Source organism: Boleophthalmus pectinirostris, unplaced genomic scaffold (genome assembly GCF_026225935.1).
Source record: "Boleophthalmus pectinirostris isolate CB_2022bp ecotype Guang Dong unplaced genomic scaffold, ASM2622593v1 HiC_scaffold_23, whole genome shotgun sequence".
Lineage (NCBI taxonomy): Eukaryota > Metazoa > Chordata > Actinopteri > Gobiiformes > Gobiidae > Boleophthalmus > Boleophthalmus pectinirostris.
Genome location: NW_026571207.1, coordinates 26,289,243 through 26,361,331, shown reverse-complemented (window position 1 = coordinate 26,361,331; position 72,089 = coordinate 26,289,243). Strand labels below are relative to the sequence as shown.

The following is a 72,089-nucleotide window of genomic DNA, read 5'->3' as shown; positions in this document are numbered from 1 at the left end:
CCACAAGCAAAGATTACACTTATTTTGGTAAATGAACCCAGAACCACCGTGCTATGGTGCAGGAATGCCAACCTCTCAGCCATTAAACTGCCCACGGTGAGGCTATTCTTAGATATGAGCACCTTGAGTTAAATGGAGATGACTGAAACAATTAGTCAGTGGAAGTCAGTAAACATCCAAAAGATACATGGTCCACTCTCAGTCGCTTATTTCAGCTTGTTTCTGTACTTACACCCTTGACCTGGCCTCTTCCCTGGGGTTATGGCATTGTAGCTAAACCTGCAGCGATATCCCTGGAGGTCCTGTGGTGGGACTGATGGATTCACACTTGCACTGTTCGATAAAAACAGATGGGAGCTGAGAAGCAGGAGACACAACAGTGCACTTGGTCGGCAAAAGGGCGAGAAAAAGACTTCAGGGACCTAGAGACACGAGATAGAAGGAAAATGGCCAGTTTGGAACACAAGTGGTGACGATGTGTGGCACTATCTTTCCTATCGTTCCCATTTGAAACCGCAGACTTGAAACTGCAAGAGTAACTACTTTTTTATCACTTTCTTTTCTTTATTTATATAACACTTTTCACAGACATATGTCACAAAGATGCTTTTATTGTAGACTTCAGCGTCCCAATCTGTATGTTTGTGGACGAGCACTCTAACCACTGAGCCACAATAAACACAATAAAAGCAGCCAAATTAACTTTTTACAGCTTTTAACCATGTTATAGTTGTTTCCCCTCATTGATTATTTAACATACACAGACTGAAAAGGTGTAGGCTGAAGCTTAAGCTTATTATGCCTACCCTTTATTCCTTTGTCAGAGTGTCATCTTAACACCAGTTCATCTTCATAAATACAGCAAGAGGAAACAAACAAATTAGTAACAGTACAACAAAGTACTACAGCACAAACTAAGTGTCATAATTCATGTATCTGTCCAGAGTTAAACATTTAAACTTCTTTATAAAGTGAAAGAGAGTGGGACACAATTTTAGGTTTTCTGTACAGTTGTTCCACAGCTCCACCCCTTTAACAGATTTACAAAATTTCATAATGTTTGTTCTAATTTTCTTTTTGTTAAACATGACTGTGCCTCTGAGCTCATATTGGCTCTTTCGGATTTTGAACTTGTTCTGTAAAGATTTTGACAGGAGATTGTTGTTTACTTTGAACATGATTTTCAGAGTATAAAGGTCGACTAAATCATAAAATTTCAGAGTTTGAAGGTTTATAAATAACACATTGGTTGATTCGTTATAAGCTGATAATTTTATTGCTCTTATTACCTTTTTTGCAAGGTAAAGACTGGACTTGTATTAGTCTTATATGTATTGCCTCAAATCTCAATACCATAGGTTATGTAGGGCATTACCAGCGAGTTGTATATAATAAAAAGACTGTTTTTATCTAGGATATATCTATATTTGTATATAACTGTGATCACTTTGGATAATTTATTTCTAATTTTATTTGTGTGATTTCCAGTTTAAATTATGGTCTATAGTTACTCCTAAAAATGAATTTTCAAAGATTCTTTCTAGTGGTGTATTATTGAGCATAATTTGTACATGATTTTGTACTTTTCATTTTGCAAATATCATACATTTATTTTTTTCTATGTTTAGCAGCAATTTATTAATATCAAACCAGACTTTACTTTTATGCAGCTCCTTCTCCACCATTTGAAAAAGTTGTCTTTGGTCTTCACCTGAGCAGTAGAGGGTGATATCATCTGCGAAGAGGACATAATTGAACAATTATTTACACACTTGAAGTTGCATTTTTGTTTTTTAGTACGCCATTTTAGATCAATATTCTAATCTAATGCAATATTTAAAATGTCCATATTCTAAAATAATGACCCATGGTGCTTTTACTATAAACTAAAATGAAATTATATAGAGCTATCTAACTATATAGCAGGCACAAGCGTAATATGTCTTCTTAAATGTCTTACTGTCGAACATCACAGTCAAAGCAGAACATCCCCATGTGAAGAAGCAGATGGCGGAACCCCCGACTTTCATATTCACAGGCTTCACTGATTGATCAATTGAAAAATGGCTAGATTGATTGATTAGCAAAACAATTATCAGTTGCAGCCCTGCATGCCTGGTATCAACAAGAACCTTAAGTACTCAAGTAATTATATTGTGTATTTGTTTCCCATATGGTTATTATTATTAGTAGTAACTCTTCAGGATTACAGTGCCTGTGTGTATGTGTGTGTGTACATAAAACAAACAATAATTTCAGTAATGTGGCTTGAACCTAATTATTTTAAAGTGTTATAATCAATGTTGAACCTTATTAGTAGTGCAGGGTGGAGCATGGGCATGGAGAGCCAGCATGTATATTTTATGACGCCAAGGAAAAAAAACTCTTGTTGTCATCTCATAAATACAAAATGAATCTTTATTAGAGAGCACAAAGCAGTGTTGGGAAATAAAATGAAATCTCTCATCGCATCAGTAAGATAAATGCAATCATGCAAAACAAAGAGAAAATACACAATGGGCTTTTGTTCAAGAGGCTTTTATTGTACCATTGTAAGTTTGCACAGCGCATTTTATTCTAATAATCCCTGAGGCAAAGTACATGACGTTATTACTCATGTACACAATCCTATCAGCCATAATTTGACATATTACTCTCTAGGTAATAGTGGCTTTACTTTGACATGTGAGATTGATTGACTGACTTTATATTGTTGACGTTAATTGGCACCAAAGCACCCCCCGATGTGCAGGAAATCGCTCCAAAGCTGCTGGGAGTAGTGAAAGCCCCCCATTTCAAACAGGTGAGAGGAGAAAATATTGAATTTCCAATATGTTGGGTTGGCCTCTTGGTGAGTCTCAAAATACTGTGTCCATAGAGACCATCTTTCAGTCTGTCAGATCTAATAACAGCAGAGAGGTGGAAGGCCAGGCCGTGCTGCATACTAACCACTTATTTTCACTTCACATTCACACAGATTACTCTAATGGATTGTAAATTGGTGGTATTTTTATATAAACACAAAAATACAGTTTCCCCTTTGGACAAATGTGTTTAATATTAATTCAAAACTCTATGATTGAAGTCTGAGATTGAGTTTGTGTATTATAAAAACTAAGCAAATGTGCTTGGCCATCAACACTTAAAATAGGCCAGATTGTTCAGCTTTGAGCGGAGTTGTTCATAGTAATTAACAGTACTGTTTTACTTTAATTGAAGGTGCTGTAACTTTTCTGGTTGATGATAAGGCACATGCTTGTCCATGGAAATCTTATTGACACTCTGCAGCTGATATCATCTACATTGGGGGTGTGATGCTAACTGTAGGCATGCTCTGTCTGAATCTCTGTTGTCAAATTAAACTTTAATCTGAGCTTTACTTTAACACAATCTGACCCTAAAGAAGTGATTTAGATGGAAGTACAACAGGTGATGATTTGTGTGCATAAACACGTCTTGAACACAGTCAACACACATGCTCTAGCTCGCATTAGCCAACAGTTTTCAGTTACTCTCTCCTTTTTGTTGAAAATCAAAATCATCTAAACAGGACCATGGATGCTAGTATTGATCACAGGCTCCTGAAAATGTGTTGTTTTAATCAATTTTGTACTTTTTCTTGTTTTGTTTTATTTTATTTTATTTTATTTTTCAGCCTTAAAAAACACTCACAGCGTGATGCCACTGCAATTGCTTTCCTTAGAATGTTCCACACTATGTCAGAAAATGTATTTGTCACCACAGAGACAAGTAGGTGACACAATCAGGTCATGTTATAGGTCAGGTCTGTGGTGAGGGGACCCCGTTCACAGAAAGAATACACTGTATGTTTTTCAAAGTAAACTTCTGTGTCATTGTTTTTATTCAGCCATTCTTGATGAAACCTTGTGCTATTACTGGCACTCTTACCCCAGTTTGATAATCACTGTTTTAGTTGGATAACAACACGACACTGTCAAAGTCGTAAGGAATAATTTTCAGAACGTTTTAACTCCAGTGGTTTTTGAGATCAGTGGAGCAAGTCTTCCTCAAATGAATCCTTAACGACAACTGTAAGGCAGGAACGGGTACAGAAAATTTAAATTAGTTTTATGAATAAAATATCATCCTATTTTACAGTACAATGATTTATGAAGGATTTTTTATTTATTTTTTTTTTTTCAATTTCCAGAGTGAAACTATATGGTACTTATGATTCACAAGTAGTTCAACCTAGTACTGAAACTACAAAATGACTTGCCTTATAGCTACAGGGCACAGGTGTCTAATGGGGGAGGTATTAAATAGTGCATCAGTGCTTCTGTGAGTGTCATCTTCAAAAGGACCACATCAGCTAATCTCATCCACAGGCAGGACCAAAGCTTCATGATAAAAAACATTTAAGAGGCTCTCCCCAGATCTCCTCCAATTTATATTTCTCATACAGGAATAAATAATTTTGTAAGGCTCTATGGCTTTTGCGTGTGAGCAGGAATTGTACAAAGAGGATCTCTCCTTTTTAACAGAGGACCAGTCAAAATTCAGACAGACGCCCTTCTCCCAAGACTATACTAAGATCTAGGCAAATGACAAGAGTACAAAAAAGCAATTTAAATAATGAAGCAGAAGATGAAAAGCAATTTGAAGTAATTCAGAATAAATAAAATATGTGACATCAGTACTAATACACGGTACAACAGTTGTGTAAATATGTTGTGTAAATATTTAAAATAAAGAAAGAGAAGTGAAATGGGAATAATTTAGTGTGATGGTATGAGCATAAACATGAATTATACAGTATTACATTATTATAGGGTACTTAAGTGTGCCCTGTAACGAAGCCCAATGGAACAAGGGTCTGTCTCCATGGGGATGTTGCTTTGCCTGAAATGTTTAGCAGTATTATTGCTTACCACACCTGCATTTTCTTCAAACATGAATATTTCATGTGTGCAGTTCATGCAGCAGCATTGTACTCAAGCCGTCATTGTCAAAATAGGAGTGCCCTGACATCTGTGCTTATACAATACAGAGTCCCCATAGAGAAAGCCCTAAATTATCCATTTATTTCAGGGATGTTCAACCAGCTTTCAATATGAAACAACATGCACTTTATTCCCATTATTAAGACACTTGGTAATTTAACTCTATAAATTCACATAATAGACCAAATTGCTTGCATGTCCCATTTTACTCATTGTAGAAACACCATTTGTACAGTTTATTTGTCTCTAGAGCATGTTCAGAATAATCCATTTTAATAGCTGTGGTCTCTACAGCAGATATTTCCCCAAGTGGTTTCTTTGCTGTATGAGTTTCAAACCCTCTCTGGGCCTCTACTTCTAAAAAGACACTTTAATGTGGTTGTGGTTAACAGTCGGAGGTGCTCCCAGTCCCCAACAGAAGGCACAAGTCATGGCTTTCGATCATAAACACTGCAGCTTTTAATTAGACCTTTGTGTGTTACCAAGTCCTCAGCGGCCAAACATGTCACATGTGCAAAGATGTGAACTGTAGAAGAAAGAAAACTTTGGAGAACTAGTAACGAAAGAATGTACGTGTGGGTTACTCGTGGGCAATGACATATATAAGAAAAATCATGACTCAATGGTCACGTTTACATGATGTTTTTTAATTCTTAATTAATTATTCAGAATTAAGTAGTTCAGAGCAAAATTATTCTCCTTCGAGTTCAAAATTAAGATTTACATGGAAAAGACGTTAAATCAGCTTGATTTAATTCCGCTCAACATCTTGGGTCCGGAAGGGTTCTGACTGAACAGGGACATGAATATATTTACGTCGACCGAAAGAAAACACACACTTCAGCTGCTACCGGCTTTTTTGGCATCACGGTTTGTCATTACGCATGGGGATGTGTACCGCTGTTCCCCCGCCCATACAAATTGGGGAACAGCAGTCAAACCCAGACTCCTGAACCAGCGGGAAGCAGCTCCGGTTCAGGTCGGGCCCAGATGAGCTGGAGCAGGGAGTGGTGTTAGGTGCTTCAGCCTGAGAAGTGCTGGATGGAACAATATATAACCAAACAAATGGGATTCATGCTTATTTCTGGATGTTTTGCACCACCTCGGTACCAGACGCAGTCCTCAAGCACGGAGTACAGGAGCAGCCCGCCCAGCCCTGTAGTACACAGCACATTCTCACTTTTGCTGCATGGATCCTGTGCGCAGACGAACCTCTTGGACCCAGTCCATTGCGCACTGATCTTGCTCACCCCCGTCTCGAACCAGCACGTGAAGGATGGAGCCTCCGGACTTATTTCACAACACCAATGCACTCGGAGGATGGCACAAGACCAAGGAGGGGCTGCGTTTTAAGGTGCTTGTGCTCAAGGCTGTGCAGTGAGTTGTGTACAAAGTTCTTGGCTACATGCTGCTGTTTTATAAGTTCAAGATGACAACTTAGGATGAGGACGGCTCGCATGTTTATGGGGAACATTGGTATGTTTCGCAATTACATAGGCACTGGGAAACAGAGGTATGGTGAATGCGGGGCTGACCCCAACACAAACATAAAACAAACTTTTTTCACCATCTCGCAGTGTGTCATCGCGTCAGAAGGACAACCCAACACACATGCACTAAACGACCAAAATTATTTTTTTAAGAGTAATAAATTTGGATTATGGAATAAATTAATTCGGCTTTAAAATTGGAATAAACCACCCACTTAAGTTTAAGCTTAAGTTAAACACTTAAGTTTAATTCCGAATAATCATTAGGAATAAAGTGTTAAATAATTTTTAAACGGAATTAAAGCTCTCATGTAAATGGGGCAATTATGTCCTCAAATTAAAAGTTATCTCTCTTCAGAACATGACCGTACTTTATTCCCTTTGTGTATTATTTTAAAACTATTCTTCAGCACAAGAGGAAATTTAAACAGATAAATAACAGAAAGGTGGATTTGGGAATCTAGAAAAGACCTTTTCGTGATGCTTGACTGTGTCCCCACACCTGGCAGCTCTTGTGAATCTGAAACAGGTAATGCGTGTGGGTGTAGGTTGTTTTGATGTTTTATCACAACAGTTTAAATTGCACAGTTTAAAACAGAGCTGGAAGGCAGGTCATGATCAGCATTTTAACTGTCACATTGCAGATGTTAATCCTAATGTTAATGATGTTGTAAATAAATCAAATGGATGTTGATATGGAATATGTCCATTGCAAATGTATTGCATAAACACATTCTCTTCTACTAAACAAGCAACATTTCAGGCAAAGTAGTTGGTGGACCCCCCCAACCAAAAAAGTTCAAAATATTTAGCCTGTATTAAAAGGCATTTAGTTTGTAGCGCGTCATCATAGAGAAGAAGGGGACAAAATGACAACATAACATCACCCATAGTGCTCAGCTCCAGTCAAATGAAGCTTAAGAGGCATGCAGTTATTGGACAGAATTTGGGGCCGAGGTCCATATTAGAAATACAAATTTATTTACAGAAAATAAACATACTTGTAGAGCGGGTTAATACAAACATTTTAAGACCAAAATGACAAGGCCCTCTGCAGCAGTTACAGAGAGAGGTTATTTTTAACTCACTGCATCCAACAGATCAGTGTGTGGATGCAAAACAACTTTCTCCAGCTAAACTCTGACAAGACTGAAGTCATAGTGTTTGGTCCACAGAAACAAAGGGACAGTGTCAGCAGTCACCTCCAGTCTCTCTCTCTAAAACCTTCAAATCAGGCAAGAAGTCTAGGGGTAATAATGGATTCAGACTTAAACTTTAACAGCCACATCAAATCAATAACATCTGCAGCCTTTTACCATCTAAAAAAAACATAGCAAAAATCAAAGGTTTACTGTCTAAAGCAGACTTGGAGAAACTTATCCATGCGTTTGTCTAATGGTCTGCTGCAGAACATCCAGAACGCTGCAGCTCGGGTCCTTACTCGAACTAGGAAGTACGAGCACATGCGTCCTGTGCTCAGGTCTCTGCACTGGCTTCCTGTGCCTCAGAGAATAGACTTTAAAGCAGCTCTGCTTGTACAAGTCTCTCCATGGCCGAGCACCAAAGTCCATCTGTGACATGTTAGTGTCATATGAACCATCTCGCACTCTGAGGAGCTCAGGGACCGACCTCCTGCTGCTGGTGCCCAGAGTCAGAACTAAACAAGGGGAGTCAGCGTTTCAGGTTCATGCAGCTAAAACCTGGAACAGTCTTCCTGAACATGTGAGACAGACTCTTCTGTGACGCTGTTTAAATCCAGGCTCAAAACATTTCTGTGCATATAACTGAAAAGTTTTAAATCCGCACTCTTCTCTCCAATTTATGTCTCTCTTTTTTAATTTTAATCTTCATGATTATTTATGTTTTGATTAGTTTTTTATTATGATTTTAATGTATTTCTTATTCTGTAAAGCACTTTGAATTACTTTGTGTACGAATTGTGCTATACAAATAAACTTGCCTTGCCTTGCCTTTAATGTAAAGTTGATGGAGCCGGAAGCGCCCCCATGCTCACTTCCTATTTGGAACATGGTGTCTAGAGGGGTAGCTATGTGCATTTATATATACAGTTGATGAGTGACATGAATTTGGAAGGCCAATATAAAGTTAAAAATAATAACAATACGCCCAAACTCATTATCTGAGACATCTAAGTGTGTCAAACAGAAAATTGTGTGAGAACGAAACTGGCCTGAAGCCTATTTATTGCTGTGTGATCAATAGGTGCAACGTTGGTGGAAGGCAACAATGATTTGCTGCTGTGGCCGACTGCAGCAAGAGTCACAAATAACAGAGGAAGTGCCTTAAGCCACACTGCAGGTTCCCCACTGCATGGGCTCAATACAAGTCTATGGGAAATCTACTGCTGGGATCCTTGTATTGGTTTTCTAACAGCGTCACCAGCCCGAACTGCTGTAGTGAAAGAGAGACTCGGTTTTGTGAAGTAAAAGTAGAGATACAGGAGGAAGACATGCGCAACGTAGACAAGCAGAAGTATCACATGAAAAAATCTACTTAAAGTTGCAATGTGTAACTTTCGTGGTGTAAGGTCTGGTCAACCAACTGCTTGTTTCCATGGAGATGTTTTTGTTTTGCCTGGAATTTCCTACACCACGGCATTAAACAGGACGCGACAAGGCCAAGTTACAGGTAAGATCTATGTGATGGCGACTATACACTGACAATGAGAATGCATGTTTTTAAGGTATTTTTGAGCAGTAAAAATACCTCTAATTCACTTGATGTAAGATAGAAAAGTTTAATGCTATACTGTGGAGCATTTCAGGCAAGGCAGTAACCTCTCCATAGGTGGTGAACTCTCTACCGACCTGTTTTATTTGTATAATTTTTTTATTAATTTATGAAAAGTGTTTTGGATAGATTTTGAGAACTAATCAGTTTACATTTTTATTTTTATTTGTGCAAACTATGAACATGTTAAAAAAAAAGAAACTCCTCATCCATTTCAGCAAGTCTCAAACTAGATAAAAATACTTAAATTTTCAGTCCAGTTCATAAATGTAGTGGAAAGTAAAAAGTATCCACTGTAAAATCTACTTAAATAAAGCACAGGTAGCTAAAATTTTGACTCCATTTTCCACCACTGCCAATGTGTTTTTGACAGCTGTGGTGAAGGCGGTGTGCAGAGGGTGGAGGAGACCCTGCATAACTCAAAGTGGCTCCTCCCGGACACGGCAGCCTTCACAGCCGTTTAAGGTAGATTTATGTCTGCCGCTCTCATGGCGCCCTGTGACATTTCCATTTGCAACATGACGGCCAATCACAAAGCTCGGTGTTGGATGAGGCGTTTGCGTACCAAATAAGGAGAAGTCAGAAGGATGAAAAACGACTTATAGTGAAATATAGCGGCATAGGTTGATTGGTTCCTACAAAGCTTTGGTCCAGGAGTTTCTTATACTGTTTTCCAACCACATTCACTACTCCTACTACTTTATGTTCATTGAATGTTCCATAGAAAAAAAAAGAAAATTTAATTCGATCCACTTTTAATCTTCTTTTCTGTCTGTAATAAAACTTCTTGTATTTCTGCTCTTATACATTCTTAAAAAAACATCAGAATTCACATTTATATTTTAAACTGTAAATCGTATTCTGTCTATGTCCGTTCAGTATTTTTGGCTCCTTTGTGGGTCCGAATCTTTTGGATCCATTCACTTCAAAGAGCTGGCAGGAGACTGTTTGTTTATGTGACAGAAGCCAATGTAAGAACTCATTTGATGTACAAACTAATCACAGAGATAAATGACCAGGGTAAAGATTTGTTTAAAATGGGGCAAACTGAGAGTGGGAATGTGTTTACCCTTTAAAATTATGCATCAACTAAATAAAACATTGCACTACTACACTACAAATAGTTTTTATGATGACAAATATGTTTTTTTATGCACAAATGTTGCCTAATCTGCATCTGTGCTTCTTGTGTTGGTTCAGTGCTGAGCTGATTTATTTGCTACTTTTTATTGGAACTGTTCACTTTTGCGGCAGTCCTAGAACAAATAAGAACAAGAAAAAAATAATTTTGTTGAAAGGGGAAATCAGGCATGAGTCCACCAGGAATTTGAGTACCTGGGTATCAGAATGTACAGCTTGACTAAACAAAACATGGACGAATAGTTTGTATAGGAAGCATCATTATCCCCTTCACTGTCAAGTGGAAGAGTGCTCAGATAGGTCAAGGTGACAGAATTCATCTCAGCACTGTATAGGACGAAATGACTATAGAATATGTCTCTAGAGAGTTCTGCAGTGCACATACACACTGCACACACACATTACATACCAACAGGGTGAAATGAGCAGGCTGGACAAATGGCACTGGGTCTAATGGGGCGCTTGGAGGGAAAGTTGCCTCTGAGACAAAGAGGTGCCAGTTTTGCTTCAGTCCCAGCCTCATCAGTGACTGGCACAGTCTAAAATGAGGACATTTACTGCTCCCAGAATGATTTTGAGATTCTTAAGATTCTTATAGTCAGATCTGTGTTTTTGTTTTGTGCTTTTACATGTTTGCTGCCATCTGCTGCTTTCCTTAGAACTGACATGTGATACTGCTGTGGCATGTCTGAGCAGCAGAGTTAAAGGTGCACTGCGTTGCATTTCTAGTGGAGCTTGTCTCTTTAGAATGTTCATTCTTAAAACACAAAGACCTAAGTAAACACAGTATAGCGTCGGAATCCATTGTAAGGGACTGCACATGTTAAAGATTAAGGTTAAAGTAAAGATTATGGTACGTTTTATTGTCCCTATAGAGAAATTTGTCCTCTGCGTTTGACCCATCCTTCAGTGCCACTGGTGCTTCTCATCAGGAGCAGTGATTTCAAAATGTGAGACTACCAGAGATTCAAAAGCATGTAGTGAATCCACTACACAGGACATAGTGGACTTTTTGAATTCTTGGTTGGTGTTCTACTTTTATAGTGATGACCTCTATCTTCAAAACTATATTATTTGTGGCTGTCCTTTCCTATGTGGTTGAATGAGAAGACTCTAAATCCAGCATGCCAAATTAATAATAATGGTGGAAAATTGTTTGAGAAGAAAAAATGGAAAGACAAATACTTTTTGCACAGAAAATAATATTTGGCATTTCTGAAAGGTCGTTGCTGACTTAAGATAGGCCTAAACCAGCTTGTGGTACAGTTGCACTTCTTTATATCAGCTATTATAGTTTGTATGACATCTTTACAGTGCATCGGACATAATTTACTGTAAAGTGGAATGATACAAGCAAAGCATGTTGTAAATAATGCTGTGATGATGTGTGTCCTTGAAAACACAGACCCTTGAAAATTACATGCCACTAAACCTTTTATATATGAACTATAAATATACTTGAAACCCATGGTGTCGTTGTAGTACTTTGAATAGTAAAACAAAATCCATTTACTCATAGCGGTCTTAAAGATCGGTTTAATTTATCTGTGGAACAATTCACAATATTAGTCTTCAGCCTTTTCCATTTTATGCCCAATTAAACAAAGTATAAATAATAAAGTAATGATATCAAACACAAATCATATCTCTGGGGGGTGACTGTAGCTCATAGTAGAATGGTTGTTAGCAGAAGTTCAGTGGTTTAAACCCAGCTCTATAAAACACTGCACCCTTCAAGGTCATATATTACACAAAATGACTCCTGTGAGGTTTAAGCCATGTTATAATGTCCTTAAAACATAGCTGGAGTTTTTTTTTTTTTTTTTTTTTTTCCATTCACACATGTTTGAGTAACCCTTTATTATTAGTCTGGCTACATCTCCAAAACTCAAAATGCTCTGTTCTACCTTGTGATCACATGACATCACAAGGTGGAACAAAGTGTTTTCAGGTTGATAGAAGAACTCAGCCAGGGTAGAGGGTTTGTGTGTTAAACTCCAGCAACAACTCCAACAAGTGAGATATGTTTTTGAAGAGGAAACCATACAGATCAGAAAATAGCATAATATGGACCCTTTAAGTATAGATGTGATTGATTGGTCAGACAAAGCAATGCAAAAACGGCTGAGAGACAAAAGCATGATTAAAATTCAATAAATTTAACAAATATGAATTTAAATGCCTCTGTATAATGTAAATTAGCTTTGGCAAAGGTGCTGACTAACCCTGAGTTAGTTTTCGCTGCCTGCAATTATTCATAAGGCCAAAGCAAGAAATCACAGACACACTTTCCCTTTAGGCACTGCTTCAATGTCTCTATCTATCTCCTCTCTTTCATAGCGTGCCTCTCACTATCCTTCCTAATCTCATCCCCACCGCAGTCAGCAACACTGCATCTGCGCATTTAGTGGTCATTTATTTTCACATGCAACCATTTGACAGTGCAAATCAGGGCTTTCCATGGCCCCTGTGTGCTATTGATCGGCTAAATAAGCATAAGTAGCAATGTATTGTCTTGTTAAAGGACCGGGTTAACATCATTATAGGGACAACAGGGGAATGTGGAAAGGGAGCTGTGCATCTAACCTGAAATCTCATAAGGCATCATTAGAGGTAGCGTGTCCCGGAGCATGTATATTGCGCTGTGCCTGTCACCATTTTGTGAGGTCAGAGTGTGTAATTACAGCCAAATCTCAGCAGTGGAGCCAATAGGACTGTGAAGGTAATGGAGATTAATCACGCTGTCACCACAGAGCTGGATAAATGCAGATTTGGCTCATAAACTGTCAAAATCCCAGAAAATGTTATTAGAAAATGGCAAATTATATAGAGCTTAAAAAGGCAATCATTTTTAGATTAGGCATTGAAATCAATAAATGGACAGCAGGGGGAGTGGCGTGTACAAAATGCCTAGATAGCGTTTGTAGAAGAAGAGGCTATCACTCATTATTGAAATGCTCACCTGTTCCCTGGATATTAGCTGTACTAGATTCAGATTCTGATCTGGACAACTTTATTAATCCCACCAGGGGCAATTAGTTTGAGCGGTTAAAAAAAAACTAAACAAAACACACACACATAGTTACAAATAAAGATTCAATACATGGAGTGATTCTGAGCAAAGAGGAGTTCTGAGGACTAAAAAGCACCCAATAAAGACGTTAAAGAGGTGAATGGCAGTTGGAATAAAAGATCTCAAATACTTTTTTGTTTTTAGGGCACAACATAGCGATGGCCTGAGGGCAATAAAGAAAACTGACACTCTAAAATGTCAGTATCACGTTGGCTTTTTGTAAAATATATGCGTTACAAAAGGAAACCAAGTCTCTCTGCTGCATTTCTGTGGTTTTAGAGCAGATTTACAGCACACACTTTCCCTTTATCGTTTGATTCACAATATAATCTACGGTATTTCCAATGATTAAAAGACTAATTTGGCATTATGGATGTAAAGTTCAAAAATGATCTTCTGTGGAGCCAAAGGACAATGAAAACAAATGTTACAGCAGTAATGACTGACAGCTTTTTAACTCATTAGTAGCAACTCTAGACATTGTCATCATAGCATTTAGAAACTGCTTACTGGCATTATTGCATGCAATTAAAATGAAATCAATATGGACAGCAGATGGTGTGCTGGTGAGTAGGGTGGGGCGAGTGCGTCGAATTCATTACAGAGAAAAGGTCATTACTGCACAGTCGTCATTGAAACACATTTTTTGGTATTTTGTTGACACAGTTTTGATTGATACTGCAACTAATGGGGGTAAAAGCTGCAGTTTTAGAAGTGTAACTGTCAAGCCTTTAAAGTTTTATTTTTTCTGTTTATGTTTTTTGTATCTTCTGCTGACGTGGTCCAGACTCAATAATGAGGGTAAACACTGGTCACTGGTCAGAATCTAAGGAGCATGTGTGCTGTCATGTGCATGTGATGTTGCTATTTCTACCCAACTTCTTTGTGTGTGATATTCAGCTCACACCTTTATCTTTATCTATTAAAGGGCCCATATTCTGCTATTTTCTGATCTTTGTTTTAATGTTGTTTTGTTTCAGTCATGTTTATCACACAAACCCTGCAATGGGGGTGTAAATTGGGCAGACTGAGCACTGATTGGGCAGGAAGAGGTGCGGTGATCAGCGGGGACGAGTTGTATTTAAAGTGAAGTCAAGTCAAGTCAGCTCTGGAGAAGTGGTGAGGTAGACGTGAGCAAAGTTAGGTCTTCCGGGCTGAATTTACTCAAGCTCCATTTTTACAGGCAAACATTTGAAAGAGTATAAATGATTGTTTCAAATCATCACCATCATCATCATCATCATCATTATCATCATCATATTTTATAATATTTAGTTAATCCAGGATTTTCAGTCTGTTGGTTAGTTGTTCAATCTGTATAATTTACATAGCATACTGTTACTTTGGTTTAAACACTTCATTCTTCTTGCTTTATTTGTATGAATAAGCATGATTTGTGATGGTTGGAGAGACTGTAGTTGTAAAAGTTCTCAAAGTACATTATATAAACCTATTAACTGCATTATTATTCAATCCTTAAAGGTGCACTATGTAACTTTTTGGTTGGGCATCCATCACCTGCTTCTACAATCTTCCACAGTACGAGGTTAAACAGCTCTACCTTACATTTATTCAATCGCAGGTGTCATTATTGCTCAAAAATACCTGAAAAACACACATTCTACACATTCTCCACAGATATGACTTGTAACTTGGTCTGATTGGTCTCCATAAAGATAGAAAGGTTTAACGCCATACTGTGAAACATTCCAGACAAAGCAATCACATCTCCTTGGATAAAAGCATATGACTGCCCTCCACCAGAAAAGTTACACAGTGCACCTTTAACAATGCAGATTCAGGCTCAGAAGAAGAAGAAGAAGAAAGAAACTCCTATATAGTTAAAATGGTGCTTTCTTCTCATCGAGTATGACCTAAGGGACTCCAGTGACGGTAACGCAATTCAACTGAAGTTTGGGAGTGAGCTGGCGCAGGCATATGGCGAGGAGACGGAGAGAGCTTCAGGAGTTGTGATGTCATTGTAAATCCAAGCGAAGGGGGGTAGATAAAGATTAAGGGGACCAGAAAGGAGAACGTGGGAGGAGAGGAGAGGGAAAAAAATAAAAAGGCGTTAAAGTGCCTCAATAGAGATGGTATAGGGGAGAGAGGGAAGGATGAGAATGCAGCATGGGCGAGAGACATAGACACAACAAAAAGAGAGAGAGTGGAGGAGAGAGAGAGAGAGAGAGAGGGATGGAGGGGCTACACAACGGGCATCGTAGAGCGCAATACAGATGTGCGAGGAGAGAGCGCGACAAAGAGGCTCTGGAGCAACTTAAGAAAACGTGTAGCATTAATTTAACCGCAGATGGACTAAAAAAAACTGGACTTTATTGTAAAAACAGGAGAAGAAGAAGAAGGCAGAAAGGTGGTGTGGGTTACTGGCATCATCTGTAACTGTCAACCTGGAAGCCACTAACAAAGGAAAAAGGAGTGACCAGTCCAGGCAGGGACAACCTGAACATTGAAACAGGTAGGCGGCAGATACAGTTTAAAGACAGATTAAATGATGTGCAATTGGATAGTAATTGGTTATGTAAATGTAGCGGAAACTGCATGTTATATTATGTAGTCTGGACTGTCTAAAAATCAGGTTTTGAAAGTGATGCTATAAGTAAGCAATAAAACAACAAAAAATATCAACAATAATGAATAATGGTTTAATGGACCTCTGCCAAGGCATTGCACCCAAAGCGTAATGCAAAAAAATGTGTGCACAGACCTCAATTCAAACTCTCCTAGTTAAAGATCTAAATTATCTTTTTTATTAAACCATATTTGTTTCATCTCAGGTTAAGTATATAATCAAAATAATAATCTTGTGAAGGTGGAATGAAATGATTTAAAACACCCGTAAATACAAACTGTAATTTGGATCCATCCCAAAACATCTGTCCTTCTTATTCACACAACGCTCAGTATTTAATTGTGTTTACATGAGGTTAGCCAGTCGACATCTGCAGTAATTAGTGAAGACATCAAAATATGACATACAAAAATAGGAAGAAAGCCAGCCTCGAGCCAGTGCTGCCTCACAAACCCTGAACAAGGCATGAGATAAATATATACATGAATAAATTATTAGTAGGTATCAATTGGCTTTCATTTTCACCATTAGCAAGAGAAAACTCATTGAAGCTTATGTGTGCTGTAATATGCAATGATCAGGCATTTGAATAATACATTATACTCCTAATTGAAAGGCTTTTGGTGCTGTTATGGTTATTTGGAGGTGCACTAACCCAGCACTAATGTGGTTTCCTAGTGTAAAGATTGCTTCTGGGATATGTTAGCGCTGATTTGTTTAGCTTTGATGGAAGGTGTGTTGCTAAATTGGAGATTTATGTCCCCGGCGATGTTAAGGGATTTATATGACGCTTATGGCTTGGCTATTGGGAATCTTTGATGAGTTAAAAGACAGCTTAAGTTATTATCAGTGCGGAGATCTGAGGAGAGATGCCTACTGAATAAATTATGAGACTGCGGCCACCTACAATCTCAGGTAAAGCATTGTAATATTGGCATGTGTGGAAATGGATTGACATAGATACAGAAAAGCAGAGGTTTTAGTGGTAATAGATGGATCCTGCCATGGCCAATAGATTTCACCGTTTGGGAGAGTATTGATTATAGAGTTAGCAGACTGGATTTTGCCATTGTTGTTCTTTAAATGTCCTATATTGTGCAAAATTGACTCTTAGGAGCTGTAAACCATGTTATAATCTTGTTACCTCAAAAACATACCTGGAGTTGTGCTTTGTTTCATTCACACATGTTTGAGTAATCCTGTGTTATTAGTCTGTTCAAAATGCTCCTGCGCCTTGTGATGTCATGAAGCAGTAGTTTTCAGGTTGACAGCTACCGTTGACCTTTAGCTGAGTAGAGATGGGCTGAAATCATCCAAATCATTCTAGTGAAGGTGTATGTAGTTTAAAAACACAGTGGAGCACTTTCTGTATAACCACAATACATCACAAGGTGGAACAGAGTATTTTCTGACTGAGAGAAGAACTCAGCCTAAATATGCAGGATTTGTGTGACCATGTGTATGAAACAAAGCACAACTGGATATATTTTCAATGAGGATACACATTAAAACAGATCCAGAAAATAGCGTAATATGGGTAATGATTTTCAAAATGAGGAAAGGCACGTCTAAGGTTAGTTGCATATGCAGTTCTCTTGAGGTTTGAGGCTGGGGAGATGCTGCCCCCAAGTGATACAACCAGGTCATAAAAGTCAGTGTAGCCTTGACAGAGATTGATTTGGGCTTCATGGGCTAATGTTTTTGACCTCTATAGGGGTTACTACCAAGAGCAAAAGCTGACTGTAGCAATACACGTTACCAGGGTTTAGCAATTAATCAAATTTTAATCAAGATCACGATTCGGTCAATGATGTGCTTGGGGATGGGTAGCCAGTCCAGTCAGTAAACTATCATTAAAATCAATATATGATTTTTGCCACATTGCCCAACGCTACATGTTACTATCAATACTGTAATTAACGTAATGTTTAGTGGGGGAACTTCTGTCTGTATACATCAATCATTTCTCAGGGGAAAAGATTAAGGAATTGTACAATGTTCCTATTTATTGATTTATCTATTAAAGATCAGGGCTATAGGCATGTGTCTAAGTGGCCAAAGATTTTGTGTTATTATCCCGTCTCTAGGGAATTTTGACATCTGTGTTGACTCGTATTGGGAAGCTAGTCAGTTAGTTACAAGCCCCGGAGACCTGTTTAAAGTACCTTGAGCCAGGATCATTCACAGTACATGGTGCATAATTACCCCTTTGATTATGTTTTTGATTAATGAGGTAAACTAGAGGAGACAGTGTCAAAATGCCTCTTAGAAACTATAAGATTTCGGGAGATAAGTGATAATCCATTAGAGCAACAGTAGTTTTATTTAAAAAAAAAAAAAAAAGTATAGTTAGTATAAGTATAAAAGTAAAGTCTTTTTTTCTGATATTTTTCTGAAAGTTGTGATTCTGAATGCAGTTCACAGTGCACATTATTGACACATCCAGGAGCGTTAACATTTGAGATATGACTGAAATAAGAACTACTAAACTAATACAAGAATCCCATGCGTTTGAGAGCATGTTTTGTAGAGGTCTAAACTACAGAGTTAGCACCTTTTTCGTGCAATAATACAATACAAAATTTTCATTCTCATTATTCCCCACCCTGTTCGTCATTAAGATTGAGCCCTTTTGGAAAAGATCAAAATATTACATAATCTATATAGGTAAGAAAGAATATAAGTTGAGTTTATTTGCTGATGATTTGCTGTTACACCTCAGCAAAGTGGAGACTTCTATCTCTAGTGTAATAAATATAATGAGTCCATTTTAAAAAAATCTGATTACAAAATAAACACTGGGAAAACTGAAGTTCTGGTGACTAGTTTACATTCTAGCAGCAAAATCACTGGAGCCTTTGCGATTTCATAATTGCAGCTCTACGAAATGTGATAACTGAGCAGCTCAACACAGCAATATTTCATAAATAAGCTGCCTGTTTCCAGTGTTGGAAAGTACATGTACTGAGTATACATATTTAGAATTTTATTTTTGAGTACTTGTATTCCAGTACAGTTACTCTTTCATTTGATGGTATTCACAATACAGTTACGTGTTTCATATTGAAGGAATACATGGCAGTGCTTGGTCAACGAATGTAGGCTTCAAACTGCACAGAATTAATGAGAAAATTATAAACACTGCTCCTGTGGTGAGTGCATGATCAACAATAAATAACAGTTTTCAGTCTTGTGTTGTGTTGTTACACTATAATTTAAATGGAACTCTGCCTGAAAGCATTCAAAGTATTCAGAATACAGTACTCTGATTGGCTCTAACTAAATGCATTTTGAAAGTATTCTTCCCATCACTGCCGATTTCCATATAAACCACAGGAAAATGTACAATGATATACACAAAAAAATCACCCAAGATTTCTGCCAGTCTTATCTTCTTTCTATTCTGTTGGAAGGGACCCAGACTCATCACTATGCCCTTCTTGCTTCACATCCCGCTGATCCTGTACATGACCTATGCGCAAGGGTGAGTAAAACACGGATTAGCACTTTAATGGAACTATTGTACTGGTGTTGTCACTTTCCAGAGAAACTCATTGCTTCATCGGCATATTTCTCAGTTCTTGAGTCCTCATTTTAATTGCCTGCAGTCATTGCCTCTTCTGTATTATCAGTGACTGCATGCACACTTCTAATCACTGGGGCGAATGGAACGACTCCCAACTTCTACCTACAATACAAAAGCTGATGAAGGGATACAACCGCTACCTCAGGCCTAATTTCAATGGTAGGGGCACACTTCTTGCTTCTAACAGTAGATATTGTGTTATAGGGCTGCATGACTTTTGGGGAAATTTTTTTTAAAAAGTAGGATTCTGTTCAGAGAGCACACTGCAAACTATTCCAGGAGTATTACCTGAAATATGATTGAAATATGAACTGATAAACTAAAACAACAATCCCATGCATTTTAGATTGAAGTCTAAACATGTACGTACTAGACAATATTGATGATGTGCAGTAGAATAGTAATTTGTTATATAAATGTAGAGGAAACAGCATGCTATATTATATAGTTTGGACTGTATAAAAGGAAGGGTTTTAAAGTGATGCTGAAAGTAAGCAATAAAACAGTAAATTAAAAAGCAACCACAAAAATGCACTATTTTCAGGAAAAACAAACATAAAACGATTACATTTATTTAAAAAGAGTGTACACTGTTAACAAGCTCCAGGAGTGACGACTGGAAAATGAACTGATAAACTAATCCAAGAACCCCATGCCTTTTAGTCTGTACAAGTCTAACTGCAGAACAAAGCATCATAAGAGCAGCTTTGTGCCTTCAGCAGTTATTCTTATGCACAAATCATAGCATTGTATTCTTCTGTTTTATATTATTAATATATTTATTCGACTGTGATTCTGAGCCAGCGTCAATGCTTGAATGTGTCTGTATTGTCTTAAAGGTGCATTGTGTAACTTTTCTGGTGGAGGGTTTGTCAAATGCTTTTCTTCATGGAGATGTTACTGTTTAATGTCGTACTGTGGAACATTCCAGGCAGAACAATGACATATCCATAGAAACAAGCAGGTGACGGACCTCAATCAAAAAGTTATAGAGTGCACCTTTAATGTGCAATGACGGCAAACATGAAAATTGTTGCAAACAAAAAAGTCACCTGAACCTGAACTAGATTATTCTACGAAAAGACAGGATACTTTGTTTTTTCCTGATAAAATTGTAGTATCAAAATAATTGCAGCCTATGTGATTTGATCATTGTGCCAACCCAGATTGCGAATTCACTTCAATTTTTATTTTGATTCAATCCGATATTTTGCACAGTCCTTTTCTATCATGGTTGCGAGCTGTCATCCTGCAGCAGTCTTTAATCAAACAAAACCTGTCTGTAACATGAAGCCATTTTTCAACATGGAAGCAATCAGTGTGTTTTCTATGTGTCAGGAAAAACTGTACTGTTTTTCAATTCCCAGTGGGGCCTGTGGAGATTGGAATGAGCTTGGATATCGCCAGTATCGATGCTATCTCTGAAATCAATATGGTATAGATTCTTCCAATATATTTTTAACTGTACGTTGATAGAGGTCAGTAAATTGGATTTTTTTTCCCCCTCTTCTTTGAACTAGGACTACACAGCCACAATTTTTCTGCGTCAGAGGTGGCGTGACTCCCGGTTGGTATTCCCAGGAAACGAGAGTGTGAGCGTGGATGGGCGTCTTGTATCTCTGCTGTGGATTCCTGATACTTTTATCCCAGATTCCAAGCGCTCCTTCCTACATGATGTGACAGTGGAAAACAGGCTCATTCGCATATTCAGCAATGGCACTGTTCTCTACGCATTACGGTAATTAGTTTATAATGGCAGCACTCAGAAAGCAAAGAAATGCTAATCCAACGCATTTCACTTTATGCCTTTTATGCTAATTTGGATACGGCCTTGAGTTTTTCTAAAGGAGAGCACTTGTCTTCAGTCATATGTACATGTCTGCGCAAATTGAGTCTCTTATTAGACTTATTATTTCTTGTGTCAGCCCTTAAAGTGTCCATAAAGTACAGGTCCTATATTACACAAAAAGGATTCTTGTGAGATGTTATATGTATATATGTTGTTACCTCATCAAAAACATGCCTGGAGTTGGGGTTTTGTTTCATTCACACATGTTTGAGTAATCCTGCGTTATTAGTCTGTCTTCATCTACAAAGCTGAAAATGCTCTGTTCCACCTTGTGATGTCATAGCGGTAGTATTACTACATGGCATTACAAGGTGAATACTAAAACATTTTGGAAAGACTGCTTAAAATTTATCAAAGATCATATTGACCCTAACTTTTCATTAAAATTTTAACATATTATTTTTGGTGTACATGAAAAGAACTTAGACCCAAATAAAAGAATGGCAATTAATTTAATTGTTGTATTTGGCAAATTTTATATTCACAAATGTAAATTCTCTCACACTTCTTTATTTTTTCCTGTTTTAATTAAGCAATTAGAATTATACCTATCTTCTATCTCTAAAAATGTAAACAAAAAAGCTGTACTGACATATGAAAGTTGTATGACCATGAATATTTTTGTATGAATGTAACAGTGGCGATTATGCTTTTCTTTCATGTATGCCTCCCCCGGTACTCTATTTGTTATGTTGTGTGTATATTGTTATGTTATTTTCTGTATTACCATTTGTCCTTTAATAAATACATTTTTGATATATAAAAAAAAAAAAAAAGACAAAGACATTACAAGGTGAATATGTATGGTTTGTGTGTGAAACATGTGTGAATGAAACAAAACACAACTCCAGGTACGTTTTTGATGAGGAAACTACATTGTAATATAGATCAGAAAATAGTGTAATACAGGTCCCTTAATAGTGGACTGGTTGGGAATTCCAGTTAAATCACTGTATCTAGTGTTTAGCAGTAGAACCACGCTGCATTCCTACAGTGTAAATAGTTGAGTCAACTCAATAATGGAGACCAGAATGGAGTTTTAAATAAAGCCCAAAGCATGGAGAACATGCAGTGAGAACCAACAACTTAATATGTTTGCTTTTTGGTGGATGTTGCACAAAGTATGATTTAAAGGTTAACTGTGTAACTTTTCTGACACCTGTTATGTTTAATGCCACACTGTGGAACATTCTAGGTAAGGCTATGACAAAACAGGTGGTGTACCCCTACCTGTAGAGTTATGAAGTGTAACTATGGACTTAAAACTATATTGTGTACATTGAAAAAAAAAAACCAAAAACAAAACCCCCAAAACTTTATTTAGTAAAATATTGGGTGTTTAAAGGTCCTATATTACACAACATTGATTCTAGTGAACTTGTGTTGTGAGATGTGTTTTGTTTCATTCACACATGTTCAAGTAACTCGTAATTAGTCTGTCTACATCTCCAAAGTTCCACCTTGTGATGTCATGTAGTGGTAGTTTTCAAGTTAACAGCTACCTTTTACCTTTTGTTGAGTAGAGATTGACAGTCCCTGCCTAGTGAAGGTGTATGGCTTTTAAAAACACAGTAGAGCACTTCCTGCATTATCAGGACATCATCTGTTCTTTCTGCTTGAGTGAAGAACATGATGAAGAAATATACATTTTTTGTTAAATATGTGTGAATCAAACAAATCACAACTCCAGGCATGTTTTTGATGATGAACAGCACTATGACCATAGCCTGTATATTTATTGTGGTCCCTCTCTCTGTAATTGCTGCAGTAAACCTCACCATTTTGGTCTTAAAATGTTCATATTAACCCGCTCTATGTGATCCCGATGTTTTTCCTGCTATTTTGTCCCTTTAAAAAATCCTACTCATCCTCTGTAACCGTTCAAGCTACATGTGAGTGGAGCTATGGGTGACATGACACTACCGTAGTCCACTTCTTTATACAGTCTATCATTATAGCACGGATCAGAAAATAGTGTAACATGATCCCTTTAGATAAAGTCAAGATAAAGCATGAAACCATCTGGAAATATATTTTTAGGGATCAGTGGTTTGATGGGACAGATATGAAGCCGGTCAGGGACTTGGAGGAGACACACATCACAGCTCACATCAGACACTTTATTCTCATATGACTGTCTCTATAGGGAAACATTATTCATATTATGGAGTAGCATTGTCCATATTTCCATCTGTGTACTGATAGGTATAATAATAAAAACAGGAAACATAAAATAATATTGTACAAAGTATTTCTAAACCAAAACTCTAGGGACTCCCACCCTGACGTGTAGGTGAATCTTGACATATATCTTCTGATCAATACCTAATTAAAACACCCAGTATATACATATATTGACACATAGGGGACTTGTTGAAGTTCTTTGCTTTCGTAACATAATTGATCTCCATGTGTCAGTATCAAAGGCCTCATCAATATTTATGTATGTGCACAACAGGATCACAGCTACCATAGCCTGCAACATGGATCTTACCAAGTACCCTATGGACCGTCAAGAGTGCACCCTGCAACTAGAAAGCTGTGAGTAGTATCTGTGAAGTAGTCCGCATGTATTATTTACCCACCATCTGAACATAAAGTGTCAAACCAATGTCATTTCACTCATCACTCATCACCACAGATCCATCTTCATCCTCATAGCTCCTCTTGTGTGTATAGTGAATATATACTGAATGCTGAACAGCTGCATCTGTCATGTTTAAAGGCACCCTAAGTCATTTTTTGATTGGAGATCCATCACCTGCTTGTTTCTATGGATATATGCACTGCTCTGTCTAGAAAGTATGACACTAAACAGTTCTAATTTACATTTATTCAATCACAGGTGGTTTTATTACTCAAAAATACCTTGAAAAACAGGCATTCTGACTGTGAGCGGGGTTGCCTTTCCACAGATCTGACCTGTAACTTGGTCTAATTTGGTCTCCATGAAGATAGAAGGGTTTATACTGTGAAACATTCCAGAAAAAGCAATAACATCTCCATGAAAAAAAGCATTTAATGGACCCTCCACCAGAAAAGATACTCAGTGCACCTTTAAGGGAGGCTAGGAGGAGGATAGAATACTGAAAAGTTGATGTAGGCGTGTGTGTTTACGTTGTTTCTATGTTCAGGGGGCTACAACTTGCAGGATGTTGTGTTTTATTGGACCCGAGGGAATGATTCTGTACGAGGCCTGGACACACTGCGGCTGGCTCAGTACAGTGTGGAGAGCTATTACACCACTGTGGCAGAGGCGGTGTATGAGACAGGTAATGTATACTAACACTATGCACCACTGCTCAGTCTTATCGCTGTAAAAGGCTGACACTGCAGGAGTACCTCTGCGCATGTTGGTGTAGGGAGTCATAAAGGAGCACTCACCTTATGCTGATTATGAAGAAGATGATCCAGGTATGCAGTGTTGGAGGTTTATTTGTGTTAAAGGGACTTCTGAGTTTTAAGCTATGTTATAATATTAGACTGTATATATACATAGCTGCGTTACAAATACGAAATTCTCATGTGGGCTCTTCCAGCTCCTACTGACCCTGGCTCCCATTAACTAACTTTGGAATATTGTCGCCCCTCTCCCTGTAACTGCTGCTGCGAGCCTCATCATTTTGGTCTTAACATGTTTGTATTAACCCACTCTACATGATCCTGGTGTTTTTTTTCTGTCCGTCAAGTGAATCCTATGCATAATATAGAGCCTGACTCCGCATTCGCCCCTGTAATGGTCAGCATCACAATCTACATTCGAGTGGCGCTGAACGTCATAGTCACTTAGTCCACTTTTTTATGCAGTCTGTGGTTATAATTTTGTTACCTCCGCAAAACCATACCTGGAATTGTGTTTTGTTCCATTCCAATGTTTGAGTTTAGTGTGGCCGAGTGGAAAGGGGCCGGGGGTAGCACTCAATTTTTCCTTTATTAAAGATCCCAAACCAAATTCTAAATATTGTTGCCAACAACGCCACCTAGTAGGGGGACTAGGACCCAATAAAAAGGCCAGGGTTCAATACCCAGGGGTGAGCAGTAATTAAAACCAGAGATTAAAAACAATTCCAGTGAATTTATTACAACTTTAAGTTAAGTAAATAAAAAAATAAAATACACAGTTAAAAGTATGTTGAACCTAGGCTAAAACAATTAACAGTTGCTAAAATGTCAACAAAAAAAAAGGAAAAAGAAGGCTGAAGAGTTTATCCAGGGCAGAGCATTGGAACCAACTCCTTCCCCCCGGCTTCAGCGTTGTAGCCCTCCACGCACGCTCCCCTGGCCGCCTTCTCCACTCCGCGGCTCGGCCCTGCCACAGAAGAGAGCTGCCAGTGGGGAGAAAACGTGAACCCCTTCGCGCTGCCCCACCCTTGTGTGGGAAACTCAGATTTGGAGCGGCTTTTTCCCCAGCCGCTCCGCTCGATCACCAGGCACGGATTGTGTCCAATAGGTCCACCTGGATCCCCCGGGCCGTGTTGCACCGATCCGCCAGCTCTGTCAGGAAAGTAGTCGCCAATGGGGAGGTGACACTGCTCCCCCCCAATGTACCCACCCTTCGTGTTAGGACTCACCGATTGTGAGCGGCTTTCCCTCAGCCGCTCTGCACGAACACCAAGCGTTGGGAGGGTACATAAAAGGTCTCCAGCTCTTCCACGCCACACCGTTGCGTCCCACGCCTGCGTTCTCTGCCCTAGGTCCGTGTACTCCCCGTCTTGTCGCCGCACCGTATCCTTTCCGGCCCGCTCCGTCCAACTTGCCTTTTAACACTCCCCAATTGACCCACTTTCCGTCCCGTGCTGCGCAATAAGCAACAGGTGTGCGCAGCCAATGTCCCTCTCGCTCCTCAGGTTGGGGTTGTGGTCTAAACATAATAAAAAAAAAAACACAGCCCTTTGCAAACAGAAACCCAAATATACATACAATGAAAACAAATCATAACAAACTAAAATAATTTGAAACGCACACAAACCATGCAACAAAAACAATAAAGGGCATCTTCCCACATTAGTTATCATTAGTCTGTCTACTTCTCCAAAGTTCAAAATGCTCTGTTCCACCTTGTGATGCCAAGAAGCAGTAGTTATTTCAGAGCTGAAATTATCGAAATTATTCTAGTGAAGATGTATGGAGTTTAAAAACACAGTGGGGCACTTCCTGTATTGCCACATGACATCACAAGGTGGAGCAGAGTGTTTTCTGTTTTGAGAGAAGAACTCAGCCTACAAAACACAACTCCAGGTCTGTTTGTAATGAGGAAACAACATTAAAACATAGATCAGAAAACAGCATAATATGGGCCCTTTAATATATTTTTCTATAGAAGGATACTCTATTTGAATTATTATTGTTGATAAATAGTTGCTGTTCTAGCTTTGATTAGTTCATTCAAGTACATTTTATCTACATTTCTGTTCCCCATAGCTCTTGGTTTGGCTCTTTGGTTTGGATTATAGACCTGGTTAAGATCTGATGGTACTCGCAAGGCAAAATCTTTTCTTGGTGATACTTGGTGCTTGAGAACCACAATTCTGCCTTATTATCAAATTAATTTGTTGACTAAAATCTCCGTCAAGGTGTCTTTGTTTGGTGAATTTATCCAACTGCATTTCTAACAGTATTGGGTATTCTCTGCTCACTTACAAATAACTGAAAGATAAACATCCTCACTTTCTAAGATGAAGCTGTTTAAAGTGTTTTGTTCATTATTGTCTTCCAATGTCTTCTTTATTTTGTCGTCTAGTTGATGTGCAGCAAAAAGCCAAGGCAGCACTGCAATGTTTTTTTTTTTTTTTTTTTAAATATGCCCATAGCAGTAATGTTGGATTAGACCAGATGTATTGTTTTAAGTGTTTATAGCAAAAGTGCTCATTTTCAACCTGGTCATGGGGCTTTTAAAGAGGTTTAGAGTCCAGAAAGGAAGGCTAAATACAGTTACATAAGACATAAGACAGACACAAGGCACATAAAGCTATAAATGCATGAAGTAACTGTATTATTCTTTGTTCTTTGTATTTGCAGGGCACTACCCAAAGCTGGTGCTACATTTTGCCCTGCGCAGAAATGTGCTTTTCTTCATCTTGGAGACTTATGTCCCCTCCATCCTCCTGGTGGTGCTCTCCTGGGTGTCTTTTTGGATCAGCCAGTCCTCTGTTCCCGCTCGGACATGCATCGGTCCGTACTTCCTCTTTAACACTTGCTCTTCTATGTGATGTTTTACCGTCAGTGTGCTCCAGATATTAACATATAAAGCCTATACCAAGATTTATGGCTTTGATCTTTTCACTGGGTTTGGAAAGGGCAACTTAAATAGGGCAATATTAAAGTTGTTTAATTAGCTAAAAATGTGGACTTTCTACTTTCTACGACTTTAGCGTATGCATTCATGATAGTTACACATATTGTAACATTTAAAATACAGCCAACACCCATAACTTAATGAGCTACAAGTATGACAAATCAGTCACTGTACAATCCTTATGAAGATGTATGGTTTCCATAAGTTTCTCAATAAGGAATGGCTATAGATCCGTTCACTTCTCAGTGTGTAGTTTTGAGCTGTGTACTTTCTATTTTGGTGGGTGCATAATGGCAGAGTGATTACTGTTTCAACCACTCAATTATCACAGTTTCCCACCGAATCTATAATCTAATCAGGACTTTTCTAATTATGGCTTCCTATATACTTCATTTGGATGTCTCTAGTTTCTTTTTTTTCTTTCAGCTCCAGCAACTTACCAAAAGTTACTACTATGGCTAGGCGATATGGTGCTAAAAATAAAATATTAATCAGTTATTTTGGCCATAGTGTCATATTGTGATTCACTATTTCACTATTTATTGCAGCTCTGTGCTCAAACACTGACACTGTTCCACACCCATTTTTCCAATTGGCTACCCTCATCCTCACATCACGTCCTTCAGTCTCCTTGGCCTCACCTCTACCACCTCCAGTGTCCAGACCCTGGGGGAAGAAATTTGCTAAACATCTAACCAACCATGCCTATCATCAGAATGTCCTCTGCTGGGGTCTGAGCACCAAAGAATAAAACTACTAATACTTTCTCTTTGTGTCTGTCTGAGTCGCTCCAAGTTGAATTGTGAGAAAGAAAATTGTGGTATTATTTTTTTCCTCATCTCTGCTCTAGCTTTGGCTTCTCTATTGGACCACACGTATAGAGAAACACAAAGCTATTCCTCTGTAGTGTTTCCCATGATGTCGCTAATATAATGTTATCTCTGCTCCAGGAGTGACCACTGTCTTAACCATGACCACTCTGATGATGGGAGCGCGCACCTCCCTGCCCAACGCCAACTGTTTTATTAAAGCCATTGACGTTTACCTGGGCATCTGCTTCACCTTCATCTTCGGAGCTCTGCTGGAGTACGCCTGCGCCCACTTCTACACCATGCAGCACCAGACAATAGAGGAGATACACAGGGTAAGTTTTGGATCAGTAAAGTTTGTCTAAGTGTAAATCATACTGGTAGCTTTAAAACAATAAGTAGATAAATAAATTAATTAATTAATAGGAAGAAAGTAACATGTAAAATATGTTTTCCTCAACTGGACCAGTATTGTCGTCCTTAAAAACAAGTTACCTTAAGATAATGCCAAATGTTTCTGAGAAAGACTAGATATTTTTCTCTCTACTGTATATTTTCCAGTATTTATATTTATTTTTTTTAGTGTTTACATTTTTTGGTTATTAAATCTACCATCTGTAATCAGATTGGGAGACGTGCCCCTGTTGTATTCTCACATATCACCACTAGATGCTCTCTGCTTTACTGCTGTCTGATAGTTGCCTGAGCCAGTCCCTTCTACATTCTGTTTGAATCCAGAAGGGACAGGAATTGGACCATAGATTTGTATCACGTGTCTCAAATGTGGAAGATATCTCCTCTTCAAAATTCAGAACAAAATATATCACTTCCTTTACATGAAATAAGTAACAGTTTGGTACTTTGAGTGTTGATTCTGTAAAAATCTGCGCTGTTTCTCAGTCCTTTATTTAGATTTTTTCTTTTTTGGGGTAAACAGCCATGTTTGTTTTTGACACAAACAGAGCTGTCTGATTGGTTAATCCGTCTGTCAATCACACCTTAAATCACTGAGACATGATGCAGCTCCAGATCCACTCGTCTTTGTAAAGTTTTGTCAAAGCGTGCGGTTCTGGCTGGTCAGGTAAATCTGATAGTGTGCCAGCTTTGGCCTGACTGAAGAAAACCAGAGAGAGAGGTGAGGGGGAGGGGCAACAGGTTTCACTTCTGCCATCTAAAAATTCCAATGAACTTGTAGGTGGTAGCTTTAAGTTCAAGTTTACCTTCTGTGTGCAATGGGTCAATTTAATCATTGCCTTTGTTCCTTTTTCCTGTTAAGGTATTTTCCTCAATTTTAGCAACACAATAAAAAAAAAAAAAAAAAACATGTAATTTGCCAAAGAATTTAACTTGAGTTGATAATTGGGTTCAAAGAATGCCTAAAAAGGAACGATTTAAAAGAATACATTACAAAATAACAGCAAAGTAGGCTTTTTAATTAAGAAGATTATCCTGCAACCCCCAAAACATTTCTATAACAACTAGAGAAAATGAGCTTGTCTGTAGATAATTACAACCTAATCTTGTATCTTTCCCCTTTAGGATCTTTTGAGGGAGTTACACGAGTCCAAAGGAAATGGTGCAATCCCAATAGTCAGCTCCACTCAGCCGAAACAGCAGCCTGAAGTCAGGTCCACTACACAAGAGGAACCCACCACGGAGCAGTCACCCACCCAGGAAGTGGTTATGAACGGGGAGGCCAAGGAGAGCTCCAAGGGCCAGGGCTGCGGTCTGTCCACGGTGAAAGACGCATCTCGACGCGCTGCTGCAGTTTTTGTAGTTGAAAATCCGCACAATATTGACCGTCACGCACGCACTGTTTTCCCAACCGCCTTCTTCTTTGTGAATATTCTCTACTGGCTCTACTATCTCTGCCTCTAAGTACAATGAGAAAAACATGCTGCCTCAGTTGTTTTACCATCTGCAAGCTGCTCTACCTCCGCATAATGGATCTTCAATGGGAGACTGTAAAAATGTTTATGGTTTAGCGCTTTTTTGTACCATACAAACTGCTGTGCATTTGGCTAAAGCTTTCATTAGGTATGGATGGGTTAATGGCTATACAGACAAATGAGCATGTATATCTATACTATTGAAATCAGTAATTTCAATCATATTAAACGCTGCCTGAATTACAATTCTCTGTAGGCTACTCTGCTGCAAATATTGCCTTCATAACTAAGTGGCTTTTATTTCATTTCATATTGTAAATTTTTCAGAGTTTATCATAATCATATTAAACATTTGACTACCAAAAACTGAAGGCAATGTGTGTCTGTGATGTACTCAAGGACTAGATGACATTTGTACTTTTTCTGGCTGACAGTGCTGAGTGTGGAGCTATAAACTTAATTGCACCTGCTGTTGTTGTTCATTAAAAATCACTTTGCCCTCAAACCACTTAAAGGGCCTATATTACACGAAATTGACTCTTGTGAGCTGTTAGAATGCTGCTACCTTCTCAAAAACATACCTGGAATAAATCTTTATCATTAGTCAGTCTATATATCCAAAGCTCAAAATGCTCTGTTCCACCTTGTGATGTCATGTCGTGGTAGTTTTCAATTTAACTGCTCCTTTTACCTTTAGTTCAATAGAAATGGGCAAATCCAGAGCTGAAATGAGTTATTCTAGTGAAGGTTTATGGAGTTTAAAAACACAGTGGAGCACTTCTGTATTACCACATGACATCACAAGGTGGAACAGACTGTTTTCCGTTAAAAAAAAAGAACAGGATTTGTGTGTTAAACATGTCTGAATGAAACAAAACACAACTCCAGGTATGTTTGTGATGAGGAAGCAACATCATAACAGAAAATCAGAAAATAGCATTACAAGGGCCCTTTAAGTGACGTGTGTCTACAAAACTTGCAAAAGAGCACCTGAGCGTAGCGTTCACTACAAATGTGTATGTTTATTTGATTTGTGGCGATTATTTGAAATCTGCTGTCAAAAGCGCTTGCCTCAGTATTCTCCCCCACTTCAGCTCACCCCTTCTCCATATTCATTTACTGCATTCATAAATCTCATTGTGGTTTATCGGGCTGTTCTAAAATGCAGCTTCTATCAGTTCTCTGTTATGTATCTTGATGCATTGTGGTCTGGCAAAACTGTGGGAATGTTCATGTACAAACTAGCATTTGAAAAGGCACTGCTTTTGTACAGGCTTCAGACCTCCAAAAACAGAATTTACACTCCATTGTGGTCCTTATGGTAAAAGTTGTTACTAAAATTCAATCAACATTTAACTTAGACTTAACCTAAAGATCCTACATTACACAAAATGGATTGTAGTGAGCTTTTAGACATGTTATAATGTCATTACCGCATCAAAAACATACGTGGAGTTGTGCTTTGTTTCATTCACACGTTTGATATAATCCTGGTTTATTAGTCAGTCTACATCTCTAAAACTCAGAATGCTCTGTTCCACCTGATCATGCAGTGGAAGTTTTCAAGCTCCTGTTACCTTTAGTTCAAACAAAACACAACTCCAGGTATGTTTGTGATGAGGAAACATCATAATAACATAGATCAGAAAAATAGCGTAACTTTAAACTATTTGATCTGTTGTATTTTTTGGAAAACACATTTTATTTACATTTGTACCAGCTTAAAACTGTTATAAAGATACAGTAATTTTAATGAAATGTGGACACCAAAATCTATTAAAAACTCAATATTGCAAGTATCAGTAGTTGTCACACAAGAATAGAGATTATTACTACTTTTATAGGTTTATAAATTTAAAATAACCACACAGATCTGCATTTCAACAATACAATTTATTATTAAAACCTTTGGAAATAAGACATACAGTTACATTATTGCTCTTTGATGCGAGCAGAGGACAGTAAAGTGCAAAAATCTCCCACACTGAGCACAGATTTACAATTATGTTAATATTGAAACGAGAACTTAATGGTTTTGAATGAGAAGCATATTGTTAGTCACTATAAAGCAGGAACGTACAGTATATGATCTTTAAACACAGACACTGCTGCAGTTTTTTGCTGAAACCACATTATTTCTAGTTATGGTTTAGCTCCCATAAATGTCTCCCAGCCTCCAGCTTCAGTAGGAGAAACTGATAAGTGCAGTCAATTTAAATGCAGTAATTGAGTGGCATGCAGCTGAACAGCCCTGACATATACTGTACGTTTTAAGATGTTCTGGTATGAAAGTCAATACAAAAATACATTTAAACAGTAGTCATCTTTCACTATGTACAGACATATCCACACATTAAAGGCACTTCCGGGTTTAAATCCACTCTTTTTCCATCACATTCCTCTGTTGTCCACATGCCAATTAAATATTAAATGTTCTTCACCCTTAAAAACGCTATTCACACTTACGTAACTACTTTCAAAACACAATTCATCATCTTATTTCCAACTTGAACCAATGCCAACACTTGAATACAGCGAGAATTACCTCATTCATGTAACAAGTAAATATTAAGAGGGATGTACCTCCACCTAGGGGTCAAAGTCTTTCATTACAATTAATACACAATAGTTCACAAGGAATGTTCGGCGTATGATCCCACCCCATGCGTCTGTTTTGTAGTTCTTGCAACTGTTTCTTAAGTTCCTTTCTTTGATTCCCATTCCTGAAAAAGTATAAATAAAATAGATTACTCAACCACACTTAATTACAACTATACAATACAATCACATTTTACCACTACCAATAACATCAGCTATTTCCCATATTAAAACTACCAAAGTATTATTTATAAGCTAAAACAGTTCTTTATCTATCACAATTCTCTGCATTAAAACTTCTTGTAATTCAAATGTATTCAGTCCAGTCTCTTTACAGTCTTTCAAAATAATGTTTTAAAAGCCTTGATACAGCCTTTACATTTTATCTAGGCTTTGGACTGGCACAGAAGATAATCACTGAAGACTGAGAACTATCTGCTTCACCATCTTTCTAAATGTTAAAACGTTTATGGCAGCAGCTGTGGAAATCTATTTTGATGATTACCTTTGCTTTCTGCATGACTGTCCCGGTTGAAGAGGCGTAAACAGACGGCGGTCTCCTTCTCAGCTCAGCCGCACAGTTCACAGGTAAACCCTCTATGTAGATGTTCTGATGCTTCTTGTTGGTAGATGCCTGGAAATACAAAATAAAGTCAGAAAAATGTAATAAATAAGTATATGTATGAGTCAGTGTTCATTGTGACAAGAAAAATTTGTTCTAATCCAAATTTTGTAAGATAAATATATTTTTGTTTTGAATTACAAAAAAGGTTAATGCTAATATGGTCAACTAAAACAAAAAAAAAAATATATAGATAATATATTTAAACTGTAATAGACACTGAATATGGTCTGCAGTTAAAAATGTGGAAAAGTGGAATGGGGATTTTTTTTTTTTTTTTATTGATTAAAATATAAAAATATAATAATAATTACAATATTAGTCCTTTTTAGTCAATGGATTTTTTTTTTTTACTTTACCCAAAATTGTAATTTAATTTTAGTCTTACTTTTCGTGCATATGATTACTTTTTGTTAAGTTTTTATTTAGACAGAGAGATAGATACATTATTGATCCAGAAGGAAGGTCAAAATTTGTAAAAAAAAAAAAGATAATAAAATAAAATGATAGACTAAACACTGGTAAAGTCCCTAAAATCTACCTTGACTGGTGGTTTGGTCTGCACTGGGGACATCATGCCTCCTCCTGCCAGACTCTTCTGCAGGTTTTCTTTCACTTGGGTCAGTTTGAGCTCCAGATCCACCCGCTCGGCTTCTTTGGCTCGACATTTCTCATCCAACTCAGCCACTCGCTTATTTAGGAAGGGCTTTCTCCTCTCTGCACAATAAACAAATCCAGATTGCACACATTTAATCCCATTTTGTTTGTGAGCTTTGTCATGTTAGAAAGTTGTTACGTCTTCTAAAACACACCCAGATTTGTGTTTTGTTGAATTCACATATTTGAATAATGCTTTATTATTAATAGTCTGTCTACATCTCTAAAGGTCAAAATGATCTGTTCCACCTTGTGATGTCATGTGGTAGTTTTCAAGTTAACAGCTACCGTTTAGTTCAGAAGAGATTGACAATTCCAAGGCTGTGTGGTGAAAGTGGAGTTTAAAATCACAGTGGAGCACCTCATTTATTACTATATGACATCACAAGGAGTGCTTTCCATTTGAGAGAAGAACTGTGATGAGGAAACAATATTATAACATAGATAATAAAATAGTATGGGTCCTTTAAAACATGAAAAGAACCCACGGAGTAATAAATTCCCTCTACCTCTCTGTGGGAGAACTGTGGAGGTGGTGTCAGATTAATAGAATATCAAAGCATTCTAGTTAATTTAAAAACACATTTATTCAGGCTGTAAAAACATGAGCTCTCTGATGCAACGAGGGGCAATATTTATGTCCATGTAATGTAATAAGTAGAAATAAAGATCAGACGATTTGTACTGGATTGTAGCCCAGCAGTAAGGGAATATATTTACACAAGGGACTACAGGTGAAAAGGGTAGACTTTAAGAATCACATCAATAACACACCAACGTAACAAAATAAGTATTGTAATTTTGTGCAGTATGTTTTAAAAATGGAAACTAAACATGAAGTGTTGTTTAAAAACATTTTAAACATTGCAGTCAAGTTCATTCTTGAGTTCATTATTTGTATATCAGATTTTTGGTAATAAATATAGTTTTTGTTGTTTATGTTTACAAGAGAACCTCCTAAAAACTCATACTAGAATTTATTAGAAATGCATAACATGTATAACCTTATCTTGTATCTAAAAGTAAGGTTTATTATTAAAGCTACCATTCGTAAGTTTATTAGATTTTTTTTTGTTTGTTTCACCAGTAGATGGCAGATATGAGAATTGTTCCCCTCCCCTCACCTGGCCTTTGTTCTGTCTCACCTGTGCTCTCTGTTGTCTTCTGTCAGGCCAAAGCTGGCACAATATCAAACTGCAGTAACATAGATAACATCTAGTGGTGATATGTGAGAATGCAACTGATGGTAGCTTTAAACTTCACAGTATAGGGCTGACAATAAAAGTATTCTTTTCTATTGCACATTTTAAAATACATTATCAACCAAATATTGGCTTGAATATGTGAACTGAAATTTGCAAGTGTATTATTGGTGAAAATCAGAGGTTGTTTATTATTTTTTAGACATTTTGATTTAATAACGTTCACTGTCTTTATTATTAAAATAGACCATATCACTTTTTTTTTTTTTTTTTTTGTGTAAACTGATATTTACCATGAGCCATCTTCAGTTCTTCTTTGAGCTCTTTCTTCTCTTGTCTCAGAACCACCAGCGCCTTTCTTATCCCGTCTTTCTCTCTCTCCAGCTCCTCTTTCTCCTTCAGGTATCGTTTGGCATCCTCCTCCGCTCTCGTTTTCCCATAGCGGCCATATTGGTTGGAATCTAAGTGAAGAAGACATCAGGGAGCAGGAAGCTTTAGTAAAAGGTCACTGGGGTTATGGGAAGAAAGAACTTAGACACACCTAGATCAATGTCCGTATCAATTGAATTTCACACTTTTTTTTAGCTGAATTTGACCTATTTTCTATTTCAAACAAGAAACCTGGAAATTATAGAGTAATAAAAACCAAGCACTCCCGCAGAGAGAGGTCGTGTCACAGCTAATGCTTCCAACCAATAAATCTTAGGTTACAACTCAATTCTAACTCCTTGTTCTTTGATGTGGCAAAAAGGACCAAAAACGCAGTGACCACACAGATATTCTTTACAGAGAGCTACTGGGCCTATTGCTTTATCTAGATGGAAGAAAGCAACTGTCACAATGGAAAAATGGGAGATATATTTTAGATTGAAACTGAAGAAGATGATCGAGAGGATAGCAGGGCAAACCACATTAAAGCTAAGGTTTTATAGCAGGGATTTCTCTGTGCTGACAGGATGTACCAGCCAGAGTTGGACGAGCGCCAGCGTGATTTTTCATCTATATGGGAGACGAGTAAAGCTGTAGTTATAAGGGTAGGACTTACTCGAGCCTGTTCGCTTGAGTGAGATGGGGGGTTTGGTCCGATCTGAGTCGCTGCTGGAGAAACTGGAGCGCCGTTTGCCATGGTCCCCACACTGCTCAGACTGGAGGGAGAGGAAGGGACATTGTAAATAGATTTGAAAAACTAGTTAGATTAATATAAATTAGTAATAGTGAAAAAATATGTAGGCCAATATATTGGATTTTACACTGAATTACATAAGGAATTTATTTTTTAAAACAGAAGTGCCATTAAAATAAAAAAACAAAAAAACAAAAAAAAAACATGTCAAAGGTTTCAATTTAATCTTAAAACCACCGCCTTCTTTTAACAAACTGACTCACTTCTACTGTTATTAATAATATGTGTAGATACAGGCATCAAAAAGAAAAAAAAAAACTAAACTGAGATATCGGTTTTTGCAAATTAACTCAAAATATTTTTTAAATTCCAATGTTCTTTAAATAATTTGTTCATTTGTAGAATTTGGATTATCTAACTGTACCTTGCTTACCTAGTTTAACTTTTCTTAAATCATGGTTTAAGTTGACCTGTCCATCCACCTCAAGAGATACATAAACTATCTCTAATTGCAACTAAACGGACTTCTACAAATAATCAGAGCTCTGAAGGCTCTTAATTTCATACAAATTGCTCCGTCTTAGAGATGGCTAAACGATAAAAAGATCCAACCACATTTTACAAAGAAAGTCAGTGATTGTGGTTTGCCAGTCTTGATTTAGTCATCATGTTTTCAAGCTACATTGTGTAAAATTTCTGATGGAGCGTCCATCACCTGCTTGTTTCTATGGATATGTCATTGCTCTGCCTGGAATGTTCCACAATATGACATTAAACAGCTCTGCCTTACATTTATTCAGTTAAAACAGCTCAAAAAACAGGCATTCTGACTGTGATTGTGGTTGTCTCTCCACAGATCTGCCTTGTATCTTGGTTTGGTTTCCATGAAGGTAGAAATACATATAATACAATACTGTGAAACATTCCAGACAAAGCACGGAGAAAAGCATTTGACAGATACGCCAGCAGAAAAGTTAAACAATGCACCTTTAAAGTCATATTCCTCCAATGTCCTTGCAGCACGCGAGTCGGAGGATGTGCAGAGGGCAGGAAAGTCCATAAAACAAAGCCCCGTCCTTCAGCATTTACTGTGTGTGGAAGTGTGAGTGAGGCTGCAGGCGCTGGGGGCTGTTTCTAAAGCATGTCTTTAGGGTTAAAACAGCAATTTACAGGCCGTAAAAATGCCATGACCCCCTGCCTCCTCTCACCCTTTACACTTCCCTTTATTTTCCCTACTTTTTTTTCATCCTCGTTTTTTCACCTTGTGCCCTGTCCGTCTCTGGACAGGCGTGTAACATGGCTCTGCTGGTGGTTCTGCTTTAAAATGATTAGAGGTATCGAATTCAGTGATGGGAACTAACAGCTGAAGATGCAGGCACATATAGAGTACATTATAACATTACGGAAGCAGAGGTGAAAAAATCTGTAGTGTAAATGTTACGACATACTTTGCATAATAAGACCAGATATTTTGTTGTTTGCAAAGGAAATTATGTTTCTCAAAGGGCACATATTATTCTATTTTCTCATCTATGTTATAATGATGTTTCCTCATAAAATAAAACAAAACACAAGTACAAACACACAAAACCTGCATATTTACGATGGCTTCATACCTCAAACACAAAACATTCTTTCCCACTTTGTGATATCATGTGGTTTTTAAACTCCATACACCTTCACTAGAATCATTTAGATAATTTCAGCCCTGGCATTTCCAATCTCTGCTAAACAAACTTAAAAGGTGGCTGTTAACTTGAAAACTACTACTTCATGATGGAACAGAGCATTTTGAACATTGGAGACATGAACAGACCAAACCAGGATTACTCAAACACGTATGCACTCCAGGTATGTTTTTGAGGAGGTAACAGCATTATAACATGATTTAAAACTCACAAGAATCAACTGTGTATAATATAGGACCTTTACATTAGTGATGATAAATTATCTCTGGCATTTTTTGATTCAATTGTGATATATCTAGCAGTCCAACTTCTTACTTCTATTTACATGAGTGCAAAGCATAAAATATTGCTTTTTAAAATGCTTTTTTAATACTCTACTTTTGCTTATTTGCTTTTTGGAGCTTTCAGTTGTTATAAAAGATGTATTTCTTTAACAGTGATAAGATTTGAATATGCTTTGCGGTTGTTACAAGATTGTTTTGATTTTGTATTACTCTTTTACTCTAGATGAGTAAATTAAAAAGTTTCTGTTCCTCTCCTTATCTCCCATGATAGCATACAGTATCTTACACCCACCTGCATGTCTTCATTTGGGACGTCATCATAGTCTGGGGAACTTGAAGTAGTGGCCCACCTACAATCACAAAGAAAACAAATGTAGCGTAATATTTAGATAAGTCATTTTTGTCCTCAGTTTGACCCTGTACAGAATAAAACACTAAATAACCAGGCAGGTTCCACTCACAGGAAGGAGTGTCTCACAGCGTCGCGGATGTTGGCGATGGTGTCCACGTCAACATAGTCGTAATGGAGGGACTCAGGATCTGTCAGAGACCCCGACTCCGCTAACAGGACGCCCAGCCACCGGCCCATTTCCTCTGAGCTGCTCGCCTACACAGACAAGGGCACGAGAAGGGCAGGGGATAAATGATTTGATGACATTTTGGATCTAGAGAACGTAAGTGGAAGTTACAGTTAGAGGTTAGCTGAAAATTTAAGGCAAAAGATCGTATATTTTTACTTTTGAATTCATTTTTTAAAGTACCAGTATTGGGAAAAAACTATATAGCAACAAGAACTAAAAGCAACAAAACTACCACAAGCTTATCTCCATGGAAATGTTCTTGCTTTGCTTGGTATGTTCCACAGTATGGCATTAAGCATATCTATTTCCATGGCAGCAGGCATGTAACTCCACCAGGCCAAGTTACTGGTCTGATCTGTGGAGATGGTATCTTGCTTGAATGAATGAATGCATGTTTTTTATGAGCAATAAAAACACCTGTAACTGTATTAACTGTAAGTTTAATGTTGTACTATGGAACATTCAAGGCAAGGCAATATCATCCCCATGGAAACGCGCAAATGGCAAACCCTTTAACGCCTGATGTTGTATTGGAAAAGCAGGTATCCATGTGTTTCAGAGTGATGAAAGATTAGCACTGTTGCCATAGTAATATTGTGTGAAAATAATATGTTGCAAAGTGAAAAGTATTCACGCCTTTTCATTTCAGCTTCCTGTTACATGCAACGTTTTGAAGACTTTTTCCATTCAAAAGATGTTGTTTTAAATTGTTAATCACTGTGGCAACAGTCATAATTTTTCATAATTCTGAAACCCATGAATAGTCCACATGTAACAAATTGTGGTTATGACTTTTTTTCTATTCAATGTAAATGTTATGTTAATTATGCAACCCAAATGGGGAATACCTAAATATATTATAGACTAAAACATGGGTGTGTAACAAGTTTTTCTTCTTTCTTAAATGAAATGCTTTAGTAGGTAGTTGGTAGTTTTGCCATTGGCCATTTGGAGTCAGCTGTAGCTCTGTGAATGAAACCTCACCTCGAGAGCAGCCACCTCATTACTGTTCCTCATGATTCGAAAGGCAAAGGGGTGCTTGGGTCCCAGCCCGGGCACCACCTCACAGTCATACAGTGGGACAGAGGGCAGAGAGGTGCGAGCGTCACCCCTGTCGCTATAGAAACGCAGGTATCCTTTGGACACACAGCACCACTGCTCCCTCCACACCTGGTTCACTAGTACCAACATGAAGCCTGCAGGAAGGAAAGAAACACACAAATACAGTACTGAGAAAAGGTTTTAGGAAAGTATGTAAGTAAAATATGTGTAAGTAAGTGAAATGTGTGGGTTATTGACAATTTTGGAAAAGGATACATTTGGGAGTTGTTTTCCTATATTTGTATTGTATAATATTTAAGCTACAAATGAAAATGCTTTCTTACACAGACAGAATGGGTCCAAACCAAGTCTACATCAGGATTAAACTAGTTTCAAACCAGAACTTAACAAGTACAAGTGTGAATGCACCCATAGGTTCAATTGTGTGGGTCTGGATTATAGGCAGATGTTAGGGAGACACATTTGAACAGTTCTTTCTCTTTTATTTTTGCAATTTGTGTACTCTGAGGCATGTCCTTTACTCACAGCTACATAAGTAACGCTATTGAACCACTTTTTAGTTGATGGCAGACCTTGTCGAGGGTCACTGAACGCAGCTCCTGGTCTGGGAGGCTTTTTCTTGGAGAAGCTGATGATTCGTGTGATTTTACGACCGGCAGCAAATGCCCCACGCTTCACTTTACCTACATCAACAACACAAACACTGTTGTTGTAACGTAAAAGTTTTATTTGCTTGCACAGTAATTCATGTGGAGTCATGTTTAACTTGTTTTACCGTTTTCTTTGCAGGTTTCCCCGGTGGACACACCCACGCTATCTGAATCTGAAGTGTTCCTCTCAGCTGACAACCTCTGGAAAAAAAAATAAAAAAATGAAATGAACTTCTTAAATTCAGCGTGTAATTTATTTTAAAGTCTGCCAATAGACACAACCTGCATCACCTGGTCTAGAACTGGCTCAAACTCTGCCCTATAATTTTTACTTCCCTCCTTTGTTCCACAGTGACACTTGAGCAAAGCAATTGTTAAGGAAAATTGATGTTGACAACACAATTACAGCTTGTCTTGACTTTTCCACACCTCAGTCATAAAGATAAATTGCAGCCAGTGGGTAAAAATGACACACAAAAACAAAACCTTGTACCTTGTCAAGTTCGTTTTTTCTCGAGATGACCGGAGATGTGTCGTCGGGGGCAGTGGACTGGCCGCTCACCTCTCGGACCACCTGAAGAAAATATGTTGTCAGCTTAATTTCAGTAACAAAGAAACACCATATTTTGGACAGAAGAGAAAACATTCAATGTAGCCAACTATGCAACTATGCATGGTGGCTCACACAGTGACCATATCACATATGGGAGAAGTCTACATTTTATCAGATCCTCATGCAAAATGTCCCTGTGCATCATGTTTTTCAATACTACCTGAATACACTAACATATTCTTACTTCGCTTCGCTTCACTTGTTCCCCACCAATCCTGATTCTGTCCTTGAGCCTACAACTCTCCCTCAGTCCAAACAAATACTAAATAATGTATACTCACTCTGAGCCACCGGTGAGCCTGTTCCTTGCTTTGCACAGCCAATACAAGAGCATCTCCATTGGGCAGAGTGAAGCGCAGCTCGTGGTGCTTCCTCTTGCCGTCTTTAGGGGCATAGACCACAGTGCACTGGGGCAGGAGCAGGTCCACGTAGGGGGTCGTGTCCTTGGAGCTCTTGTAGCACTAAAAACATATAATACATGTTGTATTTGTCACTGTAATTTTACACATGCTCTACAGCACAACAATTTTTGAAGGATATCAAAATGATTTGTTTAAAGGTCCGGTATTACACAGAATGGATTCAGCTACAGCTACCTACTCGTTTAGTAGAGACTGGCAAATTCCAGGGCTGAAACGCATTCTAGTGAAGGGGTATGGAGTTTAAAAACACTGTCTGCATTTTCCATTTGAGAGAAGTATTCCTAAATATGAGGGGTTTGTGTTATACAGTTGTGCATATGAAACAAAACAGAATTCCAGGTATGTTTGTGATGAGGAAACCACATTATAACATAGATCAAAAGTAGGACCTTTAACATCATTTTCCCTCTCTTTAAATCATGATCCAGAGACCACATTTTAAATATGTCTCAGGGGATTATTGAAAGATGATTGAAAGAAAAAATAACTGTATTAGGGTTAGGGTTCAGAATGTTTTTGAAGTGATCTTAATGTCAATGTTGTCAGATATTTTACCACATATAAAGACCCAAGAAAGACAAGCTATTTTTTTGTTTGAAAAGGCCAAAGGTCATTATATAACCTAAAATAATAATACTTCTGCATCCAGGAGAAATAGAAATAAGTGAATAGAGACTTACCTGCAGTCTGTTTTCTCGTATTACAGTGAGCTGTTTGGCCCATTGACCGAAGCGTTTCTTGCGCAGTAGAAAAGCACAGATGCGACAGTCCCGGGCAGGAGGCATGGAGCTCATCTCCTCTGAGGGCCACTGGTGGGTCAGTCTGACACCAGGACTGCGCTCTTCCTCATCCTCCTCATAAGACTCATAAGAACTGCTCAGAGCATCAGAGTCGTTGTCTGGAGAAGCAGCACACATTCACTGGTTCATTAGTTTCATACGACACATCAAAGAACCACTCACTCATTCGCACACACGCACACACACATTCATACACCATTGTAGACAGACACTGGGGGTGAGATGGGTATTAGTTTTGCTATTTGATGTACACAACAAACCAAAGGTGATACAGAGGGCAAGAAGCAGAACAACAGTATGTAAGTACTCAATAATTGTTCCAGAGACAAATATGCACAGGATATGCTATTCAGATTGCTATCCGGTGTCTACACAAGCAATATTAGATGCTTTAAAAGACATCTTAGTTCTTTTAGACGAATGTTTAAATGGCCCTTTATATGATACTTAATGATCTACGTTGTATTGTTGTTTCCTCATCACAAACACCTGAAGTTGTGTTTTGTTTCATTTGCAAAGCTTTAACACAGAAAGAGTTTTTCTCTCAGACAGAAAACACTCCACTTTTTGATGTCATGTGGTCCTCCACTGTGTTTTTAAACTCTATACACCTTCACTAAAGCTGTTCACTTGTTCACTGCCACTACATGACATCACAAGGTGGAACAGAGAATTCCAAACTTTGCAAATGTAGACAGACAGACACAATAATGTGAATGTTCTTGAGGAGGTAACAACATTATAACATGGCTTTTTGTGTAATACAGGACCTTTAATTGCTTTTTCATGGAATGTGCTCTATTGCTGCACTGTTCTGACCTTTTTGTACTTTTTAAAATCTTATATGTAATTATTTTTTTCTTATGCTGTAATTGTTTTGTTGTGCACTCACAGGAAGTCTAGCTGTCTGCCACGGCGGCAACGAATGGGGCTCAATTTTAAACAAATAAACACATAAATCAGACAGACCCTGGGGGAGGGAGTAACACTTAGAACTATGGGAAACACTCCAGACCCACTTTCCTGTGTCTTGCTTAACAACACATTTACATAGATAATTGTAATGTTACTTACAAGAATTCTTCCGGTGCGAGTTGATACATGTTGTGGGGTAGTGGTTTTCTGCTTCTTCATAACCATCTTCTATTGGAGGACCAGGCCTGACTGGAGTTGGAGAACATGAGAATTCAAATTAGAATTTTAACCTTATGTGTGGTGTTTGATGTAACTAAATCCTTGTAATTTGACTTGCTATATGTCTATGTTTATATAAATTACAGTAAACTAGGGTTAAGAGAGAGGTTTTTGGTAGAAAAATGCCATGCAAGCGAGTGGCTTTGGTAGACCAGAGGAAGAGCCGCTAACCTCTCGTGATGATGTATTCGGGCAGCGTGCCAGGGCTGAGGGGGACGGCCTCTTCGTAGTACTCTTCGGGGGGAGGGGTGGTGGGCAGAGGCGGAGGCGACTCAGCTGAATGGGAGGTGGGGGAGTCTGTACTGTCCTGTAAATGTTCAAAGACAAATATTCTCCAGTCGCTGTAATTATGATAGATGTTCAACAAAACTACAGCAAGCAGACTGTATGAATCAAAGGTTGTCACTAATATTCAAGCGTCTTTTGCAGTTCAACATAATTTACTACAATTTGAACAGTTTAAGTCTTGTTTAAAGGGCCCATATTATGCTACTTTCTGATATATGTTATGTTGTTCCTCATCAAAAACATACCTGGAGTTGTGTTTTGTTTCATTCACATGTTTAAACACACAAACTCTATATATTTAGACTGAGTTCTTCTCTCAAACTGTGCTGTACTGTGTTTTTAAACCCCATACACATTCACTAGAATCATTTGTATAATTTCAGTGATTCAGTGAATTTTCAATTTCTTCTGAACTCAAACTCAAACATGTGTGAATGAAACAAAACACAACTCCTGGTATGTTTTTGATGAGGTAACAACATTATAACATAACTTTAAGCTCACAAGGACCTTTGAGCACTTTTTCCTAGTTTATCCTTTATTCTACACAAGTATAGTTCTTGTTTTTCCCCTGAATTAGACCAGCTTACTTCAGATTACTGATCGCTTGTTATGAACAGGCAAGCAGACTGTGTGAATCAATGGCTGTCACTAATACTAACTACTTCTTTGGCAGTTCAACCTTATTTACTGCAATTTATGATGTTTTTAATCATTATTTTATTCCTATTAGTAATTACTAGTCCTTGTTTAACAGTTTTCCAAGAGTTATATTTATTCTATCCAGGTAAAGTTCCTGTTTTTTGTTTGAACCACTGATCAATTTTTTATGAAGTTATGTGGAGTGTTTACACTAGTCTTGTTCTGATCATGGTTTGACTCTAGTTTAGTCCTGATGACTTTTGGTTTTGGACCTGTTCTAGGCCTGGTTTAGCCTCGGTTTAGTCCAGTTTCAGTCCAGGGTTTAGTCTTAGGTTAATTCTCTATTTATATTTATACGCTCAAGATGTAGTTTTGCCTTGGACTGCATTTTGTGGTTTGGCTTTGTTTTGGTGCTTGTTTAGGTCTGGTTAAGTCCAAGTGCTGATATAGCTGAAATCTGGCTAAGTGCTAGTTCTTGTTTAGTCCTGGTTTGCTTTTGGCGTAGTCCTATATTACTCTTTCTCTTAGGCTCATTTTCACCAACAGTCGAGAAGTAAAAAAAAAAGAAGAAAACCAACTACTATTTTCTGACTTGGGTGTAAAAAGTTTAAGAATCACAAATATAAATCATTGATAAATTAGTGACCTATGCATGCACTCGGGAACAGCCTAGAAACTAATAATCAGAATATATTTGCAAAGTCAGTTAAAAGTTCATGGTGCCATATAAAATGTGATGACAGGAGAAAAATGGGGCGACTCTCGGTTCCAGATGCCTCCAGGCCGGACATGTATCTGCTTGGCTGTGGAGTTACAGTTTGTGTCACACATACCACGCACCTGTATTTGCAAACTGTATGCACTGAAATTTAGACATAACCAGTTTATATGAAGGAACTACTGACACATACCTGCTTTAGAGTGTCTGTTTGAGTGTCTTTGTCCAGTTTTAGCTCATCTGTGACGTCCTTTAGGTCTCCAATTTCACAATCTGCAATGAAAACGAGAGATTCACCCAGAGATATTGCAAAAAAACTACTGGATCTATGTTGCCTTAGAAAGAACTGTATTGAAATCTGCTAAATAATACTAATATACCATAAGCATACCAACAACATGTACAACTACAGACTTCATAAATCTTTAAGGTATCTGTTAAGAAGCAAAGAAATCACCATATTACATTAAAATGTTATTTACAACCAAATAGAAACCATTAAACATAAAATAAGATAGAACTGATCATGAAGCCACTACATATTTGACACAATTCAGTAAAATATGTACAGTTTCTCTGTATTTGTATCATTGTTCTTTTTTTCTGTCTAAACAACAGACAATTTGATCAAATTCAGTGCACAGTAATTACAAGTTAAAGAAAATTGTGGTTTGTGGGTTTTGTTCATCAGTTGGTTTGGCAGCCCAGTATAACCACATCTCGATTAGACTTAAAACTGCAACACAGAACTATAAAATGTAATTCAAGTCAAATAACATTTAAATTCCTCTTGTTTTTATTTCCAAGTTTGCCCATTTTTTATATATGCATTTTTCTTTACATTTATCAAGAACATTGAACATGCATGGATGACATGCATCTTAAATGGAGTGAATATGACTGACTGAGATTCAGGAGCAAGACCTCGCTGCAACCTCCCCTGCTCCTCTCCAGCCAACCACAACGCAGTCCAACCACGCCTTCAATTACCCAGAAGCCCTATTTATACAGGCCTATCCCGACAACACCGTCTGTGTCCGTTCTCTCAACCCCCTCCCTCCCACCCTGTGTCTCTTGTTCATCATCCATCCTCAATAAATATCTTTATTGTTTTCCCTTGTTGTGGCGTGGTCCTTGCTAGTGAATCTTATTTAAGCAGGATTCAAACTTACCAAAGGACTCAAATAATGACTCCACGAAGCTGGTCCCATTTCTGTACACAGAGGAGTTCATGTAGATGTAGTCTGTACCAGACACTACATAGAAAAAAAAAGTATTATGTTATCAGTATTTTTACTTTTATACTTAGGTTTGTAAAACTCTTATGATGAAATATCCAATGAAAGAAATATCCAATTTATGATCCACAAATGTTGAACCTTATTATTATTAGGAACTGGCTCCATAAACCTGCTTTATTATTGATCTTATGTCATATAGTCCTTTCATCTCACATCTTTAGAGTTTAGCAATGATGTCACGTTCTGAAGCTAATGTGGAAAAAAATAATAATTCTGTTGTGTTATAATTACCAGAGAAGACATTGAACTTTGTGTAAGTTTTTGGTTCATCTGATTTGACCCAGTAACAACAAATCTACATTCTGACAGTTAAAAAGCAAATCCCACCATAAAATAACATGTTCTCCAGCTCGGTTTTAAACAGTTTCTAGATGCCATTAACACAACCTGTTGAAAAAATAAAATGATAAAAAAAAGACCTAATAATATTTGTTTCTTGTACCTTGTGGCTGTATTTGCTGTAGGAGGTTCCACACAGACATCTTCTTCTCCTCTGTGGAAGAACTGAGGCTTTCTTGGTCAAGCATCTTCAGCAGGACCCCCAGCTCGCTTACCAGCACCTCCATGGCTGAGGGCGCAAAGGTCAGAGGTCAGAGGTAAGTGGGTTCAGTGTATCAGTCCAGGGTTCAAAGGTCGCACTCACACGTCCAAACAAACTCATGTCAGGGAGACATATCTGCCCTGCTTCCTCTGTGTCCCCTCATTTACTGTTATTGGCGTTCTTACAGAGAGCAGAGTTTATTATTGAGATGCACCAGGTCTGAGGTCTGGTTTTCAGACTAAACAAAATGTTGATTGAAAGGGGATATTGCTGTTTTGGAGACTTGAAAGGGAAAGTGTTTTAAAACCACTGCCTCCTGGGAACTGATTTTGAAACATTTTGGTTTCACAACACGAAGGACCAGACGATTTGACTGTGACAAAATACTGACAATTACAACTTTAATTTCAACATTAATTTCCATTTGTTCTGATTATTAAAGTAGAGATATTTGAGTGATTATTGTGTCAATCCAATAAAACAATACAAGATCGACTATGGGAACTTGCAAATATCGATCCACTACCAATGAGTCTACATTAAATACACTGAAAATCCTCTAAAATAAAGAACTTTACCTCAGTATTTAGAGGCTATCCTTATTTTGCACCACCCCTTGAACTGAAACATTAACTATGTGCAGCTAAAATAAATAACAAAGCAAATAACAAGCCTTAACCTTGTCAGTATTCATTTTTTGGTATCAGTTGATGTCTTGAGCCACTTCCACTATCTATAGGCCTTATTTATAGACCCTATTCTATGCAAAAATATATCTGCATTATGTTGTATAGTGTTTCATTTGTGTATGTTTTAAGTCCATTGTTATAACTTAAACTGTCTCCCTGTAACCGTCTATGCCACCATATCCTAATCTCTGAAGCTCCTTTTAACGCTCAATATCTTCACCTAAATCCTGATTTGTATTTAATTGTATATTTATTTTTATATTTTACAGTTACAGTTGCAAGAAGCTTTACCAGTTAATGGTAAGCAGAAATTTTATTAGCTTGTCACAATCATGCATTATTTATTCATTTATTTTTTATTGCTTCAAAATATAGGCCTAGCCCCTGCTTTTTAATAACATATTTAAAACAACTTTAATGAAAATCAGGCTTAAAGATGCATTGTGTAACTTTTCTGGTGGATGCTATTCTCCTTGGAAATGTTATTGCTATGTCTGGAATGTTTCACAGTATAGTATTAAATGGTTCTATCTTCATGGAGACAAAACCAGACCAAGTTACAGCTCAGATCTGCGGAGAGGCAACCCTGCTTACAGTGTTTTTAGTATTTTTGAGCTATGAAACAACCTGTAATTTAATAAATATAAGATACCTGTTTAATATCACACTGTGTAACATTCCATATCCATAGAAACAAGTAGGTGATGGACCCCCGACCAAAAAGTTACATAGTGCACCTTCAATAAAATGCGGACTAATTTATTTTACTGGACAGACTTGTAATATCAAAACTGAACACAATACCTTGAAGCTTTGGGAGTTTAACCCTTTTTCGCTTTGGGATATAGGGAAAGACTGTGCCCACTTGTGGAAAGATAATCCATCTATCTTAAAATGCAACACCCTTTGAAAACACGTCTCCAACCTGCTTGTGGCGTTTGTTTTGCTTCCTCCCTTATCTCCCTTAGACACAAACACCATCCATCAATGCTCAGCCTCCCTCTTCCTTCCCAATTGTTACCTCTATCTACAGTATCTACACTTAAGTTCTATTCTTTCCCATTATCCTAAAGCCAATCTGTAACCCGACCTTTTACCAAATCACTTTTAGTAGCATTTTCAGACATTAACGGGTGCACTGCGCAACTTTTTTGGCCTTCTGATTGTCTTCCATGGTAAAATAGGAAACGGTCCCATTTTATATATAGCGATTTTTTTACTTTCACTCAAAGCAATTTAATTCAAGGAAACACTCACCCATTCACACTCATCCACCAGTGTACAGTGAGGTGGGTGAAGTGTCTTGCCCAAGGACACAACAACAGCTTTCATCATCCATGTACGTTATTGTTTCACGTGTTCCCCAATATGGCATTAACATATCTATATTACATTTATTTCAATTACAAGTGTTTTTATGCACTGAAAAACATACATTCTTTCCACATATTCTTACTATAAGCTGGGCTGTCTCTCCACAGATCTGACCTCTAACTTAGCCTGATGCCACTGTGTGCTTATTAGCCTACCACGGGAAAATATCAGTTTAAAGCCGAACTGTGGAGCATTACAAGTGAAACAATAATATCCCCACCATGACAAGCAGGTAACGGACCCTCCACCAGAAAAGCTACACAGTACGCCTTTAAGAATATTTTGGGGGGGTCAATCACAGGACAGGCGCTGAGGCAGAAAAGTCTTTGTTAGTTGGAGCGCTCATATGGAAACAAGAGCTAGACAAACACGAGCCAAAACATTAAAGCCACAGGAACTCTGCAGTCTGTTTGCTCAGTGAGGTGTGCAGCATACCTGGCTCACTAAGGCACAATTATAGACCGTGAGGAGTGAATAAACTGCTACAAAGAATGTCTGAAATGTGTAGATCAAGTCTTGTGTACTCAGCAGAGGCAGCTTCATGTTTCTAAAGATGTATCTGGGGTTTGTCCATGTTGAGTGAATGTGAGAAAAACTGCTCCCCCAACATATTTCAACAAGGTGGCTCTTCTTCCTATGAGTCAAACTAGAGCTGCAGTGTGAATGAATGATACCTGTGATTATTCCTTGGCTCTTTTTAATCAAGTGGTCTACAGCCAATTCTTGGACAGTAAAAGCATGTGTAGATTTTTTAATGTCATGACAGTTAATAAAGTATATATTGTTTAAAAGTCCTATATTGCCTCTTGAGAGCTTTAAGCCATATTATAATTCTCTTACTTCTTCAAAAAACATACCTGGAGTTGTGTTTTGTTTCATTCGCTCATATGTGATTAATCCTGTGTTACTAGTCTGTCTACATCTCTAAAGCCCCAAATGCTCTGTTCCACCTTGTGATGTCAGCACCTTTTACCTTTCGTTCAGCAGAGATTAGCAATTCCAGGGCTGAAATCATCCAGACGATTCTAGTGAAATGTAGAGTTTATAAACACAATAGAACACTTCCTGTATAACCACATGACATCACAAGGTTTTTCTTGAGAGAAGTACTCAGCCTAAATATGCAGGCATGTTTTTGATGAAGAAACAACATTACATAGATCGACAACATAGATAGACAACATAGATCAGTAAATAGCGTAAAAATATATACATTTGATGTCACTCAGCCCTAACTCAAACGGAGGACTACAGTATACAGACAGAGACGGCTATTAAAATACCTATGAGGGTCAATGTCTTTTTCACAAGTGCAGTTTCCTTCCATTGTGTAGCATAAGTATGATAAAAACACTACAGTGAAAATGATGAATGGGTCCACGTAACCTAGAAATCCCATGTAGCTCATTAAAGGTGGGGTGTGTGGTTTTTGGCTGCAACAGGTGGTGACTTCGCTGATTGCATTTCCATACATAACAACGCTGTTTTATGTGGATGAACTTACACTTATGGAAGTAAAAAAGGGGTATTTACTGTACATGAGCCCTAAATCAGGTCAAATAATTCATTCATGAAAAAGTTTTAAGAACTGTCAGTAAACTGCATTCACAAGTGTGTTCTAAATTACATGCACACAAGGTTAATGCACATAAGTGAAGTTAATTAACCTTTGTAACTGCCAATTATAAAGTCCTTTTGTCCAATCAGGTACGGTAATTACAAATGTTTTGTCATCATCCCGAACCACACCTAATCCCACCATGTACTGCAGAATGATAAGCAGTGAAAGGGGGTACAGACTACAAAAAAAAAAAAAAAATAATAATAATAATGCATAGAATAGATCAACAAAAGCACAAAGATGTCAGTGGTGGTTAACAGCTAATCCATAACTTATTGATAAAGTAACTGAATGCACACTTCCATGGAGACAAACAGGTGATATTATCAGTCAAAGTTATGAATCAGATCTGAGGAAAGGTGACCTCGTTCACTGTAAAAATTCATGTTTTCAAAGAACATTTGCAGCAATAAAAAACCTTTATAATTGAATAAACACAATACATTTTAATGCCGTACTGTGGAACATCACCTTAAAGGTTGTCTGGAGGATTTTTTAAAAACATTTTTTTTTTTATTTATTTATTTATTTTCAAATTGTCAATGAAAGTTCAAAATAGGATTATAGAGAAGCAGCAGCCTTGTAATTATGATGACCAAAAAAAAAAAAAAAAGATTGAAAATCCATCAACTGTGGACGTGGTGGGGGCAGACAAACATCAGCCAATAGAAAACAAGGCTACTTCTTTATCTATTGGCTGTTAGGTTGTCAAACAAACTCCCTACATTTCTAGCTTTGCTGACTTGCCGACGCGCTGGGATTGCGTGGTTTATGTTCGCGGTTCACGTTTAGCGGTTCTTGGTGTCTTTTTTGAACTGTAGCTTCCTCTCAGTTTGCACAAAATTTGTTTTAGTAGACAAGACAAGAATTCACGACCAGTTCGCTGCAAAAGAAAGTCTGTTTTTGACGTCACTGAAAGAAGAAGAGAAGGGGAAAAGGAGCGAAGCGCAACACTTAAAAAAGGACAAACAGTCGCTGCATTTCTCTTTCCTTGAAACATCTTCTATACAACCTTTAACTAAGCAGAAGTTACATACTGCATCTTTAATGGTGCACTGCCTGCTTGTCTCTATGAAGATGTTATTGCTTTGCCTGGAATGTTCCATGGTATGACATTAAACATATCTGTCTAACATTTCTTCATTATGGGTGTTTCTATTGTTCAAAAATACAATAATTCCTTCTGTGAGAATGGGCGAATCTCAACAGAGCGGAACTGTAATGTCACATAATGCCCTAGCCTGCTTGGGTCCATCTGGTGTCCATCGTGATTAATCTATACTGTGGAACATTCTAGACAAAGCAATAACAATTCCATGGACACAAGCAGGTGGAAAAGTTACATAGCGTATCTTTAAGACACGCCCCGCAGCCTCCAATGTGATGAGGGACATTTATGTGAGTGGGCCGAGTGTTAGCTTGTTCACTCCTTCTATTTGAGCCAGAGTTTTCAGCTGTTTGAACACAGACTGGGCTTCCCCTAAAACTGTGGAAGACGAGCCTTATCCGCTGTGACTCACTCAACACCAAAAATATATTATAAAATTTAAACCACTCAGCAATAAATCCAACTGTGCTTTCAAGGAACAGACCCGATGTTGAAAGTACACTCACTTTATCCAATTAAGCATTTCTTCTCCTTGGGCCAAAACAAGTAAAAGAAGGAATTACATCTTGTACGTTTTGTAGGATCTGGCAACAGCGCAATATAAGACCACCTAAGTCCCTTAAGTCTTGCGTTACAAATCTCGTATGGTTTCTCACACTAAAAAGCAGCTCCTAAGCCTTTCAATCTTTTACCTTAAGATGTTGAGATATAGCACGTATTTGAGTTGGGAGTTGTTTGAAGTCATGCATTGCCAGATAAAACACATTGTCAGTCCAGCCACCTGAGGCAAACTATACACCGTTCCCTTAAAGCACTGTGTAAATATGTTGGATAAAGTTTTATTAAAAAGCAAAAGAGAATAGTTTTGGCTACTTTCCTGCACTTTAATGTAAATATGTTCAAGTTCAGATAAAGCTTGAGGCGATGTCTTCTCCATTTCTCTACATTAAAAGGTGCATTGTGTAGCTTTTCTGGTGGAGGGTCCGTCAAATGCTTTCTCCATGGAGATGTTATTGCTTTCTATCTTCATGGAGACCAGACCAGACCAAGTTACAGGTCAGATCTACAGAGAAGCGACCCCACTCACAGTCAGAATACCTGATTTCCTAGATATGTTTGACCTATAAAACCACCTGTAATAATAATAAATGGAAGGTAAAGCTGTTTAATGTCATACTGCGGTACATGAGGCAGAGAAATTTCATGAAAACAAGCAGGTGACAGGCTCGCCCTCCACCAGAAAAGTTACACAATGCACCTTTAAAAACTCTAGCTTTCTCGCACCTCACTGACAATAGCTGCTGGATACTAGACACATTCCTCACCTTGTAAATTGCTCTAGACTCAGCAGAGAGAGCATGTGCCCCTATTGTGAGCACCAAGTTTGTTTAACAGCTCAGACAAGCCTTTTAAAAACCAGGGGGACTTACAGCGGCCACAAAAAAGAAAAGTTTGCCAGGAACAGAGGGAGAAAACAAGGTGGAGAGACAGTGGAGGAAAGGGGGGCTGGTATAAAGTCAGGGAGTATAGCACCTGTACCAACATGCCCCACTAACGCTGATCTGAGGAATTACATGACCTCAACTCAAAGTGCACTGTAGTTTTCCCTAATTTTTCATCTGGAAAGGTGCAGTCGGGATAATTTATCATATAGCTTGACCCTGTAAGCAGATGCCATGATCTTGAGGTGGGAGACAATCTTGACAAAGAATAAAATGACATAAAATTAACACAAAAACATACTCTTCAAGTTTCAGACACTATTGGAAAATGAAATGAAATGTATGAAAAGTACAAGTGACCAACACAGGTTCAGTATTTTCAGAGTTAGAAAGTAAGGCAGAATAATCCAGTAATCCATAGCAATACACAAGAAAGGACTTTCTTATCCATGGGTTTAAGTGTGATGAAAGATTTGCACAGTTGCCATAGTAATTAACAATTCAAAACTAACTATTACATGCTTTGAATCGTGAAAATTCCTCAACATGTCGCCAGTCATTTTACACTTTTTTATGATTTTAGACATAACAAACCACTAGGAAAAAAGTATGCACATAGTAGCTTCCACATTCACTGGCAACTTTGCAAATTTCAGAAACCCTATTCCACCAAATTCCCACAAATCAGCACACATTTCCAACTCACAATAAGTTACATTTTTCACTGGCTGTGGAGCTGTTTTCCCAACACTGCATCATTATTTCTTCAGCATCCTAAGTCTCTGGCATGCAAACAAAACCACCTGACACGTAACTAGCTAAACGTCCATATAACTTTGGCACCTTTTGGAAGAAATACTTGCTGAGCTCATATACTTGAAAAATTTAACTATTGGGACCTTACATTTGCTACAGAAACTCGCTGAGCTAACAGTCTAGAAAAAAGTAGAGCAAACTTTAACTTACTTTCAACAGCAGTGGAGGAGAATCCCACCATCTTTACAATCACAGGAAGAAATAATTTGCTTCATTCATAAAGAAGCTGATAGGAAAAGATCCCAGGGTCAGAACCACCCAGGGTAACTGTGTGAAGTTAACTACAAAACTATCCTGGCAGCTGCATGGTTCACACAGTCCACCGCTCCCTTCCTCCCTCTGATCTGTTATCTCGGCTACCTCCTCTCCCACTTTTTGACTTTTTTTTTTTTTTTTTTCCTTTAGGGGCAGAGCTGCACGTGAGCGCTTGTGTGTGCCACTGAATCCCCCCTCCTCCTGCTTCTGTAGCCCTGAGATCGTGTAGCACCTGGGGAAAGGCCTGCTATGTAAACACACACATGTCCACCAATGCCTAACTCACATTCTTTATTAGCTCGAGTTCGGGGCTGAAGCGTATTATTAACTTGTAACTAGCAGCGCACAATAGAGTCTGCCATCATAGACTGTCTGAACTCAGTGACACTGTGGATACATCCTACACAAAACAAAATGCAAAATCTGGAAAATGAAGAATAATAATGAATAACATACATTTAAACTAACACAAGCAGTCACTGTCTGTTTGACTATATTTAGCTGAAACTCTTCGGCACTTAATTCACTTGGTCTGAATAAAGCAGTCAAAATACAGTGATACTTCGTGCTATGATGCTATACTGAATTTCAAAGCTTTAGGATTCACAGAGAGGACTCCTTGTCAAAAAGCACGCAAACAAGGAGTGTTTTTCATGTAACCTGTAAAAAGTAAACAAATAGATGAATTTGTAATTGGTTATGAGCCATGCCCTGGTTAATCCACACTTGTTTAATCCTATTTTTCCAGTTATCAGTTTGCACAGCTAAGTATGTTCAGTATTCAGTTCAATTTTCTACACATCTCTGTGCATTAAATTGTTGTTCATTAGTATTTTCTGAGTGACAAAAGGCTGGACAAAGGCACTTTAACCAAACAGAGCACTGTGTAGGGTGCACTTAGTACTGGTTTACAGTTCCCTAATGAGGACAGACAGATGGTACTTAGTGGAAAGAGAAGGAAAACATTGAGTTTAACGTGATACCATGGTTAGATGGTTGTAGAGGTGTGTTTTAAAGGTCTGATCAACTCTGAGGGAAGCCAGAAGATTACATTTGTTTTTCTAATGACAAAAGTTACTCAATCTCAGGATGTGTGAGTGTTTTGCAACATTTTAAGACAATATCTCCAAGAAAAGGAGGACACTAAGCCTCTTGTCTGAAAACACATCTCATTTTGCTGTCTCCTAAAAAAATAATGTCAAACCCTGGTGAGAAATTGTTGTGTACAAGTCTAGACTCCTCAGTGTTCCACGTGGACGGCTCGTAGCCTTAAGGCAGACTCACGAGTCCCGGCACGAAACAGCACGCTGCCTTCAGTCACACTAGCTTCACTGAGACCCACACAAACACTCAAATGCACAAACACGCACACACACTACTGAGCACACAATACAGAGGGACTTGGCGGATTTTGGCCTGTACACAACACTGAGCCAGAGGTGCAACTGCAGCATTAAGTCAGATAAGACTCATAAGGAGTAAGCCGAGGAGCAGCATCACATGATGTTTTTAATACTGGCTAAGCCTCCTTCACTATCTTTTCCAACAAGGCTTCTTTTAGGAAGTGTCCTTGAGGCTTAGCACAGTGATAAAAAAAAAAAAAAAAAAAAAAATGCTGTGTACTGAAATATGACAGCTGTTTGGGGTTTTCATAGGCTTTCAATGGGAATATATACAATACACTTACTTTGTCCATGGGCCTGATTTTCAGTGTTGCTGTAATTTAGCTAGAGATAGAAACTGATGACAGGAAAAAAGTGTAAGCAATTCTTTTCGATTTTGCTATATGTATTTGAATACATTAGCTTAATAATGAGTGAGTCTGTCTTGTTCTGCTATAACTCAGAATTCTCCCGGCCACGGTATAACCGTCACCCCATAACTATTTCTAAACCTCTGCTTTGAATAAATAGGTGAATTACACTGAATAGAAACATTATAGTAGATAGTTAGAATTATATTATGTAGAACATAAATAAAATATCTATGTCGGTGATCAATATTTTGCAGACACTTTAAAGTTATTCCCATATTTTCAGGTCTCATAAATGCCACAGACGCATCCTGCTTCGCCCCGTCACGGTTTGTCACGCTCCTCCAAGCTGTGACTAAATGTGACCTTTGACCTCAAGAGTCGTGCTGTGAAGTCTGAACTCGCATTGGGTCTTAGTGTAGGTAAGCAAACAGATGAACACATTCTGCTATTCTTTTTCAAGAATTTGTGTGAAATGTTTGCCTTTTCTGTTATATTGTGATGGAATTGGGATGTGACACTGTGACAATCGGCTAATTTTGCTGAGATGATTGATTTTAGGGATGCACCTATCCAGCTTTTTCACTTCAGATACCGATGTTGATACTTTGGCTTTAAGTTTCTGCGGATATCCCATATCAGCCGATACTATAAGGCAGAAACTGAAAGCAGAATTAATTTCCTTTAAACCCAAACATTGCATGGTAAACAAAACAAAAAAGATCCAAATGTGTTTTTTAACTGTTATTTATCATTTAAAGTAACTACAGGACAGCTTTGCAAAAATAGTCTGATATCATGAGATGTTTGTGCCAACCACCTGTAAATCTTCTTATTCCACCACTTTATAGACCAAAATGGGATTTCGGCTGAATTAATATTTTGTAAGCCGATATACAATCCGGTGCATGCCTACTTGATTGTTTTTTGTTTAGTTTTTTTCCACTTAATGCAGCTCTACATTTCCTCCCACACTCACAATGAGGCGTAAACTCTTCCAGACAAGCATCATTAAACAATATGACGGTACAATGTTCATGCCTGATCAAAACAAATCATTTTTTGTAGGAACACAGCAGAAAGGTGAATGCATGCACTTTGGCATTGGTTTGACAGTATAATCTTCCTTTTAATTTATAAAGATGCAGTTAGTACTTCTCTGTATATATAGTTTTAAGTCAACCACAAATGTTTTTAGTTGACAACAGCACCATTTCTTTGCCTACGCTGCCTAAATAATCTTAATCTTGGCAAACAAATGTTGGGAGTCTCTGTTGCGGCTCCAGATGTGAGAGATTATAATCCACCCTCTTGTAAAGCATGGCCTCCTTTTGCTGAAAAGCATAACCTTATCTGGTGGGGCAAGATGCACATAAAAGGGTCTGTAGGTTAAAGAGTGTTTGGTTTAATCTTATCTCAAAGTCATGTTAGGGTTATCAAAATACCTCCAGTCAACTTGCACATAAAAGCCTCTCCAAAAAACTCAGCAATTCAGGAGATATATTTAAGAATATGTTTTTCTACAGGTCAGCAGTGTTTGGTCTCTTACAGCCTATACGGCATAGAAATTCTTCACACACACAATAAGTAATCGTGAAACTTGAAATCCACCTTGTTCTTAAAATGCTGAGATTGGCAAATAAAGATGATGTGGCAATTAAAGGTCCAATATTACGCAAAATTGACTGTTTTGAGCTATAAATCATGTTAGAAAGCTGTTGCCCCATTAAAAAATACCCAGAGTTGTGCCATGTTTCATTCACACGTTCAAGCAATCCATTATCAGTATGTCTACATTTCCAAATCTCAAAATGCTCTGTTCTTGATTGGGATGTCATGCGGTTTTTAATTGCAGCTAGTAGAGCCCGACCGATATATCGGCCGGCCGATATTATCGGCCGATATGCTTGCTGATATGGGCCGATATTTCACGTGGGCATGTTATACCTCGTTATAAAGCTTAGACTCTCTACATTATGTTCATTTAATCCAATTTACAGACAGATAAATGTCCTCATATGTGGCTCCGCACCAGTATTTATCTGCGGTGTAATTTGTCTGTGTGTGTCCGTACTGTCCCTGAACACACCACAGAGTCACGTCACTTCACTCGCGTGTGTTTGTTTACACCCGCAGCCGTGCGCAACACTGAGATTATATTCTTTTTACAGACAATCTGTTTGAGTTTGGATTAAAAGTACATTTATTAGTGCAGACTTGTGATGTGAGGAGGAGCCTGTGTGAGCGGTGAGTGTTGGAAATACATCGACTTTGAAGCTAGTTTAGGTTTTGTTAGCGATTAGCTGCTGTAGCTCCCGCACATAAACAGGCTGTTTCTATTGGTCTATTGTAAAGTGATTATATTGGCCGTATATTTGTTACTGGACCTGCATTGATATGTAAATGAACTGTGAATAGACGTGTGAATGATCCACATTTATGCATATAATTAATTACCGCGGCGCGCACGTTTTTACAGCTAAAGGCTAATAGCGATAGTTTACTAGCTAGGAGTTATGGGTCGGTCGCGATCGAAACGACTCTTAGTGCCGACTCTTTGAAGCGAACAACGGGAGCCTGCTTCTTATTGGGAACTGTGTTTTTCTCTTTTTCTCACTTTTTCTCTTCAAGCCGCTTGTAGACCCGTAGTTTGACAGCAGCAGCGGCTGAAAACGAAACTTTCAGAAATATGCGTGTGCACAGGATTTTAAAAAAAGTGCATATTTGGCTGCAGTTCAGCATAAAATGAATAAACCAGGACTAATCTTGAGCTCGAGTGAGGGAGAGAGATAGAAACCGAGTCCCGACACTCAGACCTGGTTAAGTTCTGGTTTAGTCCTGTTTCACACATGGTTTAAATCTGTTTTAGTCCTGTTTTAGTCCTTTTTCAGTCCTGGTTCAGTTCTGGTTTAGTCCTGCTTGCAACAAAACAATCTCAAGAGTCGCTTGGGAGCCGAAAGAGCCAGCTGCTTTAGTGAGCCGACCAAAAGAGCCGGTTTTCCAAAAAAAAAAAAATGGAATACCCATCACTAGTAGCTAGAATGTGATGCAAAAATGCCATTAGGCCAATCTACTGTATGTAAATATGATGTAGAGGCAGAACAACAATAAATGTTGCCTAAATAAACCAATTTAGAATCCACTAGAGCCAAACCTAAGTTTTTTAAACAATTCAAGATTTACAGTGAATTTTTACATCACTAAATATATCGGCGAATATATCGGCTATCGGCAGCTCCAACTGCCATTATATCCGTTTCATATCGGCCACAACAAAATCCATATCGGTCAGGCTCTAGCAGCTACATTTTACCTTTTGTTCAGTGCAGATTGGCGATTCCAGGGCTAAAATGATCCAAATGACAATAGTGAAGGTGTATGGAGTTTTAAAAAAATCAACGAAGCACTGCCTGTATTACCACATCACAACGTGTATCTTCCTTTTGAGAGAACTCAGCCTAATTTTGCAGGATTTGTGCGTTAAACTTGAGTGAATGACACAAAACACAACTCAAGATATATTTTTGATAAGGAAACAAGCTTCAGTGTTATCTCAAAGTCACGTTAGGGTTATCACAATACCTCCAGTCACCCTGCACATAAAAGCCAGTCTAAAGAAGTGACCTGCATACTGCTTGCTTGTATTTTCCCACAATAGGCTGTTTTTCTTTGTGCGCTAACAAAAGATGAGGTAAACCAGTGAAACAGATGTGCTTGTGGTTAGTTTTATTGCGATACGCGAAGTAGCAGGAAGTGCCCTTATGCCTAAAGTCTAATGATGACACCGACCTCCCACTCCACACTCCTTTGGATTCCAGGCATTTCCCAAGTGTGACGACGTTGATCTACCCCCGAGTGAAAACATGCTCAGGCAATTATGGACCCATATTTACAGGGTTTTATACAGTGACTAAACCCCGACTCGATGGGTTCATTGGACAGATAATAGAAAGGATGCAGGATGATGAAGCAATGACTGACTGTGCACTTTACAATGCAATGTTGAAACAGAGAGAACATAAAAACTCTAGACTGAGCTGTAGTAGTAGCACTATATAACTTTTTGGTTGGTGGTCCGTCACTGGCTTGTTTCTGCCTGAAATGTTCCACAGTATGATACTAAACCGCTCTACCTTACATTTATTCAATTACAGGTGGTTTTATAGCTCAAAAATACCCAGAAAAACAGGCATTCTGACTGTGAGCGGGTCACCTCTCCACAGATCTGACCTGTAACTTGATCTGGTTTGGTTTCCATGAAGATAGAAAAGGGTTAATACCATACTGTGAAACATTCTAGAAAAAAAAATAACATCTCCACGGAGAAAAGCATTTAAAGGATACTAAACCTGAAAATATGCACAATGCACCTTTAAATTGCTTTGAAATAAGACAAAAATCATCCATGGGTTCTCTCTTAAGACCATCCCCTGACTGACATACTAATCTGTTGTCACTGATGCACCATCAACTCGCATAGTTGCATTAAACAGATGAGTTCATCTTCAGTTTGAAACTTAAAGATGCACTAAGCAACTTTTCTGGTGGAAAACCATGGAGATGTTATTGCTTTGTCTGGAATGTTGCACAGTATGGCATCAAATTTACTTATCTAGTCAGATCTGTGGAGAGGCAAGCACAATCTCAGTAAGAATACATGTTATTGTATCATCTGTGAGTTTGTCGCCTGCCAGTTGTATGTATATGTGCATATTTGATCATTTGAAAACAATAAAAACATCTTGATTAAAAAATAAAATAAAATAATGCATGTTATTTTCATGTTATATGCCACAGTATGAACCATTCCAATGCAAGGCAACATCTCCATGTAGCTGAGCAGGTTAAAAGTATATCTTCAGTGTAACAGTGTATCTTCATGAATTTGTCCTAATTTTCAGATATGTGAGCCAAGATAAATAAGGATGTGACTGGAAGGCTCTTAGTCAGCCACTTGTAATGACACTTAATTGCAATGTTACTGGTAACACGCACAATCACTATGTATTTTACAACCAATTTTGCCTTAAATTCGGTTGTAAATTCAGTAAATATCAGTCATTACAGACCTGACATATTTTTTGGTAATTTGTGGTTGCCGAAAATCTCACACAAGGCCTGTCACGAATCACAATAGATGGATAGTTTATATATTTGGATTCAGTTCTTTGCAATAATGGGGAGACTTTGTGTTATTTTTGTCATAATTCGAAAAGATTTCAGCTGCAGAGAGTTATTTATTGCAGTTCATTCCTTTCCATGATACTGTAGATTAAAACATGTTTGCTAGGATTATCCTGCTTTAAAGTTATTGTGACAGCAGCAGTTTCAATATTATCGTTTATCACAGTATATCTCTGTAGCAATATCATGATACAAAATGTCTTATTGTGACAGGCCTATCTCACACTAAATGAAAAAGGCACATCCCTCTAAAACAATGTAAAAGTGCTCTGCTTCTGAGGATTTGGATTCTTGCGATTCCCGTTTCTCACCACTTAATTTCAGAACGTTTATCTTAGCGTGCATCAAAGCTGGTATCTGAAGGTCACTCTGTGTCTGATCTAGTGACCAATGACGTTACAGACCGCACCTCTCATTCACAATGCTGCCAACAAACCCAGCTTCCTGCCCTACTTTGGCTAATGCTCTGACCCACTGTTCCGATTTACCCCACGGAGATGCACTTCCTCCCCATACCCATGACGTCACGTATCTACGAAAACCGTCTGTTTCCTCTTCCTGTCAGCAGTGGACCCTTATAAACCGGCATGTGCGACGACCCTATTCTCAGAACATTAGATCTTTCACTAGAACAACCAAGCCGCCTCTCATGACAAATTACAGGCCATCTCAATATGCTATTCTTGCAACTGCTTATTTGTGGAGACCCTTGAGAGAAATAGTTCCTTTCTCAGGCCTTGAAAGCGCTGTGTACACTAAATAATGATGGTGGACCACAGGCATGCAAGCAGTAAGCAGCAGGTGATCTAAACATATGGCTTTTATTTGGTTGTACGCTGTAAAGTTGAGCAAATTGGGGCATCACATGGAGCTACAGGGTCTACCAACTGTGTTATTGAGTGGCTTGAGGTGATGGTAAAATGGAGCAGAATTTCCAATCCATGCATGTATAGAACTTCAAACTTTCCCCTCCATGGTGGCTATCAAAACAGTATCTGATTCCATTCACACAGTAGCACTGACAGAGAAAAGATACCTGGACAGTAACTGATAATAAAACTAGTATCAAAAGTAGATAATAATTTGAGCAGGTGTTGAAAAGCATTTCCTTAGTAGTTTTACAAGCATATATAGCAGAACTAGTAAAAGACAGCATAGTTGTTTTATAGAGCTACCATTTTGTGCTGAAAATTACACTTTCTTACTACAACAAAGTGTGCAGTCTTTTGGTTATTTAATCAGTATCGAATTTCAAAGTTGTTCCCAAGGATCTAAATAAAATCAGAAATTGTTCATTCTTTTTTGACATTTTGATTTGATATAATGACACAGTTTTTGTTATAAAAAGGTCTTTTCTTTTGCATTTTAAATTCTGTATAGTCCAGATAACAGTTAGGGTTATCAAACTACAACTATGGTTATTTTTATAGCTGACTAAAGCTGATTCATCATTGCAGTTCTATCTGTTTTATATCATATCACTTTCTTTAAGTTTGTATTAACCGACGCATGGGTCAAGATTAAAAATTAAAAATGCAAATGACATGCTTGTGTTTTTGGTGACATTTCAGAAAGCAAATTTGCGCTATCAACCCAGAAATGTTGTCAGATTTAGGTAATTGCTAAATGGAAATTTGAGAAGTATTTTAAGATCCTTTACCTTTGCAATACTACACCAAAGCTTTTTCTACCTCTAAACACAAGAACAGGAACAAATATTTAGTAACAGTGGATTTATTTCAAGTATGAGTGAAAACCGTCAGTGCCCCTTTTTAGTAACTTGTGTTGTTGTATTGTGACTCTGTGCCTTGGTGAAGATTCTTGAAGCATTTCTGTCTGTATTTGTGGTGTATACAGAAATGTGGGTTTGCACATCATTGCAACCTCTGCTTTATGTAGGCCACACAGTCATTAGGCTGTCAGACATAGACATCAACTCAGAGCCATTAGGCCTGTTTAAAATGCAGGGTGTCTCCACAGACAGAGAGGAGTGAGTTATGACACTGCTCCTGCTCACCTGTTTAAGTATTAACTCGAGCTGTTTGATGTGTCTTTACCCCCCTCTGCCTCTGCTCAGATAACTGCAACACACTGCAAGGGCATTTTGAGGTGAGAGCAGCTAGTCTGGGTGATTATGTCATGTTTTTAAAATTTACAAATAGTAAAGTATATGAAGGTCCCAAATTACACTTTTTTTTTTTTTTACTTACTGTACATTTTATTATTATTATTTAATTTATTGATACCAATCTCTAGCAATTTTTTAAAATTTATTTAGAAGTTTATTACAATTTTTTTGACTCTGTGTTATTGTAATATAATGTGAGGTGTGAGTTACTGTGTCCATATGGATCAATAAAGTCTGTCTAAGTCTAAAATTGACTAAAATTGATCTTTTAGCCATGTTTTAATGCTGTTATCTCCTCAAACACATACCTGGACCTGTTTAGTTTCCTTCACACACGTTCAACTCAAGTGCTCTGTTCCACATCGTGATGTCATGTAGTTTTGTAGTGGTAAATGTAAGTTTAGTTTGTGTTTGACACAGTGTAGCAGTCATTTCAAAATCAATTTTGTATGTGTCAAAAACTCCATCTCAGAAGGTCTGCAAGTTCATTTAATTAAATGTAATTATATGATTAATGACCCGCTAATGCTAAGAGTCGTCCCCAATGTAAAGACACAGAGACATGCAGATCCAGCAGTCTGATCACAGCATTCTCAAACAAGAGACGACAGCTGAATAATTTAGCACTAAGCCAAGGTCAGAGTTTAAAGTTCAGAGACCAGACCAAGATCTACGGGCTGTTTGGTGGATCTGGTTTTCTCCTCCCATTTCATTTTTCATATTTCAGCCTCAGACAGGACAGAGGCTTGACTCAGCCAGCTGTCAGACAAAGGCCCTATAGTCAGACTCCCATTATTCAGATGTGCCCCAATGCCTCCTATGAGATCAGCACACAGCTATGTCTCCCGCACAGAACCAGATTGTGGCAAAGATGCTATTTTGTAAAATGGAAGTGGAGCCTTACTGATGCTAAGATAATATGCACATCCTCATGAGACTGAACACAGCTTTGTCCTCCTCCAGGATTGGGGCGATAATGAGATTCACTCTTATTGCTTTTTCACGGCTAAGGAGTCAGATATAGCAGATTCAACAAAACCAAACAACAGAAGGATTTCTAAAGTGCTTCGAGACATTTCTTTATTTGATTAACAAGCACACTGTATTTACTCTGTCAGCACAAGCAGAGGAGCTGGCAGTAAGCTGGGCGGCAACTTTATTTCAAACTATTATTTCTAGTGTGCTTTGAAAGTGCACAATGTAACTTTTCAATTTTTCAGTTACAGGTGTTTTCTGTTGCTCTAAAATACCTTTTAATAGCTACATTCTGCACAGGGTCATCTCTCAACAAATCTGAACTATAACTTGGGCTGGTATCGCCTTATTTTTATTTGATTTTCCCTACAGACAGAGATGTGTAATAATGCCATGTTGTGGCCCATTGCAGTCGATAGAAAATAAAATCTAGATGGCAGGACCTTCGTCAGATTATAAATATATAGATTTTGACAATTTAGATGATGTGGTGTATAGAGCTGGGTATCATTAAGGAGTTGCTGATATGATACATATCTCGATACAGTGAGCTTTTGATTCAATACGATATATTTAAAATTGATTCGATTAAAAAAATGGCTAAATGATGGCTGTGATGCTAGAAGTCTTTGTTAAACCACTTCTTGTGCAAAGTTCATATGAAACAAAAAATTTAAATCATCAAAACAGTTAAAATGCATAAAGGAGTTTCCTTCCTTTGAACAAACAACAAAACTGTAGCTCTGAAACAAATTAATTTAGTTAAATATACAAAAAAAATCCTCTTTGCTATATATCGATACAGCAGCCCACGATATCAATACTGTGTCATCACATTAAACGATATGATATATAAATATTTCAATATCTTTGCACACCCATAGTGGTGTATCTAGGAGTGGACGAATCCAACTTGTTCCAATATAGATTCCAATACTATGCCTTTAAACTTCAAGCACCAAGATACCAGTGCAGGGACTAAAAATAAACTATTTTACTAAAAACAAATAATAATGTATGATAAAAATGCTACGTAGGTCTTATTTATCTCTCAAGTAACAACAGAACAACTTTGCATTAAAAGCTCAAACATTATGAGCCTCTCTCGACCGGCTGCAACCAGTAAATTGTCTTATTATATCAATTGACATGCCCAAACAGGATATCAGCACAACTGATATTTTGGACCCAATACCCAATCCAACAATCTTTCATGGATCAGTGCCGATATTCAATTCCAGTATCGTATCGGAGCAAATTTAAGTGCATCACTACCAGTACTATGTGATGTAGTTTTCTTTGAATGACTATACCAAATATCATATTGGAGACAGCTGCCCTGCCCTCCCTGTGCGTTTGACATCATGCAGTTGTAAAAGGTGTGATCTTATGACTTGTCGTATATTACAACCGTGGTCAATCTTAAGCACAATGGCGTAAGTGTCAGGGGTGCCACATTGTCCACTGTATGTAGGATATCTCCTTGGAAACCCACTTAAACATTCTGCAGTCCGTGTCCACACACCCCTCCCTCTCCCTCACATAAGCAGAGTGGATCAGAGCAGTGTGAAATCGAGCCGTGTCCTCGTCGCTGCGGGTTAAAAAGGGGAATTCCACTTTTTATACTGAAGCTGAACCACACAATTATCCATGATTTACTGCTCGTGCATGACATACATCAAGTTTAATTCACTGTACGGTATGTAAGTATGTAGGTAAAAGCAATAACGTGTCTGAAAATCTTAACAATGCTTATGAAATGATGAAAAGTGCACATATGTAACTTTTTGGTTTGGGGTCTGTCACTTGTCGCTTGTTTCTATGAATATGTTATTGCTCTGCCAGGAATGTTCCACAGTATGACATTAAACAGCTCTGCTTTACATTTATTCATTTGCAGGTGGTTTTATAGCTCAAAAAATATCTAGAAAAACAGGCATTCTGACTGTGAGTGGGGTCGCCTCTCCACAGATCTGGTCTGTAACTTGGTGTGGTTTCCAAGATAGAAAGGTTTAATGTCATACACACAAAGCAATAACATCTCCATGGAGAAAAGCATTTGACAGACCCACCACCAGAAAAGTTACACAATGCACCTTTAACTTGAGAGGAATACATTTTACATTTTTTGATAGATAATGATTATAGGAGGCGTTTTGTAATTGGGATTTATAACTCTAGATATGTGTTCATAATTGGATTAAGCACCTTTCAGGATACTCAAAGGTTTACACAGCATTCGTTCTCCCTTATAGAAGACATATTGTGCTTATGTCTGTTATATAGTTATTATCTATGACAACCGGTGGAAGATGAAAATTGCATCTTGAAAATAAACGATTGGTCAAAGCACCACAAATCCATCTAAATACAGCTTCGGGTGAGTAAATGATGATCGGAAACAACTATATTGACAATAATCACTCCATAAGTTCAAAGTTAGAAGCATGCAGTTTCCCTTCTGGTCCTTCATTACCTCCTGTTTCTTTCAATCAACTGAACCATTTTATTTGTGTAATATGATACACAAAACCCTCCAAGCTCGATATTGAATTATCCCAAACAGACAGTATCTTTATCTAGCAGCCTTGTGTGATGCTTCTTGGGTTGTCATACAAAACTAAACCAAAACTATCATCTAGTAGTAGTAGTAGTAGTAGTAGTAGTAGTAGTAGTAGTAGTAGTAGTAGTAGTAGTAGTAGTAGTAGTAATAGTAGTCGTAGTAGTTGTAATAGTAGTACTAGTAGTAATAGTTGTAGTAGTAGTAGTAGCAGCAGTAGCAGTAGTAGTCATAGTAGTCATAGTAGTAACAGTCGTACCAGTAGCAGTAGTAACAGTCGTAGTAGTCGTAATAGTAGTAGTAGTAGTTGTAGTTATAGTTGTAGTAGTAGTTGTAGTAGTAGTAGTCGTAGTAATCGAAGTAGTAGCAGTCGTAGCAGTAGCAGTCGTAGCAGTAGCAGTAGTAGTTGTAGTAGTAGTAGTAGTAGTAGTAGTCGTAGTAGTAGTAGCAGTAGTAGCAGTAGTAGTTGTAGTAGTAGTAGTAGTAGTAGTAGTAGTAGTAGCAGTCGTACCAGTAGTAGTAGTGGTAGTCGTAATAGTCGTAATAGTAGTAGTAGCCGTAGTAGCAGTAAGAAGTAGTAGTTGTAGTAGTCATAGTAGTAGCAGTCGTACCAGTAGCAGCAGTAGTAGTAGTAGCAGTAGTAGTAGTAATTGTAGTTGTAGTAGTAGTAGTTGTAGTTTTAGTAGTAGTAGTAATACTAGTAGCAATACTGACATAAAAACACAACTTCATCAAATGTGACCTTTCCTGAAGAGTTTCATCTTGAGTTCTATCTGAACTAGTGAAAGACCACAATAAATATACTATTATTTATTTTTATTGTGTTGATAATTATCATCTAAAAAGAGTTTTTAAATTGATCATTTGGGTATCAAAACTGGTAATGAGTTTCGAGTCTATCCTTTAGTATCGAAATGGAGTTTGAAATTTTCGCATCATGACAACACTAGACACTTCACTGTAAAATAGATATCCATTGTCTCCACAAGCTTTTCCATATGCAGCAGTTCTCCTCACAATAGAAACAATTGATTAAATCTGGGTTAGACGAGAGACAGTCCCAGCACTGCACTATACCTCAGCGGGGACAGCCTCGCCCTCACACACCCTCGTCAAACTCAACTTCTCAGACCTGAAGGAAAACAAAAGCTTTCTCACACAGCTGCTCTATCTGGAAAAGATAAAACTTATCAAGAAGACATAACAACTTCTGTCTAAGCCTGCAATACTGTGCAAATGCTATAGCCATGAGCAGAGAAAGAATTAAGAAGAATCAACAAAAATATAATATGTATATTTAACAGTTATACAATAAAGGTGCACTGTGTAACTTTTCTGGAGGAGGGTCCGCCATCTCCTTGTCTCCATGGAGATGTTGTTGCTTTGTCTGGAATGTCCTGGTATGGCATTAAACGTGTCCATCTTGCATTTACTCAATAACATGGGACTGTGAATGGGCTCGGCTCTCCACAGATCTGACATGTAACTTAGCCCTACAGCATAACCTGCTGTCTTGGTAGAGATAAATGTGCGTAATGCCATACTGTGGAACATTCCAGGCAACATTTCCATGGAGAGAAGCTGGTGAAAGGTGACGGACCCTCCACCAGAAAAGTTACACAATGGACTGTTAAAATTAGAAGCCCAGAATAAAAAAAAAAATGAATAAATAAAAAGATCCAGATACCGTGTGTGATTAATATGCAAAGGGGAAGTAAGTGCTTGGAAGTGAACTCAAACTGAACTTTAAGATCACTGATTTAAGTGAAAGTACTGTCATCTTTTGTTCTTTGAGTAAGTGTGTTCTTTATCTCATATCAGTCCTGTGCAACAGTGGTAAAACTTTTCACTCCAAGTACCACCTCACCTCATAGTTTTGTTTTTTTTTCTAAATACCACCATCATTGTTAGATCTTAATTAAATAAATGTTTCCTTTGTTCTAAAAAGACAATCAATGCAATCACCTGGCTTTTGCTCCCCCATCAGTTTGAGAACCACTGCCTTTAATATATATTTTTACTCTTTGTATTATATCGTGATGTGTGAGCTACTGTGTCCAAATAATTTCCCCTTGTAGATCAATTAAGTTTGTCTAAGTTTAAGTCTAATTGTTTTTTTTCCAGACATTCTGACCAAAGCAATGACTTACACCTTTAACATCAAATAAGTACATATATATACCTACTGTGAGGAGCCTGGCTGTGTGTTTTCTCCTGTGGTTAACCCAAACATCAGCCTCACACTCAATAAAGCATGGATCCTGTGTACTCTGAGCGGCTGCACTGACAGACAAGGAGGGCTCAAAACTTCCTCCAAGGATGCTTTGTAAAAACAACAGAACAGCAACTACATTGACTCCAAGTATTTACCTCAAAAATACTGCTTCACTAGCTTTTTATCACCTTTACTATTGAAGAAAGAGAAGCATTGGATGGGAAGTATATTTAAAAGGTCCTATGTTACACAAAATGTATGCTTTATGCTTGTTGTTACCCCACCAAAAACCCAGAGTTGCATTTTGTTTCATTCACACATATTTCATTAATCCTTTATTATTAGTCTGTCTACATTTCCAAAGCTCAAAATGCTCTGTTCCAACTTGTGATCTCATATAGTTGTAGTTTTCAAGATAAGAGCTACCTTTTACCTTGTGTTTAGTAGAGATTGGCAATCCCTGGCTGAAATGATCCTGATTCTGGGGACTGGACATGGAGCACTGACTGTATTACCACATGACATCAAAAGATGGAACAGATTGTTTTCTGACTGAGACAAGAACTCAGCCTAAATATGCAAAGTTTGTGTGTTAAACATGTCAAAATGAAACAAAAAAACAACTCCAGGTACGTTTGAGTTGAGGAAAGAATATTATAACATAGATCAGAAAACAGCGTAATATGGGTTCTTTAAAGTTTTGACATAAAGTAGTGCATGTTCCCTGGACCAGTCCCTGACACCTTCCCATCTTCAAGTTAAAAAGCATATCACATCCTCTATTGTGATCAGTGTTCATTTGCCTCATAGTCCTTATACAGCACAGTCACAAGCAATAACATGAGAGCTGTGGTGTTATATGAAGAAAGATCAAACAAACTATAAAATTCTGTTTATTTTGAAACGGGTCACGCCTACTGTACTGCGTCCCTACCCCAAGCAGAGCAAAAATGTTTTCAATTACAATGTGGGAAAATGTTGCTCAGCAGGGGAGTAAGCCACACTCCTTGAAAAGCATCTAATTTAACAACGACACAGGGTCCTTCAGGGTGTCATTATCAAAACGTTTACACATTTTTAATCACTATACGTACCACTATGTCATACTTATCAGCACCGATATTAATTTAATCAGCTACATAAATAAATACATCTATGAGCCCCTTCTAGTAGTACCTAGTTGTAAGAGTCGTAGAAGAGTCAGACTAATAGTAGATGTAGCAGTAGAAGTGTTATATTGTCTAGGCTGGGGTTGTGCTGCTTGTGCAAGAAGTTTTGGAATGCACCGTGGTAGCATGTTATTCAGTGATGCACAATCAAACTTTACATAAGCTTATGAAGATAAATAAAAATAAAATATAAAGAAGTGTGTCCTTGAAAAACTTACATTTTGAGCCATTTCCGTCCATCCCGCTGCAGCCCAAGAGTTTTAAACGCGACACCGGTCCTCCATGTGGGAGAGTGCAGCGGGAGCACGTCCAACTTCCAACTTCCAACAGCGCCGCGCTGCCATGGACTCTCCATGCGCGCTGCGGGCAGAGCGAGGCGCCTCTCCGCCGGGTCCTAAAGCCTGCGCCTCTGTCTGTGCTGAAGGGGAGCTGGTTTAAATCAACTCTCTGGGGTAAAGGGTGGCACAGTCGATGGGTGGCACTGACAGTTTGTCGGTTTTAACCAGTAAAATGCTCGTAATTTTGCCTAATGTTAGGCTGTTAACAACAACACGAAATGTTTACAACCCCAATTCCAATGAAGTTGGGACTCTCTGTAAAACAAAACAAAACAAAACAAAAAACAAACAAACAAACAAACAAAAAAAAAAACAAAAAAAATACAGAATACCATGATTTGCAAATCCTTTTCAACCTATACTGAACTGAATAAACTACAAAAACATGATATTTAATGTTCACACTGATAAACTTTATTGTTTTTATGTAAATATTCACTCATTTTCAATTTGATGCCTGCAACATGTTCCAATAAAGCTGGGACAGGGGCAACAAAAGAATGGGAAAGTTGGGAAATGCTTAAAATCCACTTGTTTGGAACATTCCACAGGTGAACAGGTTCATTGGAAACAGGTGAGTGTCATGATTGGGTGTAAAAAGAGTTTCCCTGAAGGGCTCAGTCATTCACTAGCAAGGATGGGGCGAGGTTCACCACTTTGTGAACAACTGTGTGAGCAAATAGTCCAACAGTTTAAGAACATTTCTCAACATACAATTGCAAGGAATTGAGGGATTTCATCATCTACCATCCATAATATCATCAAAAGATTCCGAGAATCTGGAGAAATCTCTGCACGTAGGAACGTTGCAGACATCAAATTGAAAATGAGAGAATATTTGTATAAAAACAATAAAGTTTATCAGTTTGAACATGAATATCATATCTTTGTAGTTTATTCAGTTCAATATAGGTTGAAAAGGATTTGCACATCATTGTATTCAGTTTTGTTGTTTGTTTGTTTTTTTGAGTTTTGCACAGCGTCCCAACTTCACTGGAATTGGGGTTGTATATGCCCATGAAATAACATAGACTGAAATGTTT

At 38.0% G+C, this 72,089-nt stretch overlaps 2 protein-coding genes across 4 annotated transcripts; one reads left to right on the top strand and one right to left on the bottom strand.

The window, feature by feature from the left end:
* Positions 1–19,436: 19,436 nt before the first annotated feature.
* Positions 19,437–30,422, top strand: gabrp (gamma-aminobutyric acid type A receptor subunit pi). Its single transcript, XM_020927127.2, has 9 exons — positions 19,437–19,489; positions 19,614–19,750; positions 20,959–21,026; positions 21,112–21,329; positions 23,899–23,981; positions 24,575–24,712; positions 27,459–27,611; positions 28,686–28,879; positions 30,084–30,422. Exons 1-9 carry the CDS (start codon positions 19,437–19,439, stop codon positions 30,420–30,422), a joined length of 1,383 nt encoding a protein of 460 aa, XP_020782786.1.
* A 1,889-nt stretch (positions 30,423–32,311) lies between these two features.
* afap1l1a (actin filament associated protein 1-like 1a) lies at positions 32,312–71,057 on the bottom strand. Of its 3 annotated transcripts, none has more exons than XM_055159635.1 (19): positions 70,927–71,057; positions 47,321–47,446; positions 46,750–46,833; positions 45,771–45,850; positions 44,101–44,236; positions 43,810–43,899; positions 42,616–42,833; positions 41,795–41,974; positions 41,394–41,474; positions 41,026–41,101; positions 40,823–40,933; positions 40,173–40,384; positions 39,069–39,214; positions 38,900–38,957; positions 36,558–36,657; positions 35,806–35,973; positions 34,195–34,370; positions 33,537–33,665; positions 32,312–33,156 (listed from the first exon to the last, which is right to left on the bottom strand). In XM_055159635.1, the coding sequence occupies exons 1-19, from the start codon at positions 70,946–70,948 to the stop codon at positions 33,130–33,132; spliced, it is 2,220 nt and encodes a 739-aa protein (XP_055015610.1). In that variant the 5' UTR covers positions 70,949–71,057; the 3' UTR covers positions 32,312–33,129. The 3 variants fall into 3 exon arrangements, with proteins under 3 accessions (XP_055015610.1, XP_055015611.1, XP_055015609.1); XM_055159636.1 differs by lacking the exon at positions 70,927–71,057 and adding an exon at positions 54,620–55,287 and having other exon boundaries at positions 44,101–44,227; XM_055159634.1 differs by lacking the exon at positions 70,927–71,057 and adding an exon at positions 54,620–55,286.
* Positions 71,058–72,089: the final 1,032 nt, after the last annotated feature.

What these genes read in the sequence shown, in the direction of transcription:
- gabrp (XM_020927127.2), top strand. Translation starts at nt 19,437, where the DNA reads ATGCCCTTCTTGCTTCACATCCCGCTGATCCTGTACATGACCTATGCG. An exon ending in CACCCTGCAACTAGAAAGCT is followed by an intron (nt 23,982 to 24,574) that starts GTGAGTAGTATC and finishes TTCTATGTTCAG; the next exon opens with GGGGCTACAACTTGCAGGAT. An exon ending in TCCCGCTCGGACATGCATCG is followed by an intron (nt 27,612 to 28,685) that starts GTCCGTACTTCC and finishes TCTCTGCTCCAG; the next exon opens with GAGTGACCACTGTCTTAACC.
- afap1l1a (XM_055159634.1), bottom strand. Translation starts at nt 54,650, where the DNA reads ATGGTGGGATTCTCCTCCACTGCTGTTGAAA. An exon ending in GTCATTATTTGAGTCCTTTG is followed by an intron (nt 45,851 to 46,749) that starts GTAAGTTTGAAT and finishes TTTTCATTGCAG; the next exon opens with ATTGTGAAATTGGAGACCTA. An exon ending in GTTCAGTGACCCTCGACAAG is followed by an intron (nt 40,385 to 40,822) that starts GTCTGCCATCAA and finishes TCCTTCCTGCAG; the next exon opens with GCTTCATGTTGGTACTAGTG.